The sequence below is a fragment of the Dermacentor variabilis genome, chromosome 4 (genome assembly GCF_050947875.1).
Source record: "Dermacentor variabilis isolate Ectoservices chromosome 4, ASM5094787v1, whole genome shotgun sequence".
Classification (NCBI taxonomy): domain Eukaryota; kingdom Metazoa; phylum Arthropoda; class Arachnida; order Ixodida; family Ixodidae; genus Dermacentor; species Dermacentor variabilis.
The window spans coordinates 115,866,207-115,938,295 of NC_134571.1; the positions used below are offsets into that span (position 1 = coordinate 115,866,207).

At 45.3% G+C, this 72,089-nt stretch overlaps 1 pseudogene; it reads left to right on the top strand.

The window, feature by feature from the left end:
- The first annotated feature begins 41,587 nt into the window (after positions 1 to 41,587).
- Positions 41,588 to 41,768, top strand: LOC142580612 (U2 spliceosomal RNA; annotated as a pseudogene).
- The last annotated feature ends 30,321 nt before the right edge of the window (positions 41,769 to 72,089 follow it).

The window sequence follows — 72,089 nt, forward strand, 5'->3', positions numbered from 1 at the left end:
TTCTCTCGTCGCTGAGTGCGAAGAATGTCATCGCTGCTGCTCCCGGATACTTTAGGGGAGCCTTTCCATCATGGTTATGCAGCTCTTGCGGCGACCACTGGGTCTGTCTTCTTTTCCGCTCCCAGACTCCGCAACACGAGCGAAGTCAGCAGCAACAGCTGCGCTTTACAGCAACACCCAGGCCACGCCTGAAAGCATTTCTCTGTCAGCGCTGACAGCGGAGAGCGAAGTGAGCGCGCCCCCTTTTCGTCGCTCCTTGATATATATTTTTATCGGACACATATTTGTCGTGGCTCTTTTATTTTTGTCGACCACTGCACCTGGCTTCTCGAATTTCGTCCCGAAAGTTCTTTATGACATCCTTGGCAAAATTTCTTCTGTTTTATCAAATGCCGCTTTGTATTTGCTCGGCGGTGAACAACGGTTCTCGTTCCTCTTGTCAACTTGCAGCCCTGAGAGGTGGTTTAAATCTACCGAGAGTCTCTTTTTTCAGCAGGGCAACCACACCAATAGCGTGAAGTTATAGCATCGGTTAGTCGTACTTTCATTAGGTTTGTTCTAACGCGTTAACCGATGATCCAGCGTTGTTCTTGCCTTCTTCGACTACTTCTGGTAGATTTTTTTTTCGCTTATGTGTGGCGTTACTCCCTTTCTCTGATCCCACTGCACCACTTCGCCCTGCCAGACGAGCTCTCCTTCCTCAGGGTCGATAGTCATCGTGAGATTGGTTAGGGCAATTTTTTAAATGCTTATACTGCTTTCTTTTATCTCGAGCCTGCACAGTCTTTTATCATCACCCAAGATTGACTACATGCCTCTATATCTGTTATTGTGTCACTGCCCTTGATTTTATATACAAAGATAACCAATATCCAAGGCATTGCGGCTACTAGGTCGTCGTTCACTGACCGCACAGACGCTAACGAAACAGTGCTCACACCGGTCATCGTTCCGGAAGGCAATGAAAGTTTTTAATGCGAATATTATTCTTCGGGAACTTCATCCAGATGTACGTCTGTTCGCCCGTACGCATATATGTTATTTCACACGAACTGTGGTCTGTCGGTTGTCCGTGGTCTAATAGGTAGAGTATTGGGCTAGTGTGCTCAGGGAACTGGGTTCCAGAAAACCAACCATGGCACCAACTTGGGTCACTCGGTGTGCTCCACTGGCTATGCGCTGCTCTTCAATGAAACCCTTTGTCACCAATTGTCACCAACTTGTGGCACTGGGAATGTGTCACTAGGTTTGTGTAGATCTTTATCGAGAAAAAAAAAACAAACTTAAACGTCTCCGGTGGTGGAAGCAACCAAAATACATTCAGACGATCTTATCTAGACATATATTCGGACTCGCCCCCCCACACGGACTTGAGAAGGCGCAGTGTGTCCAAAGCTAAGCTCGAGACAAGATTCCGACCTGCGACACAAGCCTCATATATGACGCATTTCGGCGGCGGCAATACGGTGCTTCGCTACACTGTTCCTACGGTCGTACTTACGTGGTTTCTGCGGGAATTCCTTTTGTGCTTTTTTGAGAGCGGCTGGGCTAGTGCGAGTGCCTTGGAGTGCGTGTTGTCAGCTCGCGTGAACACTTTCACGTGCTCAGGCCCACCCGTCTGCTTTTCTCGCTTGTGAGGTCGGTCTTTCTCTGGTCTCCTTGTCGTCATGTTAATTCCTGCAGCTCCGTGCATATAAACCCTTAATTTTGCGTTTTACATTATATCTGGTCTACTTCAACGTCAAAACGGCCTTTTAATCTAACAACAATATCGGAGTAAATGTCACCTATTTGTTCCAGCTGTAGAAAGCTGTCTTTTAACTGCACATAGGTAGGTAAACCACGTCACCACTTCCCTCCCTAAAATTTTATAGTGGCCGCAATCTATGCAATCACACATTACGTATAATGCTCTATCCGGGTATACGTTCTTGGTTACATTTCATTTTTATGTATATTGCGTCATATATGTACTGAGGCGTAACGCGCGAACTTGATTGGTCCATTTTTAAAGCACAGCTGCTCATGACAAATACAGTCTCTTTATTTATTCCACTGACGGACAGCTTGCGAAAAGAAAACTACGTAGAGAGAAGGAGAAAGAAATTCAGAAATATGCAAAGGAAATTCATCCTTGCGTGAGTTTATCCTGTATAGCTGGGCTTAAAGTTACGTTTTTCGGGCGCACGTTTTTCTTCCGCGCCGCCCAGTCTAGGGATCTCTATTTTAAGCGCTGCCATGAATAAAGAACTGTCCCAAAATGCGCCACCGGCAGCGACACGACGGAAACGTCCAAGCCTTATGAGCTCTGCCGTGCCGCAGGAATGAGGCTCAATGCCTGACAGAGATTAAACAGTGCCGCGCAAAGAGGAAGTTTCAGCTAGGGCCCAACGCCGCTGCCGCCTATTCAAATACAGGTGAAATTCGCAAAACGCTTTTCTGTGAAAACCACTGGACAGACTTTAATGGAATTTGTAGCTTTCGAGAGAAAACGTTAAGTTATGCTGACCGTTGGAAGCAAAATCCCGGCTTTGAGCCTGTAGCCTCGTGCGAAAATTGCCAAGAGTCGGTAAGTAAAAAAAAAAATGTAGAAGCAGTAATTTCACAAACCTGTGTCGGCTCACTTTTAGCTTTGGCACTTGCCGCGATTGCTTTCCAGCTACGGTGCGCGGGTGCGCGTGCACTCAGCCGGACTGACGGCCACGTGCAGCCACGGCGGGGTTCCGGGAGCAGACGCACGCTCTTCTCAACTAGCGCGCGCTTGATCACGTGACCTACCACGCGTACGTGAAGATTTGCCTCTTTTGAGTTCGTCGCGCACATTTTACATATGCGCATTGTCGAAGAATAGCAGGGCCTCTGAGTTGCACGACTCAGTGTTAGGACACGTGGCAAACATCGTCAGATGCATTTCAGTAGCTGCAGTGCGACTAAATCTCTTTTGGTTATCGCTCATTGGAAATTCAAATTTAGGATTGCTTTATACAAGAGAGAAACAGCCATCACCCCACAGCGCACATTGCTTTTCTAAAGAAGGCGTATTGATTTCGGTCATTGTGTGCGCTCAGCATTGTCTATATTACACTACGGTGGCGCAAGTGGCAGAGAAAACCAAGTTGAATTGCGCCCAAATGCGAGAAATTTGTAGGAGCGAAAAGCACCTCTTCTTCCCGTCTCTTGTAATGTGGTAAATATCTCGTACAAACTATATAGTCAATGAGCGGGGCGTTGTGGGCTTTTGCTTTTACATATTGAAAGGACTGAGTTGTAGTGCGGACGGCCAACAAGGACACGACAATGCACAAAAGAATACGTGTGTATATTCTTCTGTGCCTTCCGTAAGCGTGACGCAACTAGCTCATTGATAAACTGTTTTGGTCAATGTCATATCAGGTTTTCTTGTAAGCAAGAGCAAACGCCTCTGAAGCATTGCCTCGGTGTAAAAAAGACGCAGTCTAGTGCGCTACGGCAGGCCTTGTTATCCTCAGCAGAAGAAAAGAACACATATAGCAAATCTCATACAGTAACCCAGTTACGTCATCAATTTAAAAAAAGAAAGACTCAGCCTTCGCTCCGGCAAACATACAGAAAAATTTGCAGACGCGACCGAGAGCTCACTTCTATCACACAGGGCTACGTACGTTTATTTTTTGCCCTTTTGCGCCTTTTGTTACTACATCGGCCCTGTGGTGACCCCTCCGCTCCCGATAAAGAAATAAAAAAAAAAACAGGAGAGTTTTCAAAGTACAAAAGAAGAGAAGAACAGAGGTCACAAGCAAGTATAGAACGCACCGGTTAAAACGTCGTCATGAAATTTGAGAAGAACGGTTCAGGATAGCTCTAGCGGGCTGTCGTAGGTGTTGAAGGACATCTGGTAGATCACAGCGCCCAACGCGAAAGTGGGCTGAACTCTCACCTTGTCGTCGTAAGAGACGTCGACCGGTTCTCCAGACATTATGATCGAGTGCAAGCCCTCTGGCTACGGATTCACTGACCACGCGATACGACACCTCGTCGACTTGCTTCAGAGATCATACCAGGTCGTGGATACAACAGTGCGCTGCAAGAATGCGCCTGGCAGCCAGCGTCGCAGAGGCCTCATGAGCCCAATTTCAAGCACCCGTCAAGCTCACAACTCCGCTCTATAATCGCCCTCATTTGATCGAATGGTCAACGCATCGTTGCCACCTTTGCTACTGCCTGCTCAACTTCAAAGCAACGATTTTCTTGCCTCTTTCACCCTCCCTCGTTCTTTTTCGCTGCTTGCAGCAGCTGTCTTACCCAATGGTCCGGTCCCGTACATAGTACAAATTAAGGCGACCAGGACGAGAAGGGATGCACGCAGTCACAGTCGCAAACTAAAACACAAACAAGCTGTTGCCGTCATGTCGTTGTCATTGATTCGTCGCCATGCGTAGAATTCACTTGTTCTAGCGCACCAAATTAGTGTCGAACGAGGCGCAGTCCGGCGAAAATGTGTCCAGCTTGGTCGTCTGCTCTATGCTACCAAATTTACCATAAACTATATGAGCATACCTCGCAAACTACAATGAAAGTTTCGTTTGAACATATTCCTCCAGTGCATGATTGCGCATACATTTTTTTTTCTTTATTTTTGGGGCGCCGAAAAGGTTGTATTTGTATGCTGCTAGAAATAAGGTGCACCATGCTCGTGCACTTCACACATCATACAGTAATAATAACCCGAAGCATATCTCTTTTTTTAAAAAAAGGTCATTCTCTGTCGACATTATCGTTGATTTCGGCACAGTTTTCAATGTGTCATATCGCTGTAATCAAAATTATCTGTTTCCTCTCCTTTTAATTGCTTTTAACAGCTTGCAATCATACAGATATTTAACGAAGGCCAGTGATTGTTCTTGTGCAGCATGCTGTTATTGGGCAATATATATTCGACAAACTTATAAATCTTGGAGTGCATCGAAATAGCACTCAGCGACACACAAATTATCACTTCCATTGCAGCTTGAGGAAAGGCGGCCGACATACGCACCTAGCATGATTGAAAATTAATTTGTTACGCAGATTTTATTCGGCGCCCTAACATTGATGTGGGCCACCCTTAAAAATTAAATAACAAGCTATAGATGTCACAGTTTTACATGCTACTCACCTTATTTCCATGGTTCTGTGCCTTAACTGTTAAACATAGAAATAAGCTTTACTTTCTATGCAAAGTCCAAATGTACTCTGCTTAATAGTGTGAAGGCCTCATTTGTTCCACAGATAGAGACGGCTCAAAGAGATTCCTCGAAAAGGAACAACGAAATAAATGTACTAGCGCGGAATTCAGTTAACGGTCAAATTCAAAGGGAGATTTTACTGAAGGATTTCGCTAGCAGCAAGCTTCAGAACTTAGAGAGGTCAGCTCAGTCACGCGTAAAGGGAAGACCCCTTAGCGATATGCAGTGCGCTTTAGTTGTTTCCCGGCCTCTTCAGGCAGCACGGACCGCTCATACCGACATTGGCTTCAAAGAAACGAGCTCAGTTTAGGCGTAACCAGATTAACGCGCTGCCGAAGGTTGACGCAGAAGAAACGTGCATATTCTAAAGTAGGTCGGCGTGTGCCCATTTCGACCTTTCTTCCTAAACCTGATCGCTCAAAACGAATTCCGGTTCATCATGAGACCTATACGTGGGGACAACACGGAACATAAAGGTTGCTACAATATTACATACACAAAAAATCTGCTGGTGCCTTTTATGCGTTTTTTGTAACGGAAGCTGTACTACCAATTAGAATGCTGGCGCTTTTGCGCACGGTTCAATAGTTGTTCGGCTTATCTTATGTGGAGTGCCGTCAAGACGCGGACGAAGTGGCTCGAGTACCGTAGGAGAAGGAGAACGAAGAACTTAAATAAAACGGAGGAACGGCTTGATCAGTCATCGTTGATTTCTTTACCTCTTAAACCTGGCTTGGCCTAAAACACGTCCATCTGGGTGCACACAAATGTTTTACAGAAGAAAGACTCTAGAGAAAAAATGGACTTGCTTGGCCCGTAATACACCTTTCAATAATGTTCATTCACATACAGCTATGTGAAAAATTGTTCAATTGCGCTAGTACAATTGAACGATTGAAACCACCGTGCAGTTAGCACAATTCCTGCCGTATTTCCACCAACTTTAGCCACCCACCGGTATTGCCCATGTATGGATGAACGACGCAACGCAGCGTGAGGGATTCAGCAATAATAATAAAGCGGTGTTCCACTATAACAGTGAACGGCATTTCGCATGCGTATTCAGTTGACGCTGAACAAATGTAAATGAAAGAAGGTCGTGTTTAACGCCGTCAGACGCTTATTGGGAATCGCCCCGACTCTCCGCTAAAGAAAGCTTTCCGGCTTCCGGCTTCCGGCATCCACATGTTTACTACAGCATTATCGATGCGAAAGCGTCAAATGGCTCCTTGAGCGAAAATGCCGGCGGCGTCTGTAGTGGCGAAACGGCACCTTGCATCCCATTGGCTGCTACGCCACATCGGGAGCGTGCGCAAAACGGCACCTCGCTTCCCATTGGCTGCTACGCCACATCGCCAGCGCGCGTGCGTTGGCTCGCGCTTGCTGGCCGGCGCCTCTATGGAGTAGAGCGCCGGCGAAAGGGAACAACTACTGCCGCGATATTGTGCGGAGGGAGCGGGCAAGGCGCGACGACGAGTCACCATTGTCGCTCTCGGAAGCCTGTGTTACCCGCGCGTTCCTTGCCTGCGCAACCTCTCGCATGCGTTCTAACTGCGCCTCCGTGCGGCCAAATCAAAAACGCGCCAAGCGTCTCAATGCGCTCGCCTGCCCGCGAGGAGCTCTCGGCTCGAAAGGCTGCTCCGCGGCGTTGTATTGGGCCTTAATGCTTCCGCATCCACCACTCATAACTACTTAGGTATGGCCGAGTTTTATTTATTTATGTAGTTATTGGTTAGCATTAGGAATGTCAAAGTAGGAAAGAAGAACAGGTATGTGGCAAGCAAGTCGCGTGGTAGAGAGAGCTTAGAAGAGTGTGTCGGCGTGTTTATATATATATATATATATATATATATATATATATATATATATATATATATGTCATGGAAGAACGTATATCTACAGCGAACCACAGCATTGCCATGATAGCGGAAGCACAATCTGACAATCATTGTTTTGCCCAAATGGCCAAATTGTCATTTCCTAAATAAATAAATAAAATTTTCCAATAACCGGGTGGGAAGAGCTCGCAAAAAAATCTCGATACTGTAAGCATTACCCCGCGGAAGCTTTTTCCCCGTAACGGTGTGCATCGCAATAAGATCGTAGTTTTGACACGTTAAATTGCAGAAATTATATAATTGCCACGTCATCATACGTCAAAATGGGAGCCAATCGAAATAACTGTGCAGTAAAAAGTTTGAGCCCGACGCTCCTCCTACTCCTCTCACGAGCGGAGTGACGCGGTAAAGTGCAGTGTGCAGTGACTCCGCCGCTGTCTCACCTCCAGCTTGCTCAGGAAGACTTTGTCTTTCATCAACTTCATATTAAGGTTCAATCGCTTCCCAGCTATTAACACCTGCCACGGCAGCTTACCGCTATCGTTATTTTCCATTGCATACGACACTGCGCTCTGGATTTCCAACCATTGCGGCAGCATTCTGGTGGCTACGGAAAGCTAAAACTTATGTACGGCGCTTTCGCAGACAAGAATACTTCGCTAAATGATGACTTAAGTTTGACTCGTCTACTTTTATTAAGGTGGCTCTTACACAGCATGAAGGGGTGGCCGATGCGATTGTCATCTGGATGTTGTGTACGTCACAAACCAGGAGCAAGCAATCGAGTTTGGCGCCGGAGCCTCTGTGTCCTGCGGCACCGCTTGCTCAAATGTAAAGCATGGATCGGGGAATGTTGGCGCATGTGATAATGTGGGAGGAGGTGAAAGCGCGGGGCATTCCCAGTTCGTTTGTATCGTACTAGGACGGCGCCAGAGAATAAATTCTAATTGATTAAGGAAGACTGGTTAGCCGCAAGACCATCCTGTTCGCTGTACCCTACTCAGAGTAACACTAGAATAGCAGCTTGGGCTTGTTGGTTTTCCATCCTGGTGTTAACAGCGCAAGACGTAGACGGAACACGAGACGAGAAGAAGACACTACAAGCGCTTGTGGTGTCGACGATCGCTCAGAGCGGAGTAAATGAATATATACGAGGAAGGTGGGTGCACTAAAAGCCAAAGACAGTGTAAATTAACCAGAGGCTCAGTAATGCGGAAAGTTGGGCTAGTTGGTGATTAATCATCATACCTTGCTGGTGAAGCAGCGCACTGACATGGGAACGGTGAAGACACACAAGAAGAGACGACACTCGCTCCACTCGCAACTATTTTATTTCAGAACGCATACTTCATACCTATATACCTGCACACCCTCAGGGGTCAAAGATAATCAAGGCAAGGTTAAAGGCATATTTAAATCCATTTGCCCGCGCATACTCGGGCGTCAAAGATATGGCACCTGTCTATCATGGTGTGCAATCCTATCGTATTTGTCTCACCCCTAATAAACATATTTTTATTACACAATTTTTCTTCTCTTCCTTTAGTGTTCTTCCAAAAAGGCAACTTCACCATGGCTTAGAAGTACAGATGGCTGACTAATAAAACCCTCTCCCCTCTTGTGAATGGGAAAGGCTTCGATTATTTCCCTGGTCAGCTGATCCTTATAGTGCGATAAAACTGTAGTTTCATTGTAAAGCGGCCAGCACCATGTCCGTTGTCTATTGTTTGACCATATCGTGTGGAAATGTATACATTGGCCAAACGGATTGGTGTGTAAACACAATATTTTTGGAGCACACAAGGTCAATGGCGGGGAAACTCATTCCCACATTAAAGGGCACTGCTCACAACATAGGTGCCTGCTGCTTTACAATGATACTACAGTTTTATCGAACCTTAAGGATCAGCTGACCAGGGACATATTCGGATCCTTTCGCATTCACAAGAGGGGAGAGGGTTGTAACATTCATCCATCTGTACTTCTAAGCCATGGCGAGGTTGCCTTTTTGGAAGAACACTAAAGGAAGACAAAAAAAAATGGTGTAATACAAAACGTTCGTTAGGGGTGCAACAAATACGATAGGATTGCACACCATAATAGACAGCCCCATATATTTGACGCCATAGTATGCGCGGGCAAATGAAACTAAAAAATACCTTTAATCTTCCCTTGATTATTTTTGACGCCTGAGAGTGCTCAGGTATGCAAATATGAAGTATGCTAAAGAAAATGAAATTATGGGGTTTTACGTGCCAAAACCGCTTTCTGATCATGAGGCACGCCGTAGAGAAGGACTCAGGCAGTTTCGATCACATGGGATTCTTTAACGTGCACCTAAATCTAAGTACACGGGTGTTTTTGCATTTCGCCCCCATCGACATGCGGCCGCCGTGGCTGGTATTCAAACCCGTGACCTCGTGCTCAGCAGCCTAACACCGTAGCCACTGAGCAACCACGGCAGCTATGAAGTATGTGTTCTGAAATGAAATAGTTGGGAGCGTGTGAGTGTCACCTTGTGTGTCTTCACCGTGTCCGCGTCACTGCGCTGCTTCACCGTCAAGGTATGATAACCAGATGCCACTGCGATGTGTATGATCGCTCCCTTTGTATGTTAAACCGGGTCAGTCTGTTATCGTTTAGTATTCCGTGCAGCATGTTATATATACCGTAGGTGTGTCGTCCTCTCTTACGTCCGTGTCGTTCTTTTGTTGCGCAATATCACTTGAGTAATGGATTACCAACTTGCCCGGAATGCTGCTCTGATTACACTGACCCCTCAATTAACTTTATCATGTAAGTGAGTCATAACAGCATAGCCAGAAGGTAAGAAAAGTTCAAAACAAAGCCTAAAACGATTTAAAAAAGTAAGTATAGAACGTGAATTTATATTGAACAGGACATAAGTACTAATGAGATCTTTTAATGTTCATGGTAAATAATTTAACCTGCCTAAGCAACAAGCGGTTAAGACACGCTGTAGGGGAAGCTCCTGAATAAGCTTGATCACGTAGCGCTCTTTAAAGTGCAGCGTCGTTTTTAAATATTGCTGCTCTCAAAAAGCGCCCGCTGCTGCCGTGAATTAAACTGTGACCAGAAATTGAGCTCGCAGGAGAATATCTTAGTCAGCGAGCCTTCAATGTGTGTAATGATTACTGTTTACTAAAGGAAATCTCATAGCAGAGACGGCATCCTCGGCAACATAACCTAATGCCGCCTCAGGCTTGAGTATTGCCATTCATTGTTACTGGTTTCACTAGCTTCCTTTGTTCTTTTTTTATTATTTTTATTATTATTATTATTATTATTATTATTATTATTATTATTATTATTATTATTATTATTATTATTATTATTATTATTATTATTATTATTATTATTATTATTATTATTATTCGCTTTTTACGACATGAGTTCTTTGCGCCACGATGAACACTTCCTGGCAATGCGAATGGTAATAGCTGCGCCTAAAAGGTCCGTTACCCGCCGCGGTTGCTTAGTGGCTACGGCATTGGGCGGGTAAGCGCGTGGTCGCGGGATCAAATCCCGGCCACGGCGGCCGCATTTCGCTGTGGGCAAAATGCGAAAACAGTCGTGTACTTAGATTTACGTGCACGTTAAATAACCCCATCTGGTCAAAATTATTCCAGGTTCCCCCACCACGGCGTGCCTCAGATTGCGGTTTGGGCGCGTAAAACTCCGCAATCTTTATTTGAAGAGAACAATGCGGCAAGCAAGCCTTCCCTAGCCCTGTCAACCAAGGAGCTATCATAGTTTGGATGCGCGATAAAGCATGCGCACGCTCCTTGGCAATGACTGATGTCGGGCGTTTATGTTTCGTCATTAATATGAGCCAGTGTCAGTGTAAAATCGCGCATGCGCACCCCGTATATATGTATGCTTTCTTTCGGAACCTTTTTCTAATCCCTATCTCCCATCCCCGGTGTAGGGTAGCAAACCGGAGACTGATATCTGGTTAACCTCCCTGCCTTCCCTCTTCATCTCTCTCTCTCTCTCTCTCTCTCTCTTCGGAAGTTGAAATCAATTGGAAGCGAGCGTTTGTCACCGCTTGTCGCCTCTTTCAACGTCCTATGTCCAAGTTCGCGCTGCCAAACATCATAGCGTTAGCACACTGGGAGAGCGACAGCCTTGTCGCTCTCCCAGTGTGCTAGGCGTGGAATTCTTCAGGAAGTTAGCAACTTTGCCTTGGTGGCCTGTACGGAAAAGCATGGGAGGGACATCAAGGGAAGTGGAATTAGCTACATACGAAGTGCGCTGTAGGTCTGAGCGACGATATCAGTGCGACGTGACGGCTTGGTATTGGTTGGCCGACCGTGTTAGGGACACTAGGCGCAATTAATGGCCAGACGTTCACGCGCGTGTGTGAAACAGCGGTCGCGGAGTGAGTGCTACGCGGGTATAAGCGTGTTTAGAATTTTTCGCATTTCTATTGAATGCACGCTTGACTACAACAGAACGACACTGCAGTGTCAGATCGCGCCTGCGAACACGAACACGCCAGTTGTGTTCATCCTTTGTGTGTGACCCATGGCCACCGATGTTTCACTACCGTGTGAATTCCTAACAACCGGGCGCTTTTTCACTAGCCTAAGCTAGATTGATCCGTATAATGAGAAGGACTCACAATCTGCCCGTAAATCTGAGCAGTTTCCCGTGAGAAATCTAGGATGGGTGTCGCATATCACAGTCGCAAAGTTGTTCCGCGCAAGACTCCCGTATAGAATTAATACGAACGTTTAGCGTGTGAGACCGTGAAGCAGAAATAGAGATGGCATGCGAGAAGATAGCATGCGTATGAAATATTCATGGCTGGCTTCCTTTTAATTTATGCGTAAAATATGCATTTTCATTCATGCAAAGTTTAGCCCGAGGTTTCGGCCGGCCACCGCCACATGGGATCATTCAGCGCTTTGAAATGCAGCGAAACTCAAAAAAGTGATAGATGTGCACTTATTAGCGCCTTTTTATGCAGATCTTACGCAAAATATGGCCCGCACGCTTTTTTTCATAGTAGAGGAGCCTCCTTTTATTATTTTCTGCCTGCCTATTCTTTTGTTGCCAAATTTTGAGAAGCTCATTTGCTCGGTGTGCGGCTCCTGAATTCCTAACGAGGTTTGGGTGGTTTCGCCACTTTAGGCTCTCGTGTTTCATGGGCTTGATCTTTTTGTTTCAATATCTGTTCCAAACTATCCGAGCAGCTGGCTTTGCATTAGTAATGCTTCCTTTCATGTTTTCTATAGATGCGTGATTGAAAAACGCCTGACAGCGTTATGCGACTCACGAAATATTATTTGAATAATAAAAAAAATATGATTTACTCAGCGGCATTAGAAGCACATAGTGAAACTAGGCGTGAGCAGAACGATAAGCAAGGAAGTTTCGAAATCAAGAATAAATAATACCTAGACCGCGCTGAAATTGAATTTTCATCGCACCATGCAGGATAGAGGTCGTCGACCCCTGACCCAATTGCCCAATCTTTTCTAATAAGACATGAAGCGTATCGCATCAAGTACATGCATAAAAAAAAAACAACGCGGTGTTAGAAACACACATTCAAGATATAAATTTCAGGGCCGCCGCGAAGTGAAGACTGCGAATGGTGAGGTGGAAAATGTTGTATGTTTGTCTTTTGGCCAACAAATGCCTCTCTTCAACAAAAATGATGTTTCGCTATTTTCCCAAGTAGCGGCATTTTTCAGCCGGATATTGTAATACTTCTCTGATAAGTCAATACAAGTGTACCACAGAAAAACATAATCTCGTAAGGCTAATGGTCAAATAAAACACACCGACCTTTTGGTCAGCAAGCATTTGCCGGCATTGGAAATTATTCTCCATTATTCTTCCGAGCTTTTCATTTTATGCGGCATGCGATAATATACTTCCCAGATAACTCACTTCCTGCTCGTCATAAAAATTACGCTGTCATGCAACGCAAATTCTCAAATAAACCACTGTTATTTGGAAATAACATTTCTGCTTGAGAGTATTCGCCGGTAGCAACAATAAGATATGGAATCTATTTACATCCCCGTGGGTTACCATGGTTACAACTTGGTGCGCACATACTGTTTTTATACAACAAGCCAATCATAAAAAAAACTAAGTAGCAGAATGCTCCGACACAAGTGCGACCGCAGAGCAAGTGAGCGATAGCTGAAAAAACTACGCACTTAGAGTGCTCGCCGTACGGGCTCATAATCGAGAATATGATAAAGTTATTTGATACAGCCGTGACGCTTTCCTCGTATGATTTCCTCCTAGCTTTACTCACCTGTATGCTCAAAAAGTGAATCAAAGTATGCGCAAGTCTTAAGTAAGTAAGAGTAGCGAAGTGGGCGAGTTCATTTACGCTCATGGTGTAAATTTCTGCAGCGCGCAGCACTTATGTGCGGAGGCAAAAGTAAAAATGTGTTGGTCCGTGTCTTACTATTCCATCGTCCTCTTATATTCTTGTCCTTTCCTTCCGCAGATCAGTGCTTCGCGCCGGAGAAATTTACGCCTTGAGCTTAGGCAAATAATTTCGCGAAGACTTCGTCATTTCTTTAAATGTCGCAGCTTCCAGCAATGGGCAAACTCGAGTCACATCACAGCCTTCTGCCGAGAAGTTGTAGTGTCTCTGTGGATAATAACTGTCGGCACGATTATAAAGACTAGTTCATGCGTTAAACGTAGCTCGATCTATGCAGTCGTGCTTCATGTCTGAACTTCGCTATATTAAACATTCAGAACACAGCTGGACGACACTGCTAACGCACCCCATGGCGACCAGGCTCTCGGAGCAGCATGTGTTCCAGTAAACCAGTAGTATTTTAGCTCACGATTGGGTTACGCTTAGCACAGCACCCTACCTGGTAACGACTTAAGATGCTGTAAAGGACCTTCAACAAAATCAATGAAGAAACAATAAATGCTCACAAAAAAAAAACGAACTAGCAATTTCGCCCGAAACGAGTAGCATTATTAGCAACAGCAAAATATTAAACCATTACACGAAGTACCACTGGTAGTTTTATTAGCTGTACCCATTGCTATAACGTTCGCTTGCTAAGGGAACACGCCGCTCTTACGTGCCGTAGACACACATGAACAGAGTTCACTCGATCACCGCGAGCGTTTGCGGTCACAATGGTAGCGTGATGATCAAATGATTTGGTGCCAAATGATTTCCTACTACTGCTCCGTTCACAGTACCAACTGTTTCACGTCTCCACAACTCGGCGAATCACGCGACCTCCATAACTAAGCGCCACGCCCGGCCGGCGCAGGGGAAGATTCAGCGAACGTGCGTATATGCCTGCGGCACTCGTCTCTGTAGGCGAATACCAGCCGCACATGCACCTTCACACTTGGGACAGCACGGCGGCACCGACAGCATGAACCGATTCCTAATGTCCTTATAATTGCCAGCGTAAATAAAACGTCGCTGAGAGCTGTATTAAGGCGCAGGTTGTAGGCGCGCACGGATTTCAATATATGCAATGTCAAGTTCATTTTAAGCTCCTATTTTCCGCGAATGTCACTTAATAAGATTCCTAGAATGTATAGCTATTGAATTCTAATTTTATTCCAATCTCCTTGAGTCAAGTTCACGCAACCGCCAACGCAAGCACGCGCGGTGTCCCGCCACGGTGTTTGAACAGCGCAATCGAACGCTCTCCTCATTTATAGCAAGTGAATTTATCTTCAAAGCATTGCTCATATTGCCACATGCAGGTGGTGGGTCGAAGGCAAGACTGGGTCGAGCCCGATAGGACAAAGAAGACTGCGCTTCTCTTCCCTGCTCGCGAGCCAACACCGACGGACTCGTTTTCCAGGAGTCAGCTGCTCTGCGGTTTATTAAACCCCAAGAGTACTACTTCTGAAGGGTCGCGAGAATATTAACAGGATTTCTTCATGTGATTGGATGACAAGAGGCCAGGAGCGCAAAAAAAGGGGAGAGGATTTCGATGGGCCCTAACTAGCGTGGTGACAGCATATAACTGGCGAGGAATGTGCCGCCGGTGTCTCCTTGCATAGCTTCTCCTTGCATAGCTCGATGTGGCTGGTCGAAAATCACGGCGGTGTGGAACGGGAAATTAAAAACTCGGCTAAAACGGGTTCTCAGTGAAAAAGAGTTGGGAGTGCGATGTCGTATACGTACCAAAAGAGCTCGTCAACGTTACACTGTTATGCGAAAATGTTTATTGCACATGCGCAAGGAATTACATTCTCGCCGACAACTTCAAGTAGTTAGCGCAAAAGTGATCGGCGGGAAGCTTTCTTCGAATCGTTTCATAATGGTGCAGCCTTCGTCTATTAAAAATTTGCAGGACTCTTACGCTTCGCCTTTAAAAGTGAAATGCGATAGCATTCAAAGATCCCTAATTGCTTCTCACGCTTCCCGGCAACTGCAGCGTATGCAACCGTAATATATCTACCGGGAAACGTTCGCGGCGAACGCTGTGCACGAAGGCGGGCTTTCTGGTAGAGGCGCGGCCTCTTGCAGGGGCTACGATGCGGTATAGGCGAGCGCCATCTGGAGGTGTTGCAACGAAGTGGGCGCGCCGCTTCATGGAGTCTGAGATATTTACGTGCCGGCGTGCATAAATGGCAGACGCCTCTCCCGTCTATGTATTGTTGAAACGCCGGAAAGAAGGATTGTTTAAGTTTTCGCGTAACAGAATTGTTTTCTCGTAAATTCAAATTACGATGCGAGAGCTATCTTGTCTGTAAGTTGTTTGTAAGTCGTAGTTTATAATTTTTCCACGTATTTGAGCTCGAGAAATTCAGTTAGTTCAGTGAATTCTTTGCGTCATATGAAAAGCCTGGGTATGAGTGGTTCGAAAACCTTTTCGGCCAAAGCGACGTCTGATGACGCACGCGGGATGCGGGATGCCGACACCGGATTTTCTGTGGCACGGGCTCCCTAAAGCTATCGCGTTACAAAATGTAGCCTTGTTCGGAATAGTATTGTATTTTTGTGCGTACGCATCACTTTGACGTGGTGAGGTCTTTGGTATTGTGATATCGCGAGACAGACAGGCCAAGTGACGAAGTCCAGAAATATTTTTGCCAATAGCGGAGGGCTAATTGCAACAAAGGCGCTATGGTAAAGTATTCGCTTTTCTTCTGTTTGGTATAATCGTGCAATCAATGCGCACAAGTAATTCAGAAAGGAAGTGGTGTGGCACGAAATATTGTGACCAATGGCGGAATACTAATGGCTGAAACGGTATAGAGATAATAATAGCAATAATAATAGCGTAATACCACCCTAAGTTTCACGTATTCAGCGTAAAGCATATTACAGCCTAAGCTGTTATGACCTTATTCTAGCAACCATTTCGGTTGGTTGCCGCCGCCGCTGTCCGTCGGAGCTATCGCCAGGAATGAGAACAAGCACAGTTACCGCATGGACGGATCCCGGGCCCTCTACGCGGCAGTCATTCACTCTACCACTGCGCCACTTCTGCGCTTGCTAGCTGCTGTGGAAACATACCCTATACACGTGTTAAGAGTCGTGCGATAAGAGATGCGCGCCGCGTAGCGTCGATACGTGCAAACTTTGCAATGCAGTTCTGTTGTAATAAACGCACTGATGGAGAAGAGAATATGCTCCTAAAGCTTGCGACCTTTTATACGCAATGCATCTCGACTTCAAGTGTTCCAAAGAGTGGGAAGAACGCCAACGATATACTAATCCATCAGAAGGGAGACGTTAAAGAATTTAAGAACTATAGTCTTATCGTCTTGCTTTCAGTATTATGTAAAACATTCACCAAGATAATTTCCAGTAGAATCAGGTCAACATTTTTCTTCAACTATTAAAGAAACATACTGGTTTCAGAAAGGAATATTCTACAGTGGATCACATTCATATCATCAATCACGCAATTGAGGAATCTGTGGAGTATAAACAACCTCTCTATATGGCTTTCATAGATTATGAAAAGGCATTTGATCCAGTGGAGATACCAGCGTTCATGGAGCAATTTCGCAATCAAGGAGTACAGGAGGAGTGCGTGAATATTTTTGGAAATATCTACAAAGATTCTACAGCTACCTTGGTTCTCCGCAAGCAAAGCAGAAAATTGCCCATCAAGAAATCTATCAGGCAAGGAGACATAACCTCTCCAACGCTATTTACTACATGCTTAAAAGAAGTATTCAAGCTATTAGACTGGGAAAGCTTAGGATTGTGAATCAACAGTGCATATCCCGGCAGCCTTGGGTTCGCAGTTGGCATTTTCTTTCTTGGCAACACTGGACATAAACTGTACAAAATGATTGAGGACCTTAACTGAGAAATTGCAAGAGTGAGCTTGAAGACTAATACGCAGAAGACAAAGGTAACGACCAATAACCTGGAAAGGAAACAAGAATTCACGATCTCCGGTCAGCCTCTAGAGTCTGTAAAGGAGAACGTTTATCTGAGGCAATTACTTACAGGCGATTACGACAAACAGAGCAAAATTTACAGAAAAATATAGAGCGACTGGAGTGCATACGGAAGGCATTACCATAGCCTGACTGGGAGCTTACCAACAATGGCCACCCATACTGCGCAGAAACGAAGGATTTGAGTTTCTCTCTGTCATACAGCTTTATCTTGGAACCGAGTTATTCATCAGTGCTCCTGCAGCCTGACTGGCGGCGTTTCTTGAACGACTTATATGTCAAACACCTAGCGTGAGAAAACAGAACTGCGATTAATAATGCAGGCACAGCGCCGTGGGCGATTCGTTGCTTTTCTGATCGTGTGCGGTTATTTCTCATAGGATTGTAACCAAACCCCTGAAACTATCTATAATTTGGAATCCCTGAAAAATTATCTGGCACTTGCTTCCTCTAATATCTTAAGATTTAAAATCTCCCGCTGCAGCGGTGTCGCACCGATGGTGTAGCGCATGGAATGTACCCTTTGCTTTAGATATGGCGAGATCTCTGCGTCCAAAACTCTAAACGAAACTATGGGTGGCATGGGTTAGGCTACTTCCAGTTTTCTGACTGGCGTTACCCTTCATTGCTGAAAAGGTTGCCGCAAAATGTTTGTTTTTGTTATTACGCTTATTCTAGATAATTTTTGCAGATGTAGATAGAAAATAGACCCCTTTTTTGCATCTATATGTGCCGTAAATATAGGGTTATTAAAACTGAAGTTAGTGTATATTGCCAGGTAGCCATCCTGGTTTATTATAACTACCTTTTCTTCCTCCTCAATCTGTCCGCTTCCTTTTAACTCTCCCACCTTTAAATGTTACCCTTCCTGGGCTGATAACAAAGAACATTGCTCACAGCTGCAGTCTCTGATTGTCCGCTGTTAATTTACGCAAGACATCTTCAGTGCGCCTTGCTGCACATGCGTATTCATGACCTGAAGAAGACCAATGATGTTTTTGTTAGTTCCTGTTAGTGCTCGCGATGTCATTGTTGAAGTGACACTTAATCGCTTAGCGACACCGGCTACCCTTTTCGACTATTTTACTTCGTTCAACGAGCTGAACATTTTCTGCGATGCAAAATTCCTTGTCGGTGGACAGTTTTGGAACTTCACCATAGACGATAAAATGAGGGCTGCATCCAAGGCATGTGGTATGTGTCGTGTTACGATATGCAACTGCTGCTTCTAGATATCTAGACAATACTGCTACCCACCTCGAAAATTTTGATATATTGACATGGGCTGTTTTATGTCACGGATAACTCTTAGCCATTCCATTCGGTTGGGGCTGAAATGGAGGGCAGCGCCGCAATATAACTTCACGACTGCCTGCACAGTGCTGAAGGTTCTTGCTCGTGGATGCGCGTCCATTGTGCGAAGCTCCGGCAAAACTAACATTCCGTTGTCAAACTGTAGACCTTCGCAGCTTTTCCATAGTTTCTTCAGGTTTAACACTTCATGTCGAAGGTCAACTACCGATCTGAACACGTCTGTGTTCATCGACCCACTGCCTGTACTGTAAATAACCTCGAAGTCGTGCTGCTGCAGTTCTTTTATCCAGTGCGCCAGCTTTCCAGTTGGCTCCAACAAACTGAGGATAAGTCCGGGCCTTATGATCCGCATATAGTTAGAATTTTCTCCTCTTTATGTGCGATCTAATGTATAGCTCTATCATGAGGAAGAAAAGGGCCTCTTTTCTGCGTTGTGGAACATTTCAACTGATATTAGTTAGACAAGTAGGAATAGTGCCCTACAACTCGAAGCTGTTGATTTAGTGAAGAAGTGCAATCCCTCTGGTACAGCACTGCCTCTATACCATAATGCGATGCATCTGTGTTCATACACAATGGAGGCTAAAGCCCGGGTAGAGCTTGCAATGGGTCAGACTATATGCGGCGCACCGGTTCTTTTCAGATCGCTACAATCGCGCCAAATGAACGGAACATCACTGTCAACTTGGTCAGGAACATTATCATCTTTGCAAAATCCTTAATGAAAGACCGGAAGTCGCCAGCTAGCCCAAAGAAAACTCGCAGCGAATGCAGTTCGTAAGTGTGGGAGACCCGTTGTAGAGGCTCTTGTTTGGTACTTTTGATAGCCCCATCAAACACTGTAGCAAGAAAAATAACCTGCGGCTGAAAGAACTTGTTCTTCTTTTTTTTTCAATTATATTCAGATAGGCTCTGCTGAGGACTTTTAAAACCTTCGCCTGGTGTTCTGAGCGCTCCTGCTCAGTTCTTGAATACAACATTGTTTGTCAACATTGTTGTCATCATCTGAAGCTGTGCGCATGAGTTCTTTAAGGCAAAGGTAGTAGGTTATATTCGTGCATATCAAATGGCATTACGAATGGGGGAAAGCTTTTTTTAGTCTCTTCTGACAGAGGCACTTGCTAGTTCTTTCGCACAGGTACAAGTGAGAAAATATCTTGCAAGGCCCGGTTTTGTTGAGGATTTCACCGAAAAATGCGATTCGAAACAAAAATGGGTCAGTATGTTTCTTGACCTAACTGTATTTGGCGTAGAAACGAAAGACGATGTCTGCTTTAGGAGCAATGGTGATCCAAGAACCAAAAGAATACGTTTAAGAGCAGATGACAGAGGCGCTGAGCATCTTTTGTATTTCTTTGCAGTTGCAATTTTTTCACTCGCAACACACTGTAGACCTTGCGTTTCACTGCAGTCTTGTCGCGAAATTGAAACAACACTTCTTTCATTTGTGTAGCATTCGGATAGCCCCGACGCATATTACTTTTGGACACAGCTTGGTTACGTCCGCTGCTAGCGAGTTTCTGTTGAAGTTCAGCAAGTGAAACGGAAGACTTTTGGCGGTCATCCGGAGTAGTGATTTTCCAATCTCAGTAGAGTCTCAGCAGTAGTTGCAGGACTGGGCAAGTCAAGAGCAACTGGTATTTTACGCCATCGAGCACAGGAGCTAGAGTAACTTTTTTCATCTTCGCACGCGATAAACACGTCCGCGCAATAATCATGCGTTTGTTTCCTGCCTTTCCAATCATACAACGTCACAGAACAGCTTTCTACGAAGCTTAGGTGCATAATTGCGCAGTTTTTTACTACTGCCATCACTGTTCCGCTACCTAATAAGACCTTAATTGCGCACCCATTTGCTTGCACTGAAATGTTTCACAAGCTTGGCACGATCGGTGAGGAAGATGGTATCGTCAAATGACCGATGGTGACTTCCTGGTGTCAATTTGGTTTCGTTTTTACAATGCGGTCCAGTTATCCTCTTCACTAGATAAAAGACTGCCGCAGCGAAAAACATTATCGCGATATTGAGGACTGCAGAAATATCATACATTTAAGCGAGTCATCCAAATTGTGCGGCCTTTGTAGTTGGATATCGTGCCGCAGGCTTTTAGGAAGTCCTAGTATAACAAAACGTATGACCGACGAGTCCGATAACATGGAGTCAGAAAAAAGTAGACTACCAGTGGGCCGGAATTATATCTGAAGGATACAGCGCTGCCCCAGCTCTTCAGCTTCTTCACGCAGAATGGCGTCTAAAAGTCTGCCTCTCTACTGAGCCAACTGCCGGGGCGCTTTCCTGTGATTCTCCAGTCATGTCAGATGTTCTCTATGCATAGAAGGTAGCCCATATTTATATGGATGGATGGAAACAACTTTATTTTGAATCCGGCAAATTTGACGACCCGGGCTCAGGTCTCCCATGAGGGGACTTCGAGGCCTTGCCTCGTCGCCGCCTCTAGGGCTTGCTGCCATATTTATAGCATTGTCAAGGCCCTGTCGCGAACTGTTTTGGTCACACGCATGCTTATGGAAACTGAAGCAAACTTTAGCGTTCGCGGACGAGGAACAGTCATATTAGGCGACTTTCTTCTTTTAGCTGGACCTGCATTTTTAACAATCGCCCGTGCCCGATCGCACAACTGTAACCGTTCAACTGGGTTACTCGACAAGGCGGGCGTTACTTCTACGAGAAATCGAAATGAATAATCGACTCTTTATAAAAAAGCACTATTTAACTTTTTAATCATTTTCTTTACGGCACCTATTGCTGTTTGCGAATTGTAGCCGGCGAGGTCGCAAAGCGTACTTGCTTGGAAGAGTGACATATTATGAGAAACTTAAAATTATTTAAGGGCACATTATTTTGAAACTATGGCGACAAAGTACAGCGGAGTTCCAGTAACTCTTCTGCTTCAATGCATAAAATGGCGTTTTCTTTAAAGCGTAAGTGGGACAAGAGTGCCTTCTTTTTCGCCGCATGTTGAACGACAATTAACTCGAAAGCGATGCCATCCTCAGAATTCGTTCCAAGTCGAAATGCATTACCATCTTACGGGCTACATCTCATCAATTGCAAAATGTGCCGTAATTTTATTTCCAAAATGCTTCATTCGTGAAATTTCGGGCAATATAATCGATTGCGCATTTATATTTCTCGTGCATGTAATGTCCGCCTATTCAAATAATTCATTTACGTTCGTGCATTAAAATTGCGCTAATTCCGTGCAAGGGAATAACATTTGATGCAGACCCAGAAAACAGAAACCTGTATACATCCGTTCTCATTGTTTCTATAACGACGGCTCCTGAGAACACTGGAGGATGTTTCCCACCACGAGCTCTAGTGGTTGGTGCTCGCTGCATCTCCGGTCGGGCTTCTTTCGCGCTCTCAGATTTTCTGCCTGGTTAGTTTGTGCCGGCCGTCGAAAGTTGCGTCGTAGACCCTTTTTCGGGGAGCAGTTTGCTCCACATGAACGAGATAGCACTTTCGCGGGGGCGCCGTGCTGCGCGCCGCACTTTGTCTCAGCGAAAGCGCACGAACACGAAGCCATTACCGCTTGCGCTGTTCTACTGTGGCATCAGCTGTCGGAAATGCAACAGGGTGTTCACTAACGCACGGAGCTTCATTCGTGATGCAAAACGTGAGAAGACGGATGCAGTAGTGGGCTGCGAAAAAAAAGAAGAGAAGAAGGTGAGTGGCATAGTAAGGAATGAAATGAATCTCTGAGGCCAAGTTGACGTACCTTGCCACATGAGGACCGGACTGCCTGTGTTGTCGGCCCTCCGCGATGCACGGCCTCTCTCGAGGATTAAAGAAAAATTCTCTCATCCGCCAACGTAGTACCGCTAATCTCCAAAGAGAGGACTGCCAACTCGGGAACGTCGGGAGGAGTGCGTACCACTCATTGCACAATGACAAAGGGAGTAGCACCGTTTCCTAGCAAAGTAAGTTTCTCGGACGTTTTCTATACGCACACTCACCCCCGACTCAATCGAAAACCTACTGAAGCAAGGCTTTGGTACGAACTAGTTGGTATTCCATTGTAAACATCACTAACAGCGCGTGCGTAGACAGAGGGACCAAAAGAACGACGAAGGCAAGCGCTGACCTCCAAGAGATTTTTATTTCGAGTAACAAGCACACATACCAAGACACAAAGATAAAAAGCGCCCCCTCCAAGGCACGACGGCAGCACGAGTACGCATTCAAAATTCTAAGGAACCATGACTGCCTCCTTAAAATGAACGAGCGCGCATGTGCGACCTCAGAGAAGCAAGTTCTTTGTCTGTTAATGACATTGACGGCTTACTAACCGAGTCACTTTCAGCGATCGCTACTGCTTCAATGATAAGTCTAGTGTGTTCATTGGATGCCTAGCTAAGATGCTCTTTTCAAAGAGCGGAAAACAGCCGCGTTGTGCGCAATGGACACCTAGAAACCCTTCCCGCCATTTGCGCACTTTATTGCTATGTTCTTGCAATCTAACATTTAGAAATCTACCTGTCTGCCCTGTATAAGACCGATCACATTTCAGGGGTACCTTGTAAACTACACCTTTCCTAATGAAAACACTAGACTTATCAATGAAGCAGCAGCCATCGCTGAAGGTGACTCGGTTAGTAAGCTGTTAATTGCATTAACAAATGAAGAACTTGCTTTTGTGAGGTCGCACATGCGCGCTCATTCATCTTAAGGAGGCGGTCATGGTTCCTTTGAATTTTTATTGCGTGCTCCTGCTGGTTTCGTGCTTTGGAGGGGCACTTTTGTCTTGGTGCCTTGGTTGATATGCATGTTACTCAACATAAAAATCAGTTGGACGTCAACGCTTGTCTTCGCCGTTCTCTCGGTCCCATTGTCTATGTACGCGCTGTAAGTGATGTTCGCAACCATACGCATACTCTATGGCCAGCGTGTGAGCAATAAGTGAACGGACGTGCTGTTGAATCGATGCGCCGAAGCATGGGTGACGGCGACTACGCTGAAACAGCGAATGAACATGAATATTCGAAGCTGAACGTTTCGTAACGGTCTACAGAGCCTGCGAGTGACTGGCGATATCATGTCTCATTGCTATAACCTACTAAAATATACTCAACGTTTATGTTCCAAGCATGGTGCGCAGCAACATTAAACGTATCGTAACTGAGCACACCTGTGAGCGATCAAGGAAAAATTTAACAATCAGACAGTGGCCGCATCGAGGAATGTTACTAACTCAAAAACGTGACAAGCCACTTCTTCAAAGTGTTCGCAAATAGAGAATCATTAGCAAAATGCACTGATCCTGATTTAATTCATAAACAGAACATCTGCACAGCATGAACTATATTTATAGCCCAGCTTCTAGTACAAGGACTGCATACGCTGCTCCCACCATTTGGACAAGCCATTATGAGCTCCTAAAGCGGTTATATGTCCTTTGAAACCGTAATGAAAGATTCGTGTCAATAACCAAGTCACCGTGCACGACATTCGCCGAAACACAGGTTTGCTGAGACGCAACTGCGTCAGACACATCAATTGTAATCACGAAGGCAACGAAGACAGTTGAGGCAAGCATTGGAAGAATCCCATAGGATCGCAGTGAAAAGGGACTATACCACCTGTAGGAAAAAGCCGTGTTCCTGAGCGTCCTGAACAAAAGGTGAGTACTCACGCATAACAACGAATCGTCCTCGACGGAAGAAACTTACTGTGCTCGCGAGCGTGTAACTATGCGTCCAGATGTGTTTTTTCTTTTTTTTTTGACAACCAAGGCCATGGTCCTCGGTAAAACGAAGCGGATTAAGTGCAGAACGTTACCATCTTGTTCTACTCTTTGCAAAATTTGTAGTAAAGCTGAGGTAAGTCAATATGGTAAGGTAGCCACACTTGTTTAAGTTAACTTCTTTTTTTTGTTTTTCTTCCTTACAAGTTACATTAAAATAGAAAAAAAAACATAAGACATTTGGTCCGTGACGTATGTACTTGGCATTAAACAACACGTGACTATATACACTTAGGCTACTGTATACGAAAGAACATTTTTGTTTGGACACCATTAAAAACTTCACTCATGAAACTATATATTCTGCATACTATAAAGTATATTATTTAGAGCGTTTGTCTTTGTATTCTTTTGACTGGCACCATTCTTATCAGTGGTAAACAGTGGAGCTATCGGTAACGTACGATAATCATGAAGTTTCTCCAAATGTGTAAAGGACTGCAGCCTTTTGAAAGTCAGTAAACGGAAATTAATGTGTGATAAGTCGCACCTAAAAAATATCTCCACAAACAAAGTGAATACTTGCGTCAAGCTATATTTTCAGTCGCGGGTGCCGGAATGGTGCCATGAGCAACAAGCCCAGTTTTTATACGCACGAATGAGCAAATGAACTGATAATAGTGAACTCTCCAGTCTATGAGAAAGAAGTGATTGTGGCGTCTAACGGGGCAAGATGAGAGGCGTTTCTTCAATCCTGATTCACGCTTATGTAACTCTGCCCAGTGTGTGTTATGGCTCGTCAGGGCCCGTGGTTGGGTGGGTGCCTGTGCCGAAATCACCGTTGTTTCAACGCAAACGGTGCTACGTAAATTGATAACATGTCAGAAAAACAGCGCAACCTATCGACGAAGCATTTCACCTTTATTTTGCGTCACTCAGCTCCCCAACACGTTTATACTGTTCAAATAAAGCACTCGCCAGCTCCCCGAACCCTTGATGCGTTCAACGAAAGCTCCTTTTCAGTGCACTATCGCTCGCTTCAACGGAGCCTTCAAAGGGTCAGACACAGTCATTAGAAGGAATCCCCGGCGTGTTTCGCAGGCAATAATTGCCTGCAGAGTCTTCTCCTCCGAGTAACAAAGTCGGCTACTGTGCCTCGAGGCGTACGCTCGTTCAGAGTACCGCTCGGATATATAGTGTCGCGTAGAAAAGGGCTAAAGGGCAAGGCTCGACGGAGCTCTGAAGCTGATCAACTCTCGACCAATACTCGCGGGTGGTCACGTCTCTCTTCATCGCCGTCTCGCTATGACAGCGTCCAGTATGAAAGTTGGAAACCGACGTCGTCTGTCATCACTCGAAGGCGCCTTGGGGCACCCTTAGAGGGAAAGTGGATTTAGGGATTCGTGCCTTGGCCTGCTGACTGGATAGGATTCAGTGGCCTTTCTAGGCATGTGCTCGGAGTTAAATGACGATACTGTTGCCTTGAGCACTTCGCCTCGTGCGTGAAGAGGGGCGCTGGAAAGTAACACATCGTGCCTTCCGCGATCTATGACCTTCGTGAAGTAAAAACTAAATGTCTGATGGTACTCGAAGCCGTGCAGCGTTCCAGAACCAATTAGCATGCTTTTCACATTCTCCATAAACAACAAGAAAATAATTGTGAGAGTACCTGAATTAATGCTACCCGTCTAAAAACGATAATCACCAAGCTCGAACAAAGTCGGTGTAGAGAATTAAGAAAGTAGCAGTGTGAGGTTACAATTGCTAGTAGGCCTTTTCAACGGACTCTGGTGTACAAATCCAAGTATTTTAGCCATTGCTGTGCAGTACCTCTCGCATTTTTATAATTGTCGATAGTTACCACCGCCATGTGCAAAGACCGATTAGTAATCAGCTGCCAGTTAGAGCTAGCTTTCCATGCTCCATTTCCATGCGCGCAACTTCAGTCGGTCCAGAAAGCAGGAGGGGCGGCGTTGTGCTCCCGCAGCAACTGAGCATTTCGCGACTGGGCACAAGGGGAACTGACGATCGCAGCCCAATCTCGCGTGCGATAAATGGAGAAAAGTGGGGAGGCAGCGCGGAAGGGAAGTGGGAGGGGAGGCGGGGCGGCTTCGACTCTGCCAACAAGTGCGTACTTTGTGCACGGCCGCGTGGGGTCGCGCACAGTAGTGCGCGCCGTACGTTGAACGGGATCTGCAGACGGGTCATACCTTTGTGGGGTCTGTGTTCTCGCCGTTCTTGCGTTGAAGCAAAAGACCGCACGAAGGTCACTTCGCTCACTGCTGTTGCAGCGGTTGCTCACACCAGCGTTTTGACAATGAGTGTCCGCGCTCTTCGAGTGCGGTGTGTTCATGTTTGCTTCTGCGCGTTGACAGTTTGTTTGTGAAATTAGTGTGACACCATTCAGTTTGTAAGTGGCCGTTTCCATGTTTATACGGCCGATAAAGCTACTATCCTTACTTCTTATAGTTGTCTACTAATTTGCTATCGCAACTGATGTTTCGGCTTTCGGGCAAAACTGCGATTTTCTTATATTGTTCTTCTTGGCGACTTACTACACTTGGTAGCATGTGAAAAGGAAAGTTATTCGCCGCATTCGTCCCACACGGATAACGTGAAAGCGAGAAGTAGATTCTCTCTTCTTCAATTGATCGCAGTTTCCAAAATTTCTTGCGGCATATTGAATAAACGCTGCCATGTAGTGCCAGTTATTTTCGCTTCAACTTCGTCTTGATAGTTTGCTACATGAAGATCACTGTCGAAGATTGCAGAACTAGTCAAGCAAATAGCAATTCTTTCGCTCGCGCTGATCTTGGTCTGAGGATTTCTGTACCACTGTCTTTATGGAGGGAGGTAAGGCCAGCTTCAAGTCGACTGGCACACTGTGTGGAGCTTCTCGTAATGCAGATGTGCGGAGTATTTTTGTTCACATATCCGACGTATCATTTGGTATAGTCAGGCACCAACGTCATGTACACGTAATAATACTTTGCTGTTATATGACATATATCTAATGACACTTCGTGGTTCTACATTGTATAGTCGTGTGACACGCATCTTAAGACCCTTCACATAAACTCATCATACTTTAAATATTTTCTATACCTGAGCAGTAGCGTAGCAAGCTCCGTTTTAGCTGTGAGCTCTAGGCGAAAAAGCATGCCGAAGTGATCGTGAGCGAAGTGATCGTGAACGAAGTGATCGGTGGTCTTCCGGGACATCTTTAAGCGGAACATATTTAAAAATGTCCCGGCTGGTAATTCAGCGAGGTGTAGATTTTAGCAAGTTGTATCTTGATTGTAGCGACCAGCGTTTGAAGCGTGATGGTAGTCTCATACTCGTAGGTTTTGTGACAGAATCGCAGGGTTTGGTCAAAATAAAAGGGGATACCGATGAGGGTGAGTTCAGCACCACCAATTATGAGCAACCTCAAGTGCACACATCCATTCCCGTCGTGGCCTTCAGTACTGTTCAGGCCACGGGGGACACCTGGGTCATAAAGATGCACACGTTAGCTCTGTGGAGTAAGGCGCGGGGTAGATTAAGTTCCTTACCCAGGTGAGGTGGTGCAAACCAGTCCAGATAGTTGTCTAGGCAACTCCGTCGTGGGGATTATAAGGACAATGGTACATAGAACAAAACTCTATTGGCCTCGAGCTCCACCACTGGAAAAGCTGGCGCCACCGTCGGCGTGACGTGCTATTAGGGATCACGTGGACATAGCGGCCGCGTCGGCTGCTTTGGGAGCGCCGAAGCGAGCTGAAAACGAGAGTTCAAATTCCCTCGTACGCTGCAGTCCTCATTTAGTGGCGAGATTTTCCCGCTTCGAGTGTCTCCTTTACAACGCTTGAAAGCACTACAATAGGTAGTGGCTGCCTTTAAAGGCGCGGAACATGGTAGGCTACTGCTCGGTGCCGCAGTGCCGGACGTACGCAACGGAGCCCGGCGTCAGCCTTATTCACACGTAGCCGCAAGACAAGCTGCGTGAATCTTGGCTCGCGAAACATAAAACCGGCAAACAGTCATCGGCTACAAGTCGGGTATGCAGCAAGCACGGACGCGAGGAAGATTTCTGTTACGGCGCCGGGTCTGCGATGTTCGGAAAACGCGCACTGAGACGCTCGCCCGAGTCCGCTGCCCGACTAATGTCATGACGGTTTGGTCTGTGAACTTGTCGATGCTATAGATACTGGTAAGTTCACTGGAGTGGAAAGGGAGCGGTAAGAAGCACATTAAAAAAAGCATGGCTTATGGTCATGTTTGTGTTATGAATTAATGCACTGGATTACAAAAAAGATCAGCAGCGGCAAATCGCACACTGAGAACACCAATAAACATACAGTGCGACGCAACTCGAGGAATAATATTGAAACGTCTAAGAATTTAGAAGACAAAAAAGACTGAATCGTCGTGACGGCACATCACAGTCCCCGTAGGCGTCGAAGTCCTTACAATGAAATTATTTTTGAACAGCTCTCTTAGCGCCCACGCAACAATGGTTGCTTGCATACTGTCAAATGCTCATATTCTGCGGCCTAAAGCTCATGGCACGGTGCGAAAACGCGCACGCGGCGAAAGCGAAACAGTGCGCGGACAAGCATGCAGACACGCTGTTGGTCCCTGTGAATCTGTGCGATTGCTGCATTGAGACTTCATTATATTACGCTCCGTTTAGTTATACAAACACTATAAGACTATAAGTTTGCTCTCAGCGTTTACCTGCCTCTCACGCAAGAAGCCGGTTCGGGAGACTCCATCGCGGCGACCGCGCGCAGTAGCGTTCACTGTACGTATTGTGTAAAGAGATAGCGTCTGTAAACGATTCTGTTCTTTCAGTTTGCCCAAGATTTTTATTTAGACAGTAAAAAAACCTCTCGCTTCGAAAGTACTGACAGAAATGTACGGGGGAGCTCGCACATGATGTTTTAGGTGAGCGCTGACTGCAAAACCTATAAGGAGCGCGCCGCGTGATGCCTCATACTACGCCAGTGAGTCGCTTCCGATAGATGGCGACTCCGTAACTCCTCGCCGCCAATAGTGATTGATAATTAGGAGAATACAGTTAACGATGGAGCACAGCGATGAGCAAGCTAGAGCGCAGCTCACGAATTCGTTTATTGCTGTGTCTACTGGCACCAATAGTCCTAAACCAGCGACTTCATCATCATAAGCATCATCATCAGCAGCCTGGCTACGTCCACTGCAGGGCAAAGGGTTCTCCCATACTTCTCCAACAACCCCGTCACGTGCTAATTGTGGCCATGTTGTCCCTGCAAACTTCTTGATCCCATCCGCCCACCTAACCTTTTGCCACCCCCTGCTACGCTTCCCTTCTCTTGGAATCCAGTCCGTAAGCATTAATGTCCACTGGTTGTCTTCCACCCTCATTACACGCCCTGCCCATGCCCATTTTTTTTTCTGGATTTCAACTAAGATGTAATAAACTCGCGTCTGTTCCCTCAATCAATCTGCTCTCTTCTTATCCCATCATTCGTCTTTCCATAGCTCGTTGCGTCGTCCTCAATTTCAGTAGAACCCTTTTCGTAAGCCTCCGGGTTACTGGCCCGTAGGTGAGTACTGGTAAGACACAGCTATTATACACTTTTCTCTTGAGGGATAATGGCAACTTGCTGTTCATGATCTGAGAATGCCTGCCAAACAAACCGCAGCCCAGTCTTATTCATCTGATTATTTCCGTCTCATGATCCGGATTCGCCGTCACTACCTGCCATAAGTAGATGTATTTCCTTACCACTTCCAGTGCCCCGCTAACTACTGTAAATTGCTGTTCTCTTCCGAGACTGTTAAACATTACTTTAGTTTTCTGCAGATTCATTTTTAGACCCACCCTTCCGCTTTGCCTCTCCAGGTCAGTGAGCATGCATTGCAATTGGTACCCTGAGTTGCTAAGCAAGGCAATATCATCAGCGAATTGCAAGTTACAGGTATTCTCCATTAACTCTTATCCCCACTTCTTCCCAATCCAGGTCTCTGAATGGCTAATGTAAACACGCTGTGAATAGCATTGGAGAGATCGTATCTCCCTGCCTGATGCCCTTGTTTATTGGGATTTTGTTGCTTTTTTATGGAGGACTACGGTGGCTATGCAGCCGCTATAGATATCTTTCAGTATTTTTACATACGGCTCGTCTACACCCTGATTCCGTAATGTCTCCATGACTGCTGAGGTTTCCACAGAATCAAATGCTTTCTCGTAATCAATGAAAACTATATATAAGGGTTGGTTACATTCCGCACATTTCTCTATCATCTGATTTATAGTGTGAATATGGCCTGTTGTTGAGTAACCTTTACGAAATCCTGCTTGGTCCTTTGGTTGACAGAAGTCTAAGGTGTTCCTGATTCTATTTGCGATTACCTTAGTAATTACTTTGTAGGCAACGGACAGTAAGCTGATCGGTCTATAATTTTTCATGTCTTTGGCGTCCCCTTTCTTATGGATTAAGATTATTTTGGCGTTGTACCAAGATTCCGGTACGCTCGAGGTCATGAGGGATTGCGTATACAGGGTGGCCAGTTATTCTAGAACAATCTCCCCACCATGCTTCGACAAATCTGCTGTTACCTGATCCTTCCCTGTTGCCTTCCCCCTTTGCATAGCTCCCAAGGCTTTCTTTACTTCTTCCGGCGTTTCTTGTGGGATGTCAAATTCCTCTAGACTATTTCCTCCTCCCTTATCGTCGTGGGTGCCACTGACACTGTATAAAGCTATATAGAACTGCTCAACCACTTGAACTACCTTGTTGATATTTGTAATGATATTGCCGGCTTTGTCTCTTAACGCATACATCTGATTCTTGCCTGTCCCTAGTTGCTTCTTCACTGTTTTTAGGCTTCCTCCGTTCCTGAGAGCATGCTCATCGGAAATGCCGCATGCCCAGCGGCTTCGTCGTGCCTCATTAAAATTATGTGTAAGTGCAGCAAACAAATTGTGCAGTCGACTGCACATATGAGAGAACATCTAGGCAACGAGGCTTAGATTTGACGCAAAAAAGCATGTTTATTTGATTGTTGAACCAAACTAAGATATACCTGAGAAGGCGCGGCCGCTGAGCCTCACAGGAACCGCGAAAGTAGCCGAAAATAGGTTTGCGAGTATTTGTGTGTGTTTACAAGTATTTATGTGTGCATCATTCACGAGCAAAAAGTAAACTTCGAGAACGTGCCGAAGAAGGCAAGAAAATATTTTGGTGTAAAGAAACATGTCCCCGTGCCACCACCGACCACTTCATCTAAATATTCAGACGCCACAAAACTAAGTACGAAAAAGGTGGAAGAACCTAAGAAGGCTCACAACTATAAAATGTTGACGTAGTTGTTGCATATTGATGATTGCTGCATCTGCTGATTCTGATTGCTGCAGCCCAGAGATAACATCTCTGGGCTGAATGACGCCTTTCGGCGAATGCGTCCATTGTCTCTCTCTTTTCCTTCTTCTCTCCCTTCGTTTACATATATTTCCGAGTTGGAAATAAACGGTGGGGCTGCCTGCGATATCGTTCTGATATTCATCTCGTAGCTGCTGGCTTAGGCCGTTAGGACCTAACAGTCATTGTGCTGAGCGGTACGATTGTTGGGAAATAAAGAGAGTCTAAACCAGAGAGTTATGACCAGGACGACAACATTTGCTGACTATATATGCCGCAGTCCAAAAAGGCATCTCGCCATACAACTCATCTCATGCAAAACTGCTTAGACGAGCAATAGTCATGCGTCGAATCAGCCTTGCAAATGTTTAGTACGCACAAGGATGGTCATAGCCTTCAACATCAAGTTTTGTGCCTTACTAGCTCAGGTTTCCCCGCCAGTTCTGTAGCAGCTGTAGGTTGCTTCTTGCCTAAAGAGCTCCGCCAAGGACTCAGTGCGCCTAGCTTGCGAAAAAAGCAACCAAGGAACTGTGTAGTGGCGCCGTATTTTCATGCCACATAACAAAACTTAAATACGATAGAGCAGAAACATGGAGTGGAGCTCGTGTTCACGGCTCCTACAAGCTATCAAAATTGTGCACCCTCGCAGGTGACCAAAAGAAATGAAGATCATATGCGGAAAAAAAGGCACACCTAGCAGTTCGTTGCCTGTGCAACTAAAGTTGTGTGCCATATCCTGCTAACATGTGCGAGGCTATGCATCGGTAAAACTGGTCGATGCCTCAACGATAGACTCAAGGAGCATGCAAATTCTCTGAAGGCTTCTTGTGGCGGCGTGCATTTACCCACGCATACCAAGGCACATGGCTGCAGCCCAGCGGGAGCAAGCTGTGGTTATCAGCAGGAGCAAGGGTCGGCTGGAAAGAGAGGTTTTGGAAGCTGCTCAAAATAATGACCTTATTGATTCGTGCTTCAGTGTACCTTCAGTGTACCTAACGCAAGAAGCTACGTTATTTTAACAGGTGACAAAAAAATAGGCGCAAAAACCCGCCTCTATTCCACCCTGCGAAAATGGATGTACGACGTCACACAAGCACAACCGACGTTAGACGAGGTTAGGCGAGCACCACCACCACAAGCGATGTACGTCATGTGCGCATGCGCGTGTACAGAAGTGCAGCGTACACCGTCATTCTTCTAGGCCCTCCACTTAGCGCAAGTACCTCATTGAACTAATTGGATGTTTCAAAGTAGGTTACGTCAGAAAATTTACAAAATACGACTTACACACAAGCTGCAGAAATGATAACTTCGGATTGTATTTCGAATATACGAGAAAACATATTTCTGTTAGGCGGACACTCAAAGACAAAGCCCTTTTCCAGCTGCCGTTTGAGGTTCGTCTGAGTGACCGCGACCGTTAAATGGCGGTATTGTTTTTAGACCGTGGAGAGGGAAAGAATAAAATGAAGTGGAGAGAGAAGGAGAGGGAAAGGACAATGCTTTATTGGAAGTGAAAAGGAAACCGAAAAGCTGGTGGAACTCGTAGATACGGGAAGCGATCGATGAACGACATAAAGCATCTTGAGAGCATAGGCAAGAAAGAAAAGCGCCGATGCTGCAGGAAGAAGTAGACATACAATGGGAAATCTACAGGGAGAAAAATACTGTGACTCAAATACTGGTTCAAGCAAACATAAAAGGTGAAAGTGAACGATGGTTTTCAGAGATACGCGAGAAAACAAAGGCCACAGCGAGAATATTCTGGAAACACATTAACTTGCTAGGCAGGAAGTCTGGAACAACACAGCATATCCTAGCGGAAGATGGGAAAAAACTGGAAGGGGACGTGGCGTTAAATTACAACCGAAAATAACAACCGAAACATTTTAAGATGGAATCAGATGGAAAAGGAGGTGGTGCTGAGAAATCTCAACTGGAAGAAAGCTGAAGAGAAAATTCCTAAACGTACGATACCACAGGTTAGGTGAGGTTACCGTTAGGCTGATTAGTGAACTAGGACCAAAATTCAAGGCAGCTCTGTTGAAAGCAGTAACGAAAAGCTTACAAGATGGCGAATACCAGACAGTCGGCAACAAAGTAAAATTATTTTAATTTGTAAAGGTAGGGGACAAAAGGTAGAATTGACTCATATAGACCATTGTAATCTACAGGTTAGCAACGCAGGCGAACAATCTAAAACTGCGAACATGACCAGAACTGAATGGCATATTGTGAGAACTTCTTAATGGATTCAGAATCGGCAGGCGTCTAGATGATAACTTATTTGTTCTTACTCAGTGTATTGAAATATCCAGAAAAGAAAGGAGACCGCTACATGTGTCTTTTTTAGACATTACCGGAGCTCATGACAGCGTAGACTGCCACATTTTGTGGGATATTCTCGAAGGGGAAGGCTTAGGCAAACGAGTGTGTACATCTTTTGAAGGAGATATACATAGAAAATATTCTTTACGTTGGAAAAGATGACAAGCAAGGAGAAAGTTGATATCCCCAAGGGACTGAGACAGGAGTGTCCTTTATCCCGGCTGCTGTTTATGATGTACATGCTAAGGATGGAAAAAGTGCTACAAGGAATCAATATTCGGTTTAATCTCTCTTACAAACCGGCGGGCATAATGGTAAAGAAAGAGCTACCAGGTTTGTTTTATGCAGACGAAATTATATTGCTTGCCAACAAGCAAAATGATATGCAACGTCGAACTGATATCTGTGGACAGGAATATGAAAGTTTAGGATTCAAATTTTGTTGAAGAAATCTGGTTTAATGGTATTCAACGAAAACAGTGAACAGGCAGAGTCAATACAAGGCGAGGAAATACAGCGGGTAAAAGCATACACGAAGGGAATAGATTTATGGAAATATATGTAGAATCACTAATAGAAAAGGGGAAGAGAAATGAAGCCATGATGGGGGTACAGGGCTCTATAGGGATACAATAGGTGCGAGGTGCCTCAGGGCATGTAAAAAGGTGTAATGGTTCCAGGACTTATATTTGGCAATGCAGTTGTTTGTGTGAAGTTGAGGGCACAGTCAATACCCCATGGAAATGAAAGGTCAGTGGGACGCCTCGCATTGGGCGCTCAGGGGAAGACTACAAATGAAGCTGTGCAGGGTGATATGGACTGGACAAGCTTTGAAGTGAGAGGAGCTCAGAGTAAAATTTATGTTGAAGAATGACTGAAAACTATGAAAGAAAGTGAGTGGGTCGCGAGAATGTTCAGGCATTTTTATCGGAAAAATTTGACTCATAGTGAAGGAAAACAACTAAGAAATTTATCAGCAAGTATGCGACCGGTATGGTAAGCAACATGGCAACGGAGAATGTCAAATCTAAAGTCATACAGACTGAGACAATCCCATGGGTGGCGGCAATGGAAAGGAAAGTTGGTGTAAGTGTAACCTAAGAGAAAAACATGAATTCAGGAAATAAATAGTTTATTATAATTCAAAGGGAAGTTCCTTACTTTTCTAAGCAAGATGAGGTTGCCTTAGAACGCGTCGTTATAAAGCGAGGTACACCAAGGAAGAAGAATCTTGTGAATGCTGCGTTACAACTACGGAAACGATGCAACACGTTTTATTAGAATGTGAACATATCTACCCAACTCTTGGTTTAGGCTCCTCTTTCTTACTTGGCGACCTTGGGTTCAAGGGTAGTAGGTGGAAAGTAAGCATGTCCGAAACAGAGATAAGTAAAAGGAAATTGGAGGCTTATTGGCAGAGAAGTATAGGATACCACAAACAACACAGGCGAACAAAAACAAGGTTTCCAGAAGTTCTTGAGAAAGTTTGATGCTGGAAATTTTTTGTTTGTGTGCTTCTTTTTTCTTTCAAAAGGATAGGCAGGATATTAGGCAAAATAATAACAAAAGCTTGGTGGCGCAACTCACCGCCCCATTTCAAAGGGTACGCTCATGGCATCGATCCATTCACTCATCCATCCATTCAGCGTTTGCCATAATATCGATTACGGTCGCAGTACGCGCTGTGCGGCAGATACATTGGTCTGAGCACCCGCGCATAAAGGACAGATACATCTTGCGCACACGTAAGTCACGCGCACACACACGTGTGCGGAAGTGCAGCATACATCATCATTATTCTAGGCCCTCGCCCAAACCAAGTGCCTTCTTTAAGGAATTGAATTTCTGAAAGTAAATTGCTTCAGAAAATTTGTAAAGTACGACTTACAGACAAGCTGCAGAGATGATAGCTTCGAATTGTAATTCGAATGTACGAGAAAACATAATCCAGTCACCCGGAAACTCGAAGACAAAGCCCTTTTCCAGCTGCTGTTGGAGGTCTGTCTGAGTGGGCGCGGTCGCTAGGTGGCGGTACTGCTTTTGTGTGAGCACAGCACGAGCCCAGGAAAAATCTCGACCAACTAGAGGCTATCAGCTTCACTGTAATATTGAATGATTTTGCCTCCAGCTATGCCAGATGTCACGCTAGCTTGTAGGTTTTATCGGCGATAGGATGTGCGTGCTGTTCCTCTCGGAATCGTGTACAGTCTGGTTCATCCGAAGCTCATATGGGTGTTTCCCAGCGCATGCGTACTTCTGTAGGTCATAGAAAGGTTTCGATAAACCTCCAGTTGCTAGTAAACGTCTGTCCTGTCCGCCAGGCCTCCCTTCTTTTCCCGAAAATTTTATCGCTCAGCAGAGTGATCGAAGAAGGCTATTTGCTTTGAATGAATTCTAGGGTTTTACGGTGGACTGAGGGTTAACGTTGATCACCAGGGGACTTTTAAAGCGACACCAACGCGCAATGCAAGGACCTTCTGACATTTCACTCGCATAGAAATGCGGCCGCCGCGGCCGGGATTCGATCCCGTGACCTCGTACTTAGCAGCGGAACACTATAGTCGATAAGCCGCCGAGGGGGGTGCTATTTGCTTTATGGTTAGAGGAAAAGCGAAATAAATCAAATCGGTTTAAATGAGAAATCATGCGCTTCAAAGCTTATATTTATTGCAGTGAGCATACTTAGGCTCAGGACGGGAACATTCAATGATGCATCACATTCGTATTATCCTAAAGATAACTTAGCAGTTTGCCGAATATCACTAATCTTTGCGTATGATCTCCCCAGACTGCGAGAAAACTCTCATGGTAACTTAGTGGCTATGACGTCACGTCGCTAAGCACGAGGTTCCGGGTTCAATTCCTGGCCTCGGCGGCCGCATTTCGTTGGCGGTGCATTGAAGAAATGACCGTGTGCTGTGCATTGGGTGCACGTTAGAGAACCCAAGCACCGCAGGCAGTCAGAACTACTGCCGAGTCCACCGCTAAGGCGTATCTCATAATCAGATATTGATTTCGGCACTTAAAAGCTCTAAATATATATAGTTATTGTAGAATGAAAAAAAAATTGACTCGCCATCCCGGCCCTCCGAAAGTGGACGCCCAACAAAGTTCTTGCGAAACTACTGCAAAAAGTGCTGAGGGGGTGTGGAATGAAGTAATGCATGTTGTTGGGCTAGCGGGTTCATAGATTCAGCGTAGTTTTTAAACTGCGCGAAGAACAACAGACGCGAACAGACACACAGGAAACACATTGCGCTTTGTTTGTGCGTCCGTGTTTCTGTTCACGTCTTCGCGCAGTTTAACGTTTCTGCTGAAGGCATGCAATGCTTTTTTGAGGGTACGGATGCTTCCTTTGAGCTTGTTGTTTATTGAAACGTGCGCTGTTCTGTGTCTTGTATGGGTGATTGCACTGTATATATGCATTGTTCACTCCACTTTGCTGAGCGCTTGTAGCCTCTGCCTTACAGGGCATGAGCCATTGGTGCTGATGACAGATGCATCTTTTGAGCTTAATTTAATCTTTCTTAGCCAGTGTTGGCAGGCAACTACTGTCAGAGGAAGCTATCCTCGGCCCATGGCCTGACACTGCAATTTCAATGCGTGCAACAAAAGTATTGTTGGAGTTTCTGCAGGACACCAAGCTCGACGAGCGGCTCTAGCGAGGCAACTGTCTCATGTACATAAGCACTCACCACTTCTCTTATCATCATCATCCATTCCAATACTTTCACTCCCCTTCCCCCTTCCCCAGTGCAGAGTAGCAGACTAGAGCGCACTAGCTCAGGTCGACCTCTCTGTCTTTCCTATCAATAAATTCTATTCATTCATAATCTTAAATTATGAGGTTTTTCATGCCAAAACTGGACTGGACTGGAAAACATTATTATGGTCCTGCAGGACGCGCTTGGCGCTTAGCGAGCGTCTACCACGTAGGGACCGACAGGGAGTATATGGCAGCCGCTTCGCGGGCCTGCTGGACTGCCCATTGCTGGTACGTGAGTAGTGAGCTTCTGAGGGACTTATCCCACTTGTCCAAGGTAGAGTCGGGAAGAGCGTTTCTTGTTAGATACAGGACCTTTTCCTGAGCCTACTTCTAGTTCACCAGACGACATCGAATCGCGTCACAGCGTTAAGGAGCGCAGAAGCACATCTACCCCGTTCCCGAGGCGCCGCACGTCCACACAAGTTGGCGTCCTTCACCTCGTGCGCCGGAGGTGGAGCTATTCACTGCTTGACTATTCCCGAAAGCGTAGCGAGAGCCTGGCATGGTTCCAGTTAACGTAGATCCCGAGCAAAGCTGCTTTGCAGCACTGAAACGTCGCTAGAAGACAATGCGTCTCCCCCCATCCGCCTATTGTGAAGGCACTTGCAAGCCAGGAAGGCAATACCGCAGAGAGAAGTAAGCCCTCGGACAATTGGAGCCCAAGGAGCGACCCACTGCGCCGGGTGTGACGCAATCGCACGGGTGCCTGCCATTGGCCGAAAATGACGCCACCTGAGCGGGCTCGCCGATTCGCCAAAAATGACGACACCTGAGCGGGCTCGCCGATTGGCCGAACGTGACGTGACTTCGAGACACCGAAGGGGTTAAAAGCCAGAGACCGGGAGCAAAAAGAGAGCATTCCTTCATTCATCTCTTTCGAGTTTCTCTTCATTCATCTCTTTCGAGCGTCCGAGTTGCTGCCGGCCCATAATGACTTTATTACTGTTAATTTCTTTGTAAACTCACTGTAAATAATGTAAATAAACCTCCAGTTTTCATCTGTAAATCCTCCTCAACCTCGGCTAACTCCCGCATCCAACGGCAAGGTCCAAAAATTCGGGGGACAGCAATTGGGATTGTCCTCCAGATCTAACATTCTACACTCCCAGAGCATGTGTGCGAGTGTCGCCGTGTCTCCGCATGAGGGGCGCGTGTCACTGGGGTACGCGTCGGGATAGAAAACGTGTAATTTGGGGGGGGGGGGGGGGGGGGGGGGTTGCGTACGTGTGCGTCTGTAGTAAGCGTAGTGTTAGCGCCTTAGGCCTGTTAGCTATGATGTGGGGGGGCAGAAAGTTGCGGCGCCCCAGGTAGAATCGTTCTGTAATTTCGCTGCACATAATGAGCGCGTCCCGGTTGTCCTCTAGCTCGACGATATGGGGTTGCCAGGGGACTGCGCGGTCGGCAAGCGGGCAAGCTGCGTCGTGGGCGATCTCGTTGAAGTTGGGCGGGGCGCCCGGCACCCGACCGAGATGGGCGGGGTACCAAATGAGAGTGTCATGCTTGACGGTGCTCGGATCCGTTCTACAGTGGATGCCTAAGGCCTGGTCGGAGACGGCGCCGCGTTCGAAGGCTCTGATGGCCGGTCTGGAGCCGCTGTGGATCACTTCCCGTTTGCCGTTGAGCGCGGCCAGGGCTCAATCTGATTATGGGGCACGCCGTAGTGGGTGTCTCCGGAAGTTTTGACCTCCTGGGGTTCTTTAACGTGCACCTTAATCTAAGTACACGAGCGTTTCCCAAATCGTCCCCATCGAAATGCGGCCTCCGTGGCCGAGATATTATGACCTTGTTCTGTATTTAAACGTAGTGTTGTAGTGTTTTAGTTCTTTATTGAGATATAGTGGAGACGTAGTGTACGTTGTATGCGTGATTCTAGGGAACGTATGCACTGTGCGCCTTATTTTGATGAGTGCTTGTAGCCTCTGCATAACGAGGGAGATGAGCTATTGCATTTCTACTTGCTTAGGGGCTATGAGCCATTGCTGATGGTGATAATTTTTGGTCACGAACGGACACGAAAAATTCAGACCACCGAGAGGCTAACAGCTTCGCTGTAAACGGCATTCGATTCAGTAAAGATGCGACCAGAAGAAAAAGAGTACTTAGATAACTTAGGGCAAACCTGAAGCGGTTGTAGAGCCACCATAATTGTACACAAGAATAGAGGCAAAATAAATCGAATCAAAATGAAGTCAGGAAGTAGACTCAGTCTGCCCCGGGATTCGCTGCAAGCCTGAATGAAATAAGTCAGAACTTAGATATAAAAAGACAGGCTGCGATAATTGGCGGAGCATATTGTTGTAACCTGCTCTAATTGCTGATAGTTCTCTTCTGTACAACGCGTGAAATAGTTGCCCACCTAGACCTGCAATATGTCTGGGGAGATTTCACGACTGTTGTGCAAAAGTGTCCGATAATTTTCACCAGCCTAGCAATGGACTGCTTAACTTTCCTCTCGAAAATGTGACAACAGCTCTTAGCACTTCAATCTCACGTGGTTATTTATATTCAAGCTCGTAAGAAAATTCTTACGTATGTTATGCTAATGAACTTCAAAAAAGCGTGCTGCGATGATTGTCCAAACACGCGCACCTCAGGTGTTGCATACAAATAAGGCGCGCAGTTCAGGATGATTTATTTTGTTTCGCATTCTTCTCATTCCTAATACATGACTCGAAGGCCAGCTAGTTGTCGCCTACTTAGTCCACTCGCAGGGATAACAGATAAAGAATCATAATGTAGAAACAGACAGAATGATCGCAAAATAGGGTCATAGGCTTCAGCAGAAGGTCGAGGGCCTAACGACTAGTGTATTCAGTTGCAACCATAAGTGTTTGCATACAAAATCTGTCTCTTCTAAGGCTTTGTCACTGGGCAATCGGAATACGCACAGAAGCACAGAACCTACGCGAAAATATCACGTCCCGCTAAGCGAACACTTAGGTAACCAGCAACGGTGTATGGAAGATGTTGCGTATTCGTAACCGTCGCGGGACGCCTGAAATGAGTACACCTTAAAACATTCGGCGAATCGTATTGCTCCGGCGAGCGAGAGGCAGACCAAGAAGCAACTAAGCGCAATAGAGACTTGACCGCAGAGAAAAAAGCAGGCCATTATCGCCGTGCAGGGTCCCGTCAGCTGGCACCATCTGTGTTGCGAGGTTACAAGCTCACGTATCGGCTCATTGCCCAGCTCTATGAACTTCGGTTGTTCGAAAGCAAAACAAGCGGGATCCAGCAATGATTCCTAAGGACGACAGCAACGCCTGTCACAGCGAATTCTTACTGAGTTCATACAAAGGTGACGGAGTGTTAGTAGTTTGTAATAGTTGCCGGAAGGACCGATGTGTGACATAAAAATATCATGAGCCATTCCACTCGTTGAACGTGGATGACCAGCGAAGCTGTTTAGCATACGACACAGAGGTGACACAGAATTTTGAACATAGGTAAGGAATTATTTACCGTGATTTGTACGTACGTTTGCCTGGACGATGGCACCGCCGCGCCGAGGAGCCGAACTAAACTAGACACGCGTGACGTTTCGACGGGACCGGCACCACGGGAGAGCGGAAGGAAAAGAGAGGAGATACGCGAGCGCTTGGAACGCCGACAGAGAGAGGGTGGTGCGAACGTAGACATGGCCGACGTGGGTCAAAGTGTAGCATCTGTTTTTATCAGTTTAATATCGGATACGGGTTGTAGATAGACCCAAGATATTAAACTTATTTTTTTCAAGTTGGTGGAATGCTGGAAGCCTGCTTCACCTTTGCCGCTGGTCGGACCGGTATTGCGCTATCTTGAGGATCGGCTCACGGTTTTTGGTCTACGGACATCTATCCTCTGGAAACTACCCATATACAGATCCTCTCTAAAAATTGAACTAAGGAGTAGTTTCCTAACACCAAAGGGAAAACGTACATCCAACGGGAGCTGAGTATCCTGATGGCAAGCGTTGTGAATTAGAGTGTAGACGAGATCCTTCCTCCAAATAATATGGAAGAAAGCACGCTTTTCCGGCGCACATGCCTCGCATACTCGATCTCTATAGTGCTGTTGCTTTATTTATCTTATTTGTGTCAGGAATCGCCGACGCCTATCGGCAGAACTCCGAAGGTAATGAGCCGCGCCGATGGGTTGCGCACCGAGTTTTGCCCAGCCTAAGCCCAATACACTGAGTGCTCACGTTTCCGCGTTCGAGCACAACCACGCTAGTCAAGCGTAGTGTTCGACGGCGAATACTTGCGGATATAAATGCTCTTGCCTCGGCGTAAGCGACTTGGGGTGCTGTTGTGAAAGTAAACTGTGGCTCTCTGCATTCTCTGCTGGCTAGGCTATGCGCTCTGGCTCAGTCAGTGTACAAGGTTCAAGCACAAAGTCGTTATCTGTTCCTATCCAGGTCGTGTAACACGTACTCCTTTTTCCGCCTGTTATAGATTGGCCTTTCGTTTTTTGCCTACGCCAATAGGCACAAATGGCTGTCATATTTTACTTTGTCGCATCTTTATAGGGCATTTATTACGCCTTCACTGCTCATATATGTTTCTTTATTGTCCCATTCGATATTACGTGTTAGTTCTTAATGCTGGGGAGCAGATGAGCAATATAGCTGCATGAGGTCTCATAATAGCTGGGACTTGGTGTCTTGCAACGATAGAGCCTGTGAGAGAGCCACCGTAACGTGTTCGCCGGATTCACAGTGTTAAAACATGCTTATTGCAACTTGCACTTCTTTTAGTAGCGTCAGCTAGTTAACGAGCTGACGCTATCTCTCTCTCTCGCTCGTAGATATTATATCTACGTAGATATGATATCTCGGGTGCGAAATTGGGTGTATTTCAAGAAAGCAGTGTTCAATGCCGGCGCCGAAGCCGGCAATTAAAGTCGATAGCTGACAATTAGCTTTGGCCATGACAAAACCCTTAACTACACTATTCATTGTAAGATAAAAAAATGCCATCCTTATTTATTCCTTCAACCACAAGCAGCCGTAACGAGTTAAAAATATGGCCAACCATTTCCATCGAATGGTCACATAACAATGTGCGTCGTGCACAGTAGGTTCACGAAGAGAAATTCGTCATGAAACCAACGAGCATTTAGCTTTTACGGAGAGCGCTTGAGCAACTGTGCCATAAACGCCTTGAGCAAGCGAGTACGTAATATTTACCTATCTAAATCATTCTTTCACATCGCAGAAATTCCAGAGGGAGAAACGTTAATAGTGTCATGAAATTAATTGGCTCAAGAATAGTGCGCAGCGAAGCGAAGGTTGTGTAAGATATGCATAGCATAACGCAGCTACAGTGAAGAATTGCGTGCTATAAAATCGTGGGTGCCAAAAGTTACACATAAAATAATCTGAGAATGCCGATATCACGTTACACTATTTCTTGGTTAAAATTCTTTATCGCTAGCGTTAGTTAAGTACACTATGACAGCGGCTGCTGGTTGAAAAACATCTATAGGATATCTCGATGAACATTTCCGAAGTGACAACGCAAGTTCTGTGAGGCTGCTAGTTTTGTAAGTTTTGCGTATTGACATACGCAGTCATAATCTCAAACACGCACACGCACACGAACACGCATGCAGGCACACACACACGCACACCAACGCACACACAAAGCGCTCAGTTGCCTCTGTACTAAAATTCTCATGAAGAATCTGAGATAAAGAAGCACGGGCATTTACGTAAGTATCATCTAGAAGCAAAGATAAACATATTAAACACTTAGTTAATACATTTGCTGCCCCTAAGAAGTTACAAAAGACTGGAATTAACATTCATAATTTTGGCCTTAACTACACGGAATTGTCGCTTTTTTGCTTGTCGCTTCTTAGTTAAACCTCATAAGAATTAGAAACAACTGTTCATGTCATCTCAAAGATTTTAATTTTGGAATTTTCCCCGATTAAACTGTACTACAGCACGTGCACTTTTTTTCCGAATCCTTGAACTCATGCCCTCGTCGTGCTCAGCCATGTTGCTTACATGCGTCATCTCTTACATTCACGCTTCTTACCAAATGCCTCAAGAGCTAATACGAGTGGCTCAGAGACGTGCTAACAGAAGAGGCTATCCTGACAAAAGATGCATTCGGTCGCTGCTTTGAGCCCAGGTTCCGGTCGCGTTCGTGCACGTACGTATAACTCGCATACTCGAGCTCTATACTGCTGTTGCTTTATTTATCATATTTGTGTCAGGAATCGCCGACGCCTATGTGCAGAACTGCGAAGGTAATGCGCTATTATATTGAAGCTGCAAACAACTCTCTTTCGGGCTCAATGCAGAAACTGGGACCGACGAGTGAATGCAGTGGGCTACGGTAAGAAAGGCGCCTTTCCTTAAGACATATAGAACAATGAGGAGATGAGATTCAGAATATTCAATGCCCTAGTGTGAAGTCGCTGACAATACTCGCATTTGGTTTGCTTGTCCCAGTGCTCAGTTTTCGGCTCCTCTTCGCAGATAGCTGTTCAACTATCGGCTGTTATTATCATCATCATCATCATCATCATCAGCCTGGTTACGCCCACTGCAGGGCAAAGGCCTCTCTCATACTTCTCCAACTACCCCGGTCATGTACTAATTGTGGCCATGTTGTCCCTACAAACTTCCTAATCTGATCTGCCCACCTAACTTTCTGTCACCCCCTGCTACGCTTCCCTTCCCTTGGAATCCAGTCCGTAACCCTTAATGACCATCGGTTATCTTCCCTCCTCATTACATGTCCTGCCCATGCCCATTTCTTTTTCTTGATTGCAACTAAGATGTCATTAACGCGCGTTTGTTCCCTCACCCAATCTGCTAGTTTCTTATCCCTTTACGTTACACCTATCATTCTTCTTTCCATAGCTCGTTGCGCCGTCCTCAATTTAAGTAGAACCCTTTTCGTAAGCCTCCAGGTTTCTGCCCCTACGTGAGTACTGGTAAGACACGGCTGTTATATCGCCTGCTAAATAAGGCAAGCTGCCATGAAGTCTACAGATAGCAGCTGCTCGCACTTTACACAACATTTACTTGTCTGGGAATCGCTAGTGAATGTTTTCAGCATAGGAATTGTTGGCACAACGGAGTCTACATATCAGTGATATACGTAATGTATACATACGCATTCTTTTGCTCATCACGAACTAAGTGACTGCGAGATAAAGTGTTCGAGAAGTGCACGTGCATATTTTAGATTGCGTTTTTTAGTCTTTGGCGAATCTTAGCAAGCCCAGAGACAGACGGAGAATCTTTAATGAGAGAAAGCTCTAGAGATCGATGGGGGTGCTTTGGCTGTCTGCCTGCTATTCCACGTTGAGAAAGGGGTTTGTGAGAACGACTGCGACAGATTAGGAAGACGAAGGTGGTATGAATAAGATCACGGGCAGCTGACGCATACCTTTTTGTTACTTTTTCTGCGGAACACGCGAGTGCAGGCTGCACGGCATATCAACTTCGGCGGAGAAGTGTCGAGGCTACACGGGAGCAGAGCCAGGAGACCGTCTATGACAGGGATGGCTTCCACAGCTGTTCTCGCCAAAAGTACAGTTGATCTACGCAGCGGCTGCCGCATGGCGTCGATTATTTGCCGCAGTATTGCCTCGATGACCGAGTCTGATGGCGCCGCTTCGAAACGCTATATGGCTTTTCGCGTTGATATTCGGGAGCCCGCTGCGGTAAGCGTGGACATGCATTCGTGTCCACGTTAGTGCTCTTGAGGTTACGCATCGCCTTTGGAGGTTCACTCGAAGTCATTTTAGGCAAGTCCTGCTGTACTGAATGGCGTGACTGGAGCGGAGGGCGGGTAGGGGGGTGGGGGGGAGCTGTTTTTTCCTCTTGAACTGGCTGACGACGCGACGGCTTCCTTTGCTTGCGAACTGACGCTGTCGCCTCCTTGTGACCATGATGAGTCAAGTGCCACGTAATAGTGGTCCCTTTTCCTCATTAGCCGATAAAATAAAACATCAGTTGTCGCCTTCAGATGGAGCGTCTTCTGCTGCTGCTTCGACAGTTTCCACTCACCCCGTCTGCTAAAAAGTTTTTTTGCTTGCCTAACATGTTTATTTTGCTCTTCAAATACGATCATCCCTTGGTATTAACCATATGGTTCAAACAGAAAGGGCATCAACGAAAACCAGAGCAGCGTCACAGGTTTTTGTCGAGCACAAGTTTGGCTCCAACTCGGAGATGCATTAACAACAACAACAACAACAACAACAACAACGACGACGACGACGACGACGACGACGATGATGATGATATATTCTTTATTGCCCTTGTCTTTTTTTCTTAATACATTTTCTACCTCAATTAACCATGTGGATAGGTAGACAGATCAGCAGTGACGTGCCGGGAAAACATGAGCTATACAAAGAAACAGAAATGGCGTTTGAGTGTAATAAGATTTGGTTACAGTTTTGACCAAGCGAAGATAAAAACGAACATCTGTAACAGAAAAAATCCCTTTTACAACAGTAGAAGCAAGCACCGAAGGAACATAGAAACAGAAAAGCAAAGCTTGGAATATCATTATGAGTGCAAAGGCACAAACCACACAAAATACATAGAAAATATACTTTATGAAAGAAGAAGGCACGAATTCTTTACCATCTTTCTCACTTTTTTGATGCTGCTACATTGCATGTATTCCTGCACTAATTTGTGCTAGTTTCGAATTCTTTTTTCATAGCTGGTGTACTCTCGTGGAATATGATATCTTTCTGTTTCTCTTAATGTTCTTTCTTTGTTGACCGGTGTTCTGTATTCTTTTATTGTATTATCTAGAGGTCAGTACTGTGTAAACTCAAAGTTGATGGAAATTTATCATGAAGATTCCTTTCATTATTTCTTCTTTATGGGCTTCGTAGGAGTATGTTCTGTATACCATATATTTACATGTTCTCTGGGGAAGTTTGTTAATTTTTGTTTGTCTACTCAGTGAACAATTCGCATAAACAATTATACCATAATGAAGAATGCTCTCTCCTAGAGATTCGTTCACCTTTTAACTAGATCGCATATTTGCACCATCACGAAACCAATATATATATATATATATATATATATATATATATATATATATATATATATATATATATATATATATATATGTGTGTGTGCAGCTCTATTTCGCAACGTTTTACATATATTCTTAGCATGCCCCTCTCAACTCAGAAATTGATCTATATATAAACCTAAATACTAGACAGTTGAAGTGCATTCAAGAGGAGCGCAGGAGCGCTTGTCTTCGCATATGTTGTGAGGGTCGAGATATCAGTCAAGTACAGCCTTTTTACATGGACCTTTCATGCACAGACAACTGCTTTTATTTTGGTTTATAAAACTATTGTCAAAAGGCAGAATTGGATCCCATCTGTAGTGGCTCTTCACCCGCTCATAGATCTCCAGCCAATCGTCGACTTCGGCGCCATCGGTGTCACAGAAGGTTCTTGGATCACGTGGATGCATGATTACGACAGTGGACGCAGGAGTCGCCGAACTAGGCACCGTCTCCTGCGGCCTCGGTAAAGAACCGAAGCGGCGGCCAGTGCGAAACTCCGTTTTGAGTCGTTACCCCGCACTTCTACCAAATGCTACGAAGAGGAAGCCCGATGCAGAATGTACAACTATTGACATGCGGAATGTTTGACAGGCTGGTACAAATGCCTCGGCTCCAGGAAACAGTCTACCACTTCCTGTTGGTCTCATTTCTAGCCATCCACGATACGATGTTACTTAAGTTTGTTTGCCTTTCTTCTAAGCACATATATACAATTTTTCGGTAAGAACTAATAGTGTTATCAGGATACTGAAGCAGGCGTGGTGACAAACTCAGCTTACGTCAGTTGTATAAATTGTAAGGAGAAGTGTAGCAATAGTGGAACCTTGTGGCACTCCCCGTTTAACTTGCATTGCGTAACTTATTGTGTTTGCAATTGTTATTGTTTGGTACCTAGATGCAAAATAGTCTTGAAACAAGTCTGCAAATATTCCTCCAAAACCCATTGCTCTAAGTGTTTCCGCAAGTATTCTTTGATGAACGGTATCAAATGCCTTAGACATATCCAAGAAAAGTGCAAAGGTAACTTCATTAGTATTAATAGCTCTGCTTACGACATCATTGAATGTTTCTATAAGCGTTGTAGTGCTTTTATCTTCTCTGTGTCCAAACCGGAGTAGAACGCAGTTCTACTCCAGGCCGCTGTACCTTGAGAGCCATCTGCGACGGGGACAGAGCCCACCGCACTGTTTGTTTTCGCCCCTTCGTTAGTGTTGATGCGAGAGGCAGCACAAAGGTCAATTCGTTCGCTGCTGCTGCCGCGCTTCCTCACTCCAGTGTCTTGACAGCGAGCTTCCGCGGTCATCGAGGGAGATGCGTTGATGTTTGCTTGTGCTTGAGTGGCACCATGCTTGTTAAATTAGTTAGCATGCCTATGTTCAGAAGTTTACAGGATCGATAAAACTACTATCCTTGCTTCGTATAGCTGTCCACTAATTTCCTATAGCAAACGATGCTTCGCCCTTCAGGTGAAACTGCGACATTTTTATGTGCGCGCTAATGAGGCTACACGGTCAGGCCACTGCATCTGCAAGCTTCAGTGTGCAGCGGACGTTTCCATCTTCAAAAGAAGCGCTTTCCACCGTCTGACTCGGAAACGGATGGCAGAGATGTGTGTCTGTGCGTCCAAGGGGTGTGCTGTCAGACAGGGCAGATGTGAGTCGCGAATGCGCCCTAAGTTAACAGTTCGGAAGTTAATTACGGGCTTTGCAGACACTAACTACGAGTTCATGCTTACCGTCTTTTGAATTGTTATTGTTCAATTTTGAGATATGCGCCATCAAACTCGCCGTATAAATGTGCTGTTGTTCCACTTGCTTATTTAACAAAACGCTCTTTCATGCACGGAAGCACAAAATTAACTGGACCGCCCACATATTTTTTTGTGTATTGAAGGAGAGGTTGGTCCTTATGTTGGGCGCCGGCTACTCTTTTCTCTTACATGATAGTTATCGTCGAAAAGTTGTCAACAACCACAAAACTGGACCAATAAACACATGAATGAACATTCACGTACTAAGCTTCAGTCCTGCTATATAAATAAGTGTTCGCACAACATAAGAGTTCACATAGCATAAGTACTCACACTACCGAAGTGTTCACACAAAACACAAGTGTTCACAGAGCACAAGTGTTCACAGAATCAAGATGTTCACACAGAAGACGTTAGGCATTTGAATGCCGCACTCTCAATACAACAAATAGAAATTCTACATGAACAGGATGACACAATGAACATGTAATTAAGAGTACATATATCGTTGGCAACTAGAAGCAGTTAATATAGAATACATCAAGAGAAAAAAGTTACAGTTCAGGGTCAATCGCCGACTCAAAAAAAAAGAAAGATAAGCAGAGCATAATCGTACATGCGCGTAGCCATGTACGGGCAGCCCATAGTCTCTAGTTTCTATTAAAGAGCCTCTCTTTCTGACCATCCTGCTGCAGCATGCAGCAGTAACGATGATTTCCAGAAAAAAATCGAGTTGCATGAAGTGCTTCTCTTCGATTATACGAGAGCGCACCCTAAGCTTAACTAAAGGGGAACTCACAGTCCTTGTTCCCTTTGAGCAGCCTAAACGGGGCTACTTTTCATTCGACCCAGCCAGAAGATAATCTTTCGCCGCCAATAGGCTTAGTACAGGTTGGCCCACCAAACCACTCTCAATGAAGTGAGTGCTCACGCTTAGCTATGCTAATAATAATGTCGCACCAGGAATCAATTTACATGCTGCTGCGCGATACGTGAAATGAGCTTCATTTTATATGCAGCGCGCGAAAGATGTACTTGGCAAGTCAGGGGAATGGCGCATCTGTTAGCGCGAGAATGTGTATTGTTTGGTAGTAAAAGGCTCCTTTGGTTGCGGGGAGACCTCGTTCATCGGGGACCTTGGCCTTTCAAGCGAGGGGTATCGCAACGGACAACGGATTCCAGAGCCTATTACAAACGCGGGAAGTACGCCACCACGGGCAGTGGGAATAAACTCTGAAGATGGCGCCCTAATTAGGTCCGCATGAAGCTTTCGCATATTCTGATACTCTGTGCCGAATTCCGCATCGGGGATAAATCGAGTGCAGCCGCCATGCCGTGTCGTCTTTCTGCACCGCATGACAATGCTGCCAATCCGGTAAGCCTGCTTGGGCTTAGCCAGTTGCTGCATTATTACAGTATTTCGCCTTCTGCGTCTCCCATCGCCAAATAAGTCCATTCTTGCCAATCTGATTGCGTGTGTGTTTCACTAAACAATCTTTGTTATACGTTTTAACAAATGTCAAACACATAGATATGCTTGGAATAATCGAAAAAATTAGTTTCGCATAGCAAAAGCATTACAAATTTGTCCTCTTTGGTTACATTTTTATTATTTTTTTGAAAATATTGAAGTTCCATGGCCACGAATGATCATCAAGAACCTTAAAACACTCTACAGATACTTTTTTATGGCTTTCGGCTTCCTCGACATCGTTTTGGTTTCTGTATTACGGTGTTCTGTGGGAAAATACCAATGCTACAGAGAACGTGCATGAAGCCAACAGCAGATCCTGAGGGAAATGCGCAGCTCTGAATTGAGTGATTGACAGATTGACTGAATGCAAACACTTATAATACGTTAGCATTCTTAAGGTACTTGGCACACTTTCCGGCGGATATCTATCTATATTTGTACCTCTGTGTCTATTTATCATTGTATTTAACTGTTTTCCGCCTGTCTTGGTCACTGTATTGGTAGTGTTGTGATCGGCCGTTCACCCCGCGACACCCCTCGGTCACTGCTATCGCGATTATGGGGACCGGGCCGACGGCATGATCAAAATGGTTCTCGAAACGGATGAATTATGACCAGCGCGGAAATACCTCTTTTATGAGACGTTTCAGCGATTAACTATAATACGGATGTCACCTGTCAGCAGCACAAACTGTCGTGTCCAAGCCGGAGATGCGCTCAGTGCGATGACCCGGCCACCACCTCTCAGAGTACAATCGGCGTTGGCGAAAAGGGAGACCTAGCTCCGGATTTGTGGGACCTGATTTCAGCGACCTCCTGACACCGGATTGGTGGGACATGATGTCATCATACCCCTGGCACTGAATTGGGGGAAGGGGCTAAACAATGATCACGCAAGGCATAAAAGGAGCTACGGACGGCGAGAGTGATCGACGACTACCACTTTATCATCAACTTTTCTGTAGTTCATTGCATTTTCTTGTACCTGTATGCAGGACGTGTTTGTCCAAAGTCCTGAATATAGGACCCAGTCTCACGTCCACTTACCACTCCCCGAGGAAAGAGGATCCGACGCCTTCGAACCCCGAGTCGCAACACTAGCGCGTCGGGCTGCTGTGCTGGGAGAACAGGGTTCGAAACGAACCGTTGGAGCAATTCGGGTCACTGAGTACGTGGAAATGTGCACATGTGTGTAGCTCTTCAACGAACCTGGTTAACGCAGACATGGGTCACTGCATAGATGCGTAACTTGGTAGGTACCGTTGTTCAGTGAAACTCTTTGACGCCGACGTGGAGCTCTTTGTATGTGCCACTCGGTATGTGCTGGTGTTTAATGAACCTCTTTGAAGCCAACTTGTGTCACTGTGTATATGCTAGCAAGTTCGTGCCGCTCATCAATGAACGTTTCTGACGTCAACTCGGGTAACTATAGGTATGTGCCACTGGGAATTTGCCGCTCTACAATGACGGAAAATGTTCCTTATATTTCGCCTATGCAGAGCGTAATCGAACCTAGGTCACGAGGTGTCCTCGAGGACAGCAACCCAACTCTCAAAGGCTGCGCCATGAATGCGCTGCGTGTGCGCCGCTCTTCAGTGAACCTGCGGAAATGTGACAATCGCAGTATTCTTAGACATTCAGAGAGCATTTGACGCTGTAAGTCGCATGCGCGTGCTTATAGATACGTTAGATGTTAGCCTACATGGCCGAACACTGCGGTGGGTACCAAATTTCTTAAGCGAAAGAAAAATATTTCTGGAAACATTTCAAGGAGAGGGTAATCATCACACTATGACGCAGGCCGTTCCGAAGGGCAGTGTTATCAGTCCGTTTTTATTCAAATGTGACATGGCAGCCTTACCACAAGAAAGAGAGAGAGAGAGGAAAAAACATTTATTCGGACCATCGAGGTGCTTGCTCTTGAGGTCGAGTGGGTGATTTCTTCATTCCAGGACTCCACTGGCCATGGCTGCTCGACGTACTTGCTGGACGAGAGCTTCTTGTCCCACCAGGGTATTGCCGGTCAGCTGTACCTCCCACCGCTCAAATGACGTGCTAGGCGTCTTTAAGTGTTGAGGTTTGCCCCTGCACCCCCAGGAGATGTGAAAGAGCCTGTAATACGCTCTGTACGCAGACGACATCTGCATATGGACCTCTGGATCTCCTATTCGCGACGTTCAAAAAACGCTGCGACAGCGTCTTAATAGTATCGACACCTTTTTTAGAAGAAAGAGGTACGAGTCTGCCATACGCAATGACAGCTGTACTTCCTTTTACTATATTACAGCTGAATAACTTCAAACTTACGCGCGAAGGGAAAACTTTGATGTTCGTGAAACAGCATAAATTTTTCGGCGTTATTCTTGACCGCCAGTTCTCATTTGTATTACACAACCGCGCAATTGATAGGCAGACCAATACTTTAATAAACTTACTTCGCCGACTCGCTGCCACAACGTGTGGGGGATCAGTCTCTTCCCTATTACAAGTCCCCCTCCCCCTTACGCACTGACATAACAAAAAAAAATTGCTTGTTCGGCACCTATTCTCCACGGTTTATTGAAACCTCTGGGAAATGCCTTCAAAGTTTACTGGCAAGGGAGGCTGAGAGTGTACCTTGGGGTCCCACAGGCTACCTCGAGTTCTCTAATAATTGCTGATGCTCGGCACCTACTATGTTCAGTCATACGAAAGGTTGAAACATGCCGACATGTTTATCGCATCTTAACTCAACAGGACAAGCATGCATTAAACGTCGGGCTTAGCTAAAGAAACAAAAGTAAAATTCACGATATTGCTCAAGAACATAAAGCATCATTACGAAGCTTCCAATCTTGCAAAGCGGATTTTATTTACCCTCTTTAGATGTTAGTAAATTCTTAGATATAATTATCGTTTGAGGGAATTATAACCAAGAGAGACATGTTCATGATAGCCGCTCAGTAACTTGTGATATCTTAAATTTACTCATTATATCCGCAGTACGTCCACGTGTATATAGACGGCTCATGTCATAAATATTTCTCTACTTCAGCATTCGTCATTCCATATTTGGCGCCAAAGCAAACATTTAAATTAACCCGAGAGACGTCTTCCAACGTGGTAGAAGTGTGTGCAATCCTGTGTGCTTTGTGTTTCGTAACATCACCAAAAAATGCGCAAAAATGGCTCTATTTAGCGAATCACAAGCCGCTGTCTAACTACTACAAAGAAATCAGAAAAAGTATTTGAACGCTTTTCTATTATGAGACGCTCTAAGAACACACAAAAGCAAGCACAATGAATCGCGTAATTGCATTTCAATGGACACCCGGACACTGCGATATTCGTGGTAACAGTGCAGCGGATACAACTTCGAATCGGGCGCACAATAACGCAGAGGAAATTAATCCTCCTCTTTCGTGCAATAAAATCCGTCTGCTCCTGAGACAGTACCTCGTCGTCTCAGCGAAAGTACCTGGTTTGATCAGCAATCTAAGAACTCGGAGTTATATTATAGTCCATGTATAAACCAATCAATTTCGTCAAATCAGAGAAAACAGAAAAATATAGAAAATTAGTGCACCGCCTGCGACTTGGTACCGCATTTAGGCGACACCTTTTATACAGGATAAAACGTGCCTCTAGTCGCCAGGGTTCTTGTGGCCATCCAGAAGAAGATGTGCATCACGTCCTCCTCGAGTGCACAAAATATTTCACACAAATATAATTCACAAAGAAGGGTATTGAAAGCAAACTTGTTGCTTTTAGATACAAGACCATTCACACTAAGATAGATGCTTGGTCCATGGCCAACTGCGGGCCTTCAGGAAAGAGCGCTGCTTGCGTTGAAAAAGCTTTTCGGAGACACAACCTTTTTGGAGAAGTAATAAATTTCAGTTGTTCCTAATAACCTAAATGAGTGATATAAATGTTGTTCTGTGTTAAAAAAATGATTTATGTGGTGAACGTGTTCTTACGCTAGTGCAATTGCTTGTTTTATGAGTATCGATCATACGAAATATTACACTTTATATATGCGCATGCGTACTGAGCTCGTGCACAAAGCTTTGCGAATCATGTACTGTTGGATTGTATATATTTTATTCATCTGGTGTTCTACTGAGTGTCATATTTTGTGACATTATTCGCTCTTTTCGCGCACATTTGTTTCCATTCCTAAGTGACGAGAAGTAGCCGGTGCCGCCATAATCATTTCACCTATTTATCATTTAAAAAGAAAAGTACTCTCGCCAACTTGGTCAATGAGCATGCGTTACTGGGTGCTCGGCAAGCCAGGGAACAAGTCTCAGAGTTCGCAGGCACCGGAACGCCACGCTTCTTGTCTCGGAGGACACGCATGGACCGTTCGGCAGCGCCACTAGATGTCGCGGCGTGTCCAGAAATATGCCTGAGAGAGGAGCCCGATTGCCGCATGAAGCGTTATAAGCATTTGCACGCAATGGCACGGCATACTATTCGGATGCCATGCGCAGGCTTCACGGCGGCGGCGCTAGATGGCGCCGATTGTCCTTGGGGAAGCGCGAAAGAGGGATCCCGCTGCAGTACACGCCTCATAGATAACTCCCTTCAACCATAGCATTACGTTGTGTTGCTATATTGATGAAATGCTAACGCATTAAGTATAAACCTCATGTAAGCGATCTTGCACGCAACAGCGACAAGTGACGCGATGGAGATGGCGGTTGCGTTCACTCGTCACCTACAAGTTTTATCCCATGTGACCCATGACTTCGAGCGACGGCGACGTCTCCTCGGTGTTGCCGGTATGAGGGCAGCAAATACGCGTCCTAACTGGCGTGACGCGTGCTTTATGAATTTAAGATTTGAAGTGTTTTACTGTAAAAAGGAGCATAAAACATTTCTGAACGTCTTACAGTACGTTCTTATCCTTGCACGCATAAAAAATCCTTTCGTCTACATCTGCAGTTATGGTTTTTTGCTTATTTTCGTTTGTAATCCCGAGAACTGTATTGCGACCATGGCGGCAACACAGCCGCCAATCGCTTACAAGCGCAACATGTCCAAACCATGTCTGACTGATCGAAGAAGGCGCCACTGTAGGTTAAAGGAGGCATACAATTCCCAACTTTCTACCGTTTAGGGCCGCAGCGTTCCCAGAAAAACTACGGGGTCAATTACCTCCCCCCTCCCATTTCCTCCTTCTCATTACCTCTATTATAAGCGCTGTCCAAAGCTGAAGAAAGGGTGGAGACACCATTGGGAGCTTTCAAGGTCGCTCCCTTCGCGCGAGACTGACAGCGGTATCGATACCGCAACAGGACTCACCATTCTGGATACCAGGGAGCGCTAGCTTTCGGATGCCAACGATACACGCAGACGCGACGAACGAACGTTACGCGGCCCGTGGCCTCACTGTAAGCGCTGAAAAATTTTCCCTTTGTATTTTTTCACGCAAGTGTTAAGTGCTGTTCAATTTCAGCGAAAATATATCGCGTACCTAGGCGCGTTCAAGACCGCATGCGTGCGTGAGATTCGGGAAACAAGATGTTAGGGCCAGGATGGATGGACACTATATTGTGCAACCTATGACGATCAGCAAAACCCGCAAAGGGCGGACAAATCAGTGGATCCCTTAGGCGCATAGGGCCCTCTGGGCCGGTCTTCTCGGCGACAAGGTAGCCTAGCCGCCTGCGGGATTACCTTACTGAGCTATGTCTTATGCTCGGTTGCGGTAGTCATAAGTTCAAATCCTTCCCCCCCCCCTTTTTTTTATTTACGATGGTGTATCTGCCTATGACATCCTCCAGTGCACTACATCGCCAGGCTTGGAGTGGCGCTTAACACCGACGAAAGGTGCCGAGAGCGAGTGGAGCTATACTAATCAAGGTTCAACCAAATTAGGAAGGCCTACTAAGCTTTAACAAAGACACTCCTTCACCAAAACAGAAATTGGCCTCCCTGGTGCAGTATTCGGCCACAACCTCCCTAATGATATCTACAATTAACTCACGGCCTTCAGTCCCCAGCAGCTGCGGAGCACCTGTCCAAGGTGGCGGTGCGACCTGTAACGCAACACAGGGGGCTAAGAATTCCGGGGTCTGGACAGGCCGCCAATGGAAACTGACCCTGTCAACCTTTTATTTGCCCAACTCTGTCGAGTGAGGCTAGCTTAGCATTACTGTTCGAGGAACTCTCAGACTTTGCTTGAGATATCATCGGCCTTATTGAGGTTAGAGGAACTGCTGAGGCTTATACGTTGCTGAATAACAGCCATGTCCTCTGCTATAGACGTCCCCCTTATAAGAAACAATACGGAGTAGGATTCTTAAGCCATAAGGACATAGCGGGCAACATTGACGAATTCGGCAGCATTAATGAGAGGGTAGCCGTAGTCGTAATCAAACTTAACAAGAAGTATAAATTAAAGGTAGTACAGGTCTACTCTCCAACATCAAGCCAAGACGATGAGGAAGTAGATCAGTTTTATGAAGATGTTGAATTAGCGATGAGAAAAGTGCAAACTGGATATACAGTAGTAAAGGGAGACTTCAATGACTTCCATGCAAAAGTGGGGAAAAAGCAGGTGGGTGAACAGGCAAATGGCAACTACGGCGTCGATTCTAGAAACGCTAGAGGATAGGTGCTGGTCTAATTCGCAGAAAGGAATAAGCTGAGAATAATGAACACTTTTTCAGGAAGCGTAGCAAATGAAAGTGAACCTGGAAAAGCCCTAATGGTGAAACAAGGTACGAAGTTTATTTCATGCTTTGTGCCGATCCCAGCATAGTGCAGGATGTAGAAGAGATAGGTAGGGTAACGTGCAGTGATCACAGGTTAGTGAGGGCTAGGATTGACCTCAATTTGAAGAGCGAAAGAGTAAAATTGGTCAAGAAGAAACAGGTCAACTTATAGGCAGTAAGGGTAAAAGCAGGCAAATTTAGGCTGGTACTTGCAAATAAATTTGCAGCCTTAGAACAGAGAGATGATGATGATGACATAGAGCTAATGAATGAAACCGAAACGAAGCTGGCTTCAGAGGCCGCCATTGAAGTGGCAGGTAAGGCACCAAGTCAACCAGTAGGCAAGCTCTCCCGAATAACAAAGGACTTTCATCCCTGCTTCACGTCCACTCAGCACTTGTGCGTCAGAGAATTGCTTACTCCGCCCCTATATTGCACAAATTATCTGCAACGTCCCTCCATCGGCTAGAGCTATTGCAGGCTCGGAGTTTACGAGTGTGCCTAGGAGTCCCGCAAGCTACGTCCAGTCACCTCACTATTGCAGAAGCACGGGAACTGCATTTCACGGTGATTCGCAGCCTAGAAACATGCCGACATCTCTTCAGAATTTCTACACAGCATTCTGCACACCCCCTTCTCTCTCTGATAGAGAACCGTGCGGGTGTATAGATACACGCCTTGCTTCAAGAGCATAAATCACGACTCCCACGATAACTTTTTTGGCACTCCGACCTCTGCTACTCACCATGGCTTCTGCAAGCGCCGAAAATAGAAACGTCTATCGAAGGGTTTAAAAATAAAAGCGATGTTTCCACATGAGCAGCAAAACAATTAGCGTTGCATCACCTATTTGAAAAGTACCAGGAATCTATTCACGTCTACACGGACGGTTCTGTAGTCAAAGAAAGCGCGACTGCAGCTTATGTTATACCATCCTTAGAGGTAGAGTACGCTTGTCTACTAGGACACACGTCGTCACCAACAATAGCGGAATCAGTGGCAGTTCTCTAAGCCACTCATTTTATCAAAAGATATGAGACACCAACAAAGTGGGTAATTTGCACGGACTTCTTATAGGATTCAGCGTGTCTTGAAGACATTGATGACACCCAATCACACGCACGAATAGCATACGCAGTACTGAACATATTAACTCAGGCTAATGAAAGGAAACATGAAGTGATATTACAGAGGGTCCCGGGCCATGCTGGTATAGCAGGCAACGAACTAGTGGACTTATTGGCAAAATCAGCCCATAAGGATGCAGAAATTGAACTCTTCCATTTATCACCAATGGACACAAAACGGATATTGAGCGTACTAAAGAAAGACCTGTGTATGTCAACATGGTTTAATGAAAACCCTAAGGAATCAATACTTTACGAAATAGACCCTCAACTCGAATACCAGCTGGACGTAAAACTTTCTAAAGGTACCGAGACACTAATTCATCGACTGCGCCTTGGGACAGCACACACCAAACATTTCCTATATCCCATCAAACTGGCTCCTTCCCAGGCTTGCTCTTGTGGCCACGACGATGGGGATGTTCGTCATCTACTACTCGAATGCCCCATATACGAGATGCAAAAACGGCAGCTAGAACAAGAGCTACACTCCACTGATCCTCACCGGCCTTTCTCACTCGCAAAATTTCTGGATCCATGGCCATCGAAAATAGCACAGCGAAAAGCATTGAACGCAACATTTTTATGAAAACACAGGCATCCTTAATAAATACTAGGTATTGCACTGAATAATCACACGATGTCACTATAACGTCCTTCTATTATTTGTAATTATTAGTGATTGTATATTTCGTGCTATACATTTTCTTGTGCGTGAATTATTTTAACACTGTGTAATTCCTCATCTGTTTATATGCTCATCGAAGTCCACATCACGGACGTTTGTGTGTGTTTGTGACTTTATTTACGAACTCTTTGTGGTGCAACTTGCATTTGACTTTTATACTGTTAGGTTCATATGCGAGTAGGACTGTGCTGTGGCTTTCTGACCATATGAAGCGTTTTCTTTTCATTTTCCTACATATTTTTATAGTGTTGCTTATGTTATGAGAAAAGGAGTAGCCGTCACCATTATAAAGTGACTACGTCTCTCTTTTATTTTTATTTCAATAAAAAAAAATTAAGGACCTAATAAAGAAACGACAAAGAATACAAAATTTCAACTCAAGAGATACGATAGAATACGCGGAACTGTCGAAACTGATCAACAAGGCGAAAATAAGTGATATTCGCAATTATAACGTTAGAAAGACTGAAGAAGCCGTAAAAAATGGTCGCAGCCAGAAATCACTGAGAAGGCAACTTGGCATAGGATAGACCAAGGTGTATGCACTCAAAGATAAGCAGGGTAATATCATCAGTAATCTCGAAGGTACAAAGAATTCTATACTGACCTGTAAAGTACCCAGAGGACTCAGGAGAACTCCATTCGGAACGGTAATTAACAGGACACATAATCTGCGCCTATAACTAGAGATGAGGTCAGAAGGACCTTGCAAGACATGAAACGGGAGAAAGCGGCAGGAGAGATGGAATAATAGTCGATTTAATCAAAGATGGAGGATACATAATGCATGAAAAACTGGCGGCTTTTTATACGAAATGTCTATCAATTGCAAGGGTCCCAGAAAACTGGCCGAATACAAACATTACACTCATCCACAAAACGGGTGACATTAAAGAACTGAAAAATTATAGGCTTATTAGCTTACTCCCAGTATTATATAAACTATTTACCAAAATAATCTCCAATAGGATAAGGGCAACACTGGACTTTAATCAACCAAAGGAACAGGCGGGCTTCAGGAAGGGATTCTCTACAATGGATCACATCCATGTCATTAATCAGGTTATGGAGAAATCCGCAGAGTAAAATAAGCCTCTTTATAGGGCTTTCATAGTATACGAAAAGGCATTTGATTCAGTAGAGATATCAGCAGTCATAGAGGCATTGCGTAATCAAGGAGTACAGACCGCTTACGTAAATACCTTGGAAGATATCTACAGACATTCCACAGCCACCTTAATTCTACACAAGAAAAGTAGCAAGATTCATATAAAGAAAGGAGTCAGACAAGGAGACACAATCTCTCCAATGCTATTCACAGCGTGCGTTTAAGAAATGTTCAAGCTATTAAATTGGAAAGGTTTGGGAGTAAGGGTCGACGGCGGATACCTGAGCAGCCTTCGGTTTGCCGATGACATTGTTCTATTCAGCAACACTGCAGACGAGTTACAACAAATGGTTGAGGACCTTAACAGAGAGAGTGTAAACATGGGGCTGGAGGTTAATATGCAGAAGACAAAGATAATGATCAATAACATGGCAAGGGAACAAGAATTGCGGATCGCCAGTCAGCATCTAGAGTCTGTGAAGCAGTACGTTTACCTCTGTCCACTAATCACAGAGAACCCTGACCATGAGAAGGAAATTCACAAAAGAATAAAAATGGGTTGGATAGCATACGGCAGACATCGTGAGCTCCTGACTGGAAGCTTATCGTTGTCATTGAAAAGGAAGGTATACAATCAGTGCATTTTACCGGTGCTGACATATGGGGCAGAGCCTTGGAGACAGACAAAGGAACTTGCGACAAATTAAGGACAGCGCAAAGAGCGATGGAACGAAGAATGCTAGGCATAACTTTAAGAGACAGAAAGAGAGTGGTTTGGATCAGAGAACAAACGGGTATAGATGGCATTCTAATTGACATGAAGAGAATAAAATAGCGCTGGGCAGGTCATATAATGCGTAGAGTAGATAACCGTTGGACCACTAGGGTGACATAACTGGTACCAAGAGAAGGGAAGCTCAGTAGAGGACGACAGAAGACTAGGTGGTGCGACGAAATTAGGAAATTTGCGGGTGCTAGTTGGAATCGGCTGGCGCTGGACAGGGGTAATTGGAGACCGTGGGGAGAGGCCTTCCTTCTGCAGTGGACATAAAATAGGCTGATGATGATCATCATGTTGATGATAAAAATTCAATCGTCTGCTCGTTCCGTGCGACAATCGCCAGTACTTGAGTGATGTATATCTAGTTCCGGCTTTGCTCTATTGGCTATTCGCTCATAGCAATTCCCGGCGACGAGCGACGTATTCTAGATTTGCAGAACCGAGCGATCGAGCGACAAGACCGACAGATCCGTACAGGCGACGGTCCGATCCGTCGCTCGAAGCCGTCGCTGATCGCTGTCGCGCTCAAAATCGCTTTCATGGTGTTTAGCCTTTACCGTCGACAGTCACCGTGAGGTAGGTTCTGCCGATTTTTTTTATGCATTTTACTGCATATGAGCCCTCTAAAGTTAAAATCATGTTTTAACTGTTGCTGTTTTAGAATATGAACATCAGGTGAAACTAATAAGCTCTATGCTTTTAATACAAGTGTTTGATCAGAAAGAGCGGCGTCACAATTCGCCCGACAATTTTTGTGGGCACTGCAGCTTCCACTAAAATTCCGTAGAACCACGGCAATTTTTACGGTTCTTGATGACAGCAACCATCGGACTAGTTATGGTGAAAGTAGGACGAATACCGACTGTTTTTGCAACTGCTGCATGTCTTGCGTAACTCTGCTTCATTGTATCCATGCTAAGTTCGCTGGTTTCCTTCTTCTGTCTGGCACTTTCGAGTGTGGGTCCGTTTCCTTTATCTGTAATACGCATTAGATAACATATACAACTCCATTCTTTCTTCCGACGACGTCATCCACGTGCGCTTGATCTCGGGTGCATGCTACTGTCGTCCGGAAATATTTATATTACTATAACACGAACGCACTGGAAGAAGACGGCGTCTAAAGACTTACCGTCTGTCAGTTTTCCAATGCTGCAAATACGTAAGCCTGTACAAACCTGCACTTTTTTCTTTCACTGCTGTTGTGATCATTAATAATCCTACATCTGCTATGTCTTGTTACACAGACGGAATTATTGAAATGGCCAACCAATGACTTTACTGACCGTACATATATGCTAGATTGTCAGTTGGGCTAAAAGCCGCTATTGCAGCTTGACTAGTCCCGGACGGTTGTTACATGCTTTTCATGGCAGCAGCGATGCATAGAAACGCAGCAGTATATGTTTGAACTTGTTTTACACCCCAAACAGAGGGGTGTTTCATTAATTTCATTTTTTAATGCAGGTGCACCCTCCTCAATCGTTTGCACAGAGCGCCTAATGCGTGAGGAAAGTGAGAACAACCAGCACCAGTGCGCTGAACGAAAGATGTCTAGAAGCCAGTGCTCAGTTGTGGAGAGTATAGGAGACAGGAGACGAGAAACAGCCTTAGTTGCAATACCGAGGAAAGTGGACCAATAATAAACAAGATGAAGCAAATAATAAGGTAAGTTGGCACAGCCATGAACGTGTTCGCATGTTTTCGAAACGAAATTCGCCGATAGGAACCTGCTACATGGTAGTTGCGAGTAAATTTGGGAGACTGAAAGGCCTGGTCAGTGGGTGCATGAGCACGCCACAATTCACAGAAAGCATGACTGGAGACGGGAAGCGTCCGATCGTCAATAAATATGATTTTTCATTCCAACGATAGCAGTGATATAGAGGCAGCGAGAGATGTTTTAAGTGTAACATGCGGCATTCCTGAGTACACACATTGAATCTTAAGTTGCTCGCATACTGAGCGCTCTGTTTGTCTTTTGTTTACAAACCTCTCTTTTCCATGTTAATACACACTATTATCGTGCTGAGCCACAACGATGGAATCGCAATCTAATCAGAGACATTCTAGAAGCCAGCACCGTGGCCTCTAAATGGATGGTTGCCTTCACCAGTTTCTCTTACTATATTAGAATAGTGATAGCCCGCTTGTTGCGTCCTGTACTAATACCCGGATACTCTGCATTTTTTTCATATCCGAGCAATTTGAACAAACGAAAGAAATCTGCCGACTTTAAGGACTCCTTTGGCTCTGAACTCATTAAGTGCTAGACTAGTGGGCTGTCACCGCAAAGGCCTCCTTCTCATGCACAACGTCTTCTTTGTCAACAAGAGTTGTTTGTTGTGACCTCCGAAGTACATGCACAGACGTCACCACTCTCAGACTCTGCGTGTTGCACTTCACGTTAACTTACGCTTGTTATAATTGCAGACCCTCCGAGTGTTTATGCCGATCGGGTTGGTGTTCAGGCCGCGGGTGTGCGTTGAATCTAGTTGTGTTAACTTCTAATCGGGTGCATTGCCCTCCATTGCTCATTTTATGGGAGAGTGCCATCAGCGTTTGAAACGCAGTGTTGCGGCTTCGGCTTCTGTAGTCTGTATGATAATGAGCTCCCACTGCGGTGGATCCCAGAATCCAAGCTCAGACCTTCGTATACACGCACCGTCAAGTAGCAGCCAATGGAAACTCTCATCACCATACTTACTGCATACCTTCTTATTCTAGCGCTGACGTCTCTCCAGGTTAACATGCGATATATGATACGTTGCTTACTATTCACGAAATCAAAGAACTTGGGGCTATGCGGATACGTCTATTGGTAAGTTACTTCCTTGAAGGAGTCAAAATAGAAATAATGGGCTGCTAGAAATTGCATTACCATTTTTCTTCATGCTTCCTGCTGCAGGGCCAAATACGCTAAAATTTTAGAACATTTCATTTTCATCCCGTGATTTCCTGTCGTATTACTAAGTCGCGAATTCTGCGCGTTCCTGCAACACACTATCGGCCACTTGAAACCATTGCATACGCAGCGTTTTAGGAAATGAGGTTCAAGATTTCTCAAATATGAGTAAGACAATATTTTCACAGTTCCCTCGAGACTTTTGTTACCACACATGCATCGTTTCTTTAGTGCCTCGATGTTGCAATTGGCTGAATAAATAAGATATCAAACTACTCACCTTTTAACCAACTTAGTGCAATGGTTAAAGTTAATGACACTTGAAGACTATTCTCCCTGCTTCCCAGAAGTTGATAACCAGTTGTATTTCGCGAGTGTCCACCTAGTCGACAAATTCATTTAGTGTGCAGCTGTAGTGCTGATTGGCTGGGCAGGGGTAGCAGCAAGAAAGACACAGTTGCCCGCAGCCAGTTTCCCTCTCGCAGGTGCAGCTACGTCCCGCCAGTGGCTGGCGAAATGACCAGTCCACTACTCCTGACACTTACGAAATACCGCTCCCATTTCTATTCAGAAATTTATAGCAACTTTTGATAGGGAAGTGTATCACGCCTGGCGGTGCTGTTTTTGAAGACGAAGGAAGGCTTTTTGGCGAGTTACTCGGCCGTTTCTGTATTTGGTATTCTAGCCGCTTCAATGGTTTGTGATGTGTTTATAAGAAAAAAAAGCTCACAATTGCTTTCATGTGCAGGTCCTGGCGAAAGGGCAGTCTAAGAATGTGGGCCGATCTTGGAGAGAGGGCAGTATAGAAATGTGGGCCGATCCCAGCGACAGAGTTGTCTAAGCATGTGCGCCGATCACTGCGATAGGGCAGTGTAAACATGTGCGCCGATCCCAGGGATACGCATATAAACAATTACGGCAAAACTTATCTCACAGTGACTGAAGACGGTAATGTGATTAGCATTCACGCTATGTGGCGACACACCGCAGTCCTGAAGTCAAGTTTATTTAATATCTGCAGTGGTTAATCTGAGATTTCTGTTGCTTCGGCTGTATGCGTCGTAGTACGGTATCGTGCCAATCTGCTATGGCGCTCACTGGCCAACGTTGCCCATGAGCATGGTGGCTCGAAGACGTCGACATAAATACAGTGGCGGCAATGGAATGACAAAAAAGGAATAACGCCAGTGCAAACATAAAGGCCGCATGTCGACGAGCGCCTGGCGACAATAAGATGACAATTCTTAAATAATTACGATGGTATCACGACGACAGCGTGGTGACAACGTCATGAGGACAATGAGATGGCGATGAATGTACGACGATGGCGTGATGACGACGGTATGACGACAATTGGATGACTAAGCTGGAGTGACAACGACTGTTGGTTCGGAAACGGACGCATGGCAGCGAATGTTTGACGAGGACGCATAATAACGATTGAATGAGAAGAGCGCGATACCAACAGAATGACGAAGAAAGAATGACGTCGATGGTTTGTATAGGCGGCATGATGACGACCGTATGACGCCGATAGGACGAGTGCATTGATGACAATGGTAAAAAAACAGCGTGACGGCAACGACATGAAGACGACTGTATCATAAAGCCTGTATGATGACAATTACGTAACAACCATCGCATGACGACGACGGCACGAGGAGAGACGGATGAGGAAGCTAGAATTACGACAAAATGGCACAACCCCGATGCCATGACGATGATGGTGTGACAACGGAATTTATAAATGACTGTCTGATGACGACGCTATGACAGCGATGGCATGAATATGACATAATTGCGACAGTATGACGAAGAAGAAATGACGTTGATGTATCGGTAAAAGCAGCATGACTAAGCAGTAATAAATGGCACGACCACGATGCCATGAATGATGGTAGTACAGCGGATGCATCATAACGACTGCCTGATGAAAAAAATTATATATTGTGGGCTTTGGGTGCCATAACCACGATATGATTATGAGCCACGTGTAGTGGTCTATTCCGGGTTTAGTACGACCACTTGGGGCTCTTTAACGTCCACCCAATACACGGTACACGGGCGTTCTTGCCTTTCGCCCACATCGAAATGTGTTCGCAGCGGCCGAGATTCGATCCCGCGTCCTCGGGCTTAGCAGCACAACACCAGTGCCACTACGCCACCACCGAATGTTTGTCTGGTAACGACGCAATGACAGCGATGGCATGACCATGGCGGTATAATCAAAATTTTACGACAACGGCATGATTACGGCAGAAGGACGAAGATGACGATGGATCGACGACGGTGGTATGACGACTATGGTATGACGATAATCGGATGACGTAGCTGAATCAGGACAATGGTAAAACGACAGCGCGTTGACGATGGCAAGACGACAATAGTATATTATGACTGTGCGTTGACGATGGCATTGCGAGATTTGGATGACGAGGTTAGAATGATGACAATGGGATGACCGAGACGGTATCACGACTACTGTATGACAACGTATGCATGACGACGACTGCATGACAACGATGGCGTGACAGCCATATGAGGACAACTGGGTGTTGTCGGGTGTATGACGACAATGACATGATGACGACATATGGCAGCGATGGTGTTTGGCGAAGATGGCATGACGACTATGGCATGACAAGAGTTGAAAGGCGAAGCTGAAATTGCGGCGATGTGACGACCACCACGGTGGCGTGACAACGCATGTATGACGACTGCATGACGAGAGTCGGATGACAGAGTTGAAGTTATGAAGAGGCAATGACCATGACGGCATCACCATCACGAGGAGTGTCTAGTGACCCAAGCTTCTCTATAAATGGGGCCATTGGTTTGCCGAAGAAGGGGTGACCATAACTGACGGTACGACGAGAGTCGGATCGCGAAGCTGGAATAATGACGACAGAACGACGACGACAACATCCCGACCCCAAGGACATACCTAATGGCCCAAGCTCGTAGACAGCTTAGGCTAATGGGTCGAAGTACACGAATAGATAGATAGATAGATAGATAGATAGATAGATAGATAGATAGATAGATAGATAGATAGATAGATAGATAGATAGATAGATAGATAGATAGATAGATAGATAGATAGATAGATAGATAGATAGATACGGCCTAAGTACGCAAAGAATGATAACTGCATCAAAATTTGCGTTGATCCAAGAGACAGAGCAGTTGAAAAACGTGAGCCGATCCCGAAGATAGATTTGGTACCGGTAGAACATGTGCTCCCGGTTTTATCGAAGCCGGTGGAAAGACTGGTACCGGTTGTAGCAGTATTGGTGGTACCACCGTGTGGTACCAGCAGTGTCGGGTCTAGTGTACCACCGTGCAGTACCGCCAAATGGTACCGGTAGCGCCGTGGGGTAGTACCAGTGGTAAGGCGAGTGTTCTCGCCCTCGTGACAGCTAGCGTTTTCAGAGGCTGTCGGTGAGAGGCATCGCTTCTGGTCGAAAACGCGGACGCTGTCGTTTCAGACCACTTCGAGCCTCTCTGAATAAATGTCTGGCTCATACAACTCATTCTCACCCTCAATTCGTTCAGGCTTTCTTTTTCATCAACGTCAAGTGGTGGTTCAATCGTCTTCCGACTTTTCTTTTCTTTTCTGAGATCTATTATCTATTACCAGCAACGTTCCAGCTATAGTTGCTCACCGAATTCTGCAATACCTCGAAGTTCTTACGATTCGATCGAAATTGTACTTGGTTTCTCCAAAGAAACTGAATCAAATAAAAGCACCTTTCTAACATCCCCCACGCCTAGCCCACAAGGGTTTTATGAACGAACATAAGCGCACGAAGGCGGCAACTACGTTTCTGCATTTCTGAAGCGAAACACCGCTCCATAGACGGAGTAACAAAAAGGTCTCCAATCGAAAATCCTAATTTGCATTTAGATCTGCGTCCACTTTTACGAAAGTTCGTTGCAGCTTCTCTGTTGCGGCAATCTCTGCATACACTTCGACTGAGGGTCGTCATCATGCAAACTCTTTTTCCATCTGACACATAGCCGCCACGGTGATTGCCCAACATATTCACGTCCGCCGGCAAACTGTTCGCGTTTGCGTCATTTCTTCTCTTGAAAAAGCATCAGCTTGCTTTGAGGCGCCCATTCTGGCCTGACATCACCATAGTTCCGAAATCTGTCGGCTGCTGGGAAGATATGAGGACTAGGCAGCTGTCTAAAGCATGTCTCCTGTGATGCGGAGAGTATACTGCTGCTGTGTGGTTGCTCAAAACCTCTGCACAGCTGGAATTGGCTTCATTGCCTCAGGGCGCGCTTTTGTCAAGAACAAGCAGGAGCATAATAGAAAAAAGGACTAATGGTTCATGAAGATTAGAGGCAACGTAAACTTCAGTCACCTCCTGCCATTGACGGCATACATTTAGTAGCCATTTCCGCAAAAGCGTAGTGCGAAATTAAAATGTAAATCAGTGTCTGCTTCATGCTGTGCCTCTGTAGAGCTTGCTTGACAGTAGTTCTGGCATGCAGTGTGTTTCATTTACTTTTTCATTATTGTTTATTTAGAAGCAGCTACTCCTGTTACTTCACCTTGAGCGCTGTACAAATTTGTTTATCGCAGCATGGGGGATCAGCAAGATGCTCGTTACGGCACTGGCATTTTCAGCTTCGGCTGAAGGCGGAAAAAAAAGTATGAAAAAGACACAGTACAAATGTTACCCCTCATACGGAATAAAAACCAACAACCTTGGCTTTCTGTTTTAGCGATAGCCATTTATCTTTTATATGTAGATTTCGTTTTAAACAATGCACGAGCCAAGTAACCTTGTGCGGGCGACTGCATTGCTATTGTGCGGCCTGTATTGATTTTCTCTTAGTAATGCGATTAGCACTCTTAGTCGACTTCCGCCCCTTCGTGGTTTGTATTGTGTGTCTATCCTTTTTATTCCTGCAGACTTCCTAATGAAAGGAAGGGCTTTAAAACTTTGTAACCATCGAACCACTGCGCCCAAGCATCACCGCACGAGGCGGTATCTACTCGGCCTCGAAACGGACTGGGCAATGACATAATAATTCTCAGTGTTTGCACGCCCCGGAGCGCCACCGCTGCAATCTTAGAGGGTACGCAAAAAGTCCCGCACTGCTAGATGGCGCTGTGTGTCCAGAAAGGAGATTTCACAGTGGAGGAAAAGAGTTAAGAAGCTTACCAGCAAGTATGCGGCCTGTAGGGTGAGCAACACAGCAACAAAGAACAATCAAGCGGAAAGTCAGAGAGGCTGAAATAATCTCATGGGTGGCGGCAATGGAGAAGAAACCTGCCATGAGTAACTACATAAAAGGACAAAAAACGAACATGAAAGAAACACTTTATGATAACTATAAGGGAAGCCGATTACTTTTATAAGTGAGACCAGGATGCCTTAGTACGCGCACCTATAAAGCGACATATAATAAAGAAGAAGAAGCATGTGCTTGCTGCTGTCAAGCTAGGCAAAGGATGGAGCATGTTTTATTAGAATGTGAAGACATCTGCCCAGCGGTAGATTTAGGCACAGCTGGCCTCCTTGAAGCGCTTAGCTTCAGCGAGAGCAGTGGCAAAGTACACATGTCCGCAATAGAGATTAGTAAGAGGCGATAGGAAGATTAGTGGAAGAAAATTAGGGAATTAAACTACAAAAAAACGAAGACATACCAAAACAAAGTTCGCAATAGGGGGACAGAAAATTTTGTTAGGGGAATTCATCGTGTTTTTTTTCTTTTGTTTTCTTTTTAAAACTAGGTAGTGCATTAGGCAGTATAATAGCAAGAGCTTGGTGGCGCAATCCACCGCCCCGTTGCAAAGGGGACGCTCATACCATCCATCCATCCATCCATCCATCCATCCATCCATCCATCCATCCATCCATCCATCCATCCATCCATCCATCCATCCATCCATCCATCCATCCGGAGAACTGAATTGCATGTGTCATCATCACTTTCACATACACAGCATATGAAGCTTGCATCTACCACCATTCTTTCAATATACGCCAGTTTCATAATTACATAATATTAAGGAAATCTTCACCAATCCTCTTAATAATCGATCTCGCACCACCACCACATGTTCTGCCTAGAAATTGCTTGAAAAAGATGCATATAAAGATATATATAGCGACAACACAGCGGACATCATCATTGCAGGACTCCATAAAATGCTAGCATACCTTGGACAGTTCCCGTTCGGGAGGTTCCAGTTAATTTTTTTTACAGCGTAAGCTGTTATGGGCTCATTCCAATAGCCGTTTTGGTTGGCGATGGTGCAGCGGCTCCACCGCTGGTGTCCGTAACAGCTATCACCGGGAATGGGAAAAGGAATAACCCAGTCCCCGCCGGGATCCAGCCCGGGCCCGCTGAGTGGGATCCAGCTATTCCACCACTGAGCCACGCTAGCGTGTCTTTTTTTTCATTTCATTATTATATAGGCGCGGAATCTTCAGCAAGGTAAGCAAAACAAAGCGACACAGAAATTTAAGGTGACCGAAAACTAATTTAATAAGGAATGCACGTGCAAGTGTCTAATAAAAGCGTCCAGTCCGGCGCTGTTCATTGTGCAACGTACACACCACGGACTCAGGCAGCGGATTTCCGAAAAGACAATCAATTGCTTCGCGTTGGTTCAGCGTGCCTGTCACACATTCTACTGCGCGATGGGCTACGTGAGCGAAGTACCACGAAAATGTCATATGGTGAATCACAGGGATCTTTAAAAGGTAGGACACGGATTGTGTATGGTGTGATATCTACACCAGAATTCTCTTTTAAGTTTTCTTTTGAGAATGTCGCAGAAGAACACGGCATTCTTAATATCTACACAACAGGGATCGATCGTTTCAGCATGTGGACACAAGCGGCAGTTTGTCGACCACGGCACGTAACAGCCCATTTTTTTTCTAACGCGGTTTTTCACAAAAAGGGTTGCCGAATGTAACCTAAAGAAGAAAGTGTTGATCCCTGGAGGAATGATCATTCGACAAACACTTTTTAATTCATCAAAGTAATAACATTCCAAATAAGGCGCGCGATAATGAGAAAAAGGAAACAATGTGTCTATGAGTGCAACAGAAATTCTTTTGCGGGAGGCAGTGAAAATATAATCCACACTAAATCGAGCCTTAAGAAAGTGAAAGCGTTCAAGAAACTCCTTCCAGAGGCCCCAAGGATCCAGTGGTGCGTCTGTGACAGATCACGACACTACTATTTCTGCAAGGTAATTGACTAATCGAAGTTGTACCTTAGAAATTAACTGTTTACATCATTAAAGAAGAATAACCAGGAGACAAGTTGCCAAAAAAAAGGTGGACTAAGCCAAGATCCTCACCCTAAAGAGGAAAAGAAAGGTTATCACGCCGCATGGCGTCACTACGTCAGCTCCATAAATAAGTAGCAAACACACGATGGAAAACTTGCAAGCTAAGCGACGAGCAGTGTAATACCTGCAGGAAATGCATAAGCCGAGCTGTTAGGAACAGATGGAAAGCTTCAGCTCGGATAAATACGGACAACTGCAGCCCCTGCCAATTCTTAACTTTACATCGTACTTCTGCAGCTTTCGCTGACCAGTGTGGATTACTATTGGGATATTGAGAGAGAGGTGCGCCTAAGTACATAAAGTCTTGCCTCCCCTAAATACCTGTGAATTTGGTTGGCATTGCGCACCATAAACCGAACCAAAACCGTGAACACTTCTCAATGTTTACAACTGCGCTAGAAGCTGAGCAAAAGCTGCGTTATGGCAAGGGCATTCTCGACGCTTTTCCTGTCAGCACAGAAGAAGGCTACGTCATTTGTATAGCAAGAACTCAGACCTCATTGGATAACAGTTTGAACCCGTGAAAGGTATGATTCCTCAGAACTCGTGCGCAAAGCGGTTCCAACTACGAAGCGAATAAAAGAGGGGACAAGGGACAAGTTTGTCTTGCCGAGGCCCTCAGGTATATAGATTCGGATAGACAACGAATGACTATCATATTAGCTTTGTTGTGCCATTAGCATAAAAGATGGCTATGCCTTTAAAAAAGAGAGACCTTATGTTTATGTGCTCTAACACGCGAAACAATAAGTAGTGATAAAATTTATTAAATGTTTTCGCCAAATCAACCTGAACTACTTCGACTTGACCAAAACTTTCTGCTACATACTATAGCAGATACCTCGGAACATGGATGTTTGTCTGAATATACCTTCCTCTAATGCCACATATTTTATGGTCTTCCACCACTGATTGAATTACGTCTACAAGGCGACTAGCTAATATCTTCGCAAATATCTTATAATCCACGTTGCAAAGTGATTTGGGGCAACTTTCTGCAGTTTAGTTGCATCACTGCTCTTTTGGGATAAACACTGTGTGCCCCTGATAGAGCGCGGTTTTTCCCGCAAGTTTCTTCATGCACTTTTAAGCAGAAAGGTAAACAATATAGAGCAAAAGCACTGATAAAATTCTGCATTCAAGCAATCAGGCCCAGGTTTTTTCGTCTTTAGCTAGCGAAGCACTGGTTGCTTCAACTTCTGTGATACACATATCTCTATCAATG